This window comes from Puntigrus tetrazona, chromosome 15 (assembly GCF_018831695.1).
Source record: "Puntigrus tetrazona isolate hp1 chromosome 15, ASM1883169v1, whole genome shotgun sequence".
Classification (NCBI taxonomy): Eukaryota; Metazoa; Chordata; class Actinopteri; order Cypriniformes; family Cyprinidae; genus Puntigrus; species Puntigrus tetrazona.
Genome location: NC_056713.1, coordinates 7,491,612 through 7,561,348, shown reverse-complemented (window position 1 = coordinate 7,561,348; position 69,737 = coordinate 7,491,612). Strand labels below are relative to the sequence as shown.

Here is a 69,737-nt window from a genome sequence, read left to right as displayed (position 1 = left end):
ATGCTCTTTTCACGTACTTCCTATGCTTTTTGTGCATCACTCTGAGTCTCAATCTAATCTCAATGCTTTATGCAAAAAAACCTTTTTAAGTCAAAACCTTGGCTTCTCTCGCCTGAATCTCTCTCACACGCGAGTAGCATTCATGAAGCAAAAGAAGAAACCGTGCAGGCAAACCTTCATGCTTCAACGCAGTACATTTGAACGCAGGTAGTGAACAACTAGGGACGTACTCCTCTTCCAGCTGCAGAAGAGCGGAGCTCATGAGTGGACGCGGTTAACCAAACCCTGCTTGAGGGACACACGCAGCCACATCATGTAGGACTGCACTCGTCCTGCTCGCCACCTGCTCGTCCCGTCTCATCCAGTCACACACCGGTCTCACAGACAGCCAGCAGTTCATCAAGATCCTACCAGCCAGCCTAGACAGTTCCAGCCAACCCCGATTGAAATCATTCCCATCTAAATGTGTTTGTTCACGCCTAATATGTGCACGTGTCATTAGCAGGGTTTCCATCAAAAGTTGCACATTTAGCTTGTGTGCAAGCTAATTTGTATATTGCATAAAACAACCGCCGCACCATTTCCAAGTCAAACAGAACAAAATCGTCACTTCCTGGTAAACTGGCTCTAAATATGTCACGCCCTTGGACTGTTTTGTGTTTTTTCCCCCCCATGTCCTCCGTGTGATTATGTTGGTGCGTGTGCTCAATTCACCTCATTAGTCACCCTTATGAGTCTGAATCTGTTCCGTGTTTCTTCGTCCGGTCTCGTTTATGTAATGTTTATTTGTAAGCGTGGATTTGCTCCCCCTCCGTACAAGATTATATCTCTGTGGTGAAGAGTCTGAGGATCCTCAAATACAGCCTGTGTGTGTTTTCCTTCAAAAGAGCAACCATACACTTGCATAGTGTTTTACTTTCTTTCTTTTATATTCATTTATTCAGTTTTTAATCATTTATTATTTATTCTTTTTTATTATTCCAATTAAATCAATCATTTATCATTATAGCCATTTATACTCACTGATTTATTAATTGATTATTTATGCATATTATATTAGTAATTTACATTATATTGTTTTTTATATTATATTTCATAGTTTTTTAGTCTTATGGCCGTTTGGTTGTTTGGCTGTTTGTCTTCATGAATGAGATACATGGGAATGTTTTGGAAACCCAAGGTTTATGGGACGTTGTTTTGAAACGGTTTTAGTAAAATAATACTAGTTGAACTTGTGATATCGACACACGGTGTGTGTGTGCGTGTTGCAAATATATCTCTGTGGTTTTGGGGATTTTGTAGATAACGAAAAGTGAACATTATTTAGCTATTTTGCTGAGTCGGGTTTTTGCCCTGCCATATATTAATACATATGATACTAGAACCAGCGGCAAGTTTGGGCAAGTGCAAAAACAGATCCATTCAGGAACAAAACACCTTCTCTGAGACCTTCTCACTTACCTTGTTTTAACTGAAACCGCTACAGAGTGTTTTCATAACACATCATTAATCCAGAAGTCAGCCATATTGGTGGCACTAATCGTAACCAGTTCCTTGCACTGAATAATGAACAGACATCTCAAATTGCTAAAATGCTACTGCTGCTAAAAATGGTCATGTTTTGAGCTGTACTACTTGGCCCAAGCGGGACACCGGCAGCAGGAACTCTTAGTTCAGAGTTACTAGAACTAAATACGCTCCTAGTTTCTGCTGCGCGAATACACCAAAAAAGTAAAGGGCACAAAAAGTTCCTCCAGTTTCAAAGTGCCTATAGACTGTCAGAAGTTACAAAAAAAAAAGAATAAAGAAAAAAGTGTTCCTGCAAGCTATTAGAGAGCAGACCGTTCTGTACGTGTACGGATGGCTCTGGTGGACGTCAATCTGCGTTGTTTCATTTCTAATCGAACGCACCGGCTGGCTCACTGACCTTAGGATGAAAACAAGAGGTCAACAAAAGGTCTGACCTTAAGATTAACCCCTTAGTTATCAAAATTTAGTACCAAATGACAAGACGTTTTTTGATTCTCAATAGTACCAAGGCAATTCGGTCGGTACCCAAAAAGTACCCAGTGGTTCTCAACCACGTCCTAACGCTGCACATTTTGCATCTCTCCTTTGTCTGACACACCCATTTCAAGTCTCTATTAACTCTATTAACGAGTTAATGATCTGAATCAGGTGCGTTTGATTAAGGAGAACAGAAAACGTGCAGTGTTGAGTTGGGAACCCCTGCCCTAACCCACAAACTTGCATACTAATAAGAGTTTTACCAGGGTGCTCCTCTACCTTTGGTGGAACGTAGAACTCAAGCTGGAACTTCTCTCCTACGTCTAGATGCGCGGCGGTCTTCCTCAACAGCAACCTGCACTTCTGCCACTGCGCCGCTCCCATACAGTTAGTGTCATCGGCCACCATGTACCGCAGTGCGCCCTCCCTCTGGATCTCCAACAGCTCCGCCTTATGGCCCTGAGTGCCCCGCGGCAGACGGAGCTTCTGGCTCCAGTGTTCGGACCCCACGGATTCGGCTCCATTGGTCCTCCTGGCGCCCCCCGAGGGGTCCGGTTCTGGAGAAGCCCTGCGGTGCCAGATCTCCTTCACCCCATCCACCACGCTCAGACTCATGTTGCGGAGGGAGAAGCCCTTCTTGAAGCGAGCCTTGCGTCGGCCCAAAGACACATCCTCCGAACTCCTGGATTGGCTGACGGTCGCCAGCTTACGGGTGGGAGTCTGCTGTTCCTGTCCGCTGGCTCCGCCCCCTCCGCTGTCCATGCTATCCAGCGATTCGCTCGAGGCCCCCACGTCTTTGCGCCGATGGTAGAGGTCGTGGCTGAAGGGCAGCGTGCAGCTCTGTATGCCAACAAAGGGCACGATGCTGTACTTGGGAGCGGAGGAGTCGCCCGGAGAGCCAGGAACTTGGTCGAGGGCGGCAGAGAAGCAGGTTAAGAAGTGCTGAGCAAAGTGTTGCGAGAAGCTGGCGTCAGCCCCGGGCGCGTCGTAGCATGGGTTCTCGCTGATGAATTGCCGGAACTTGTAGGCAAAATCGGTGGCAGAAGCTCGAGCGTGAAGCTCACAGAACTCCTTCCAGTCGGGCAGCGTGCAGGAGGAGTGCTCCGGGCTGCTGGGAGCCCCGTCGCCATTCATTACTAGGCCATGCCAATGCCTTGGCAAACCACTGACACACACAGAGAGAGAAAGAGAGAGAGAGAGAGAGAGAGAGAGACAGGTCAGGATGCAAATCAGAAAGTGTGAAACAAAAGGCAACATTTACATTACACCGTTCAACCGACCTATTTCTTCCTCCAGTGTGGCACAGATCTGATACGACACACAAACACGTCAGCAGAAAATAAGCAGATGAATTCCGATATTCTCAGATCGGTTTCAGGCTTCATTCAATTATTGTCATATTTGGAAATGGCGCTCGCAGGGGTTTTCAGTGTCTGCCGTCTTACTAAACGAGGACATAAACACACGGAAAACTGCTCTGAGAGTCACTTCATTTAAATCACATACACAGAACTGTAAAGATGTTCAAAACAACCTGTCAAAATAAAAGTCCCGTTTAATTGGAAGTCATTGTGCCTATTGCCATTTTTTCAGTAAAATATACATAGCCCACCGCTATTACTGCTAGCCTACTAAAATGAAACAAACATTATTTTGAGGAATAATCACACATTTCTTCCACGTTTTAATTTTAATAGTAGTTTGCCTAATTTTCAATAATTAAAAGATTAATTTAAATCAAAGTTTTATGAAAACAAGAGAAAAAAAATTAAATACACAGCACAGAATTTCTGAGCAAAAGAAAATCACAAGACTGCTTTTATTTTATAAATTAAGCTGTTTTATGCATTTAAATTCAGGAAGTTAGCTTCACACGGTGCCTAAAAACAGACAGACCCTCTCGCTGGTAAAATTAATATTCCTCATTTGCCTCATACTGCTTTATTGACTACACGTTTTTAAAACTTACTAAGGAAGCTTTGTGAAATTTCCATACGAAGAGATCTTGAATGATTTTCATGAAATCCCATCTTTTTAGTGAGCAGTATTTTCACTCGGCTGAACAAATTTCACAAAAGCTATTGATTTGTAAATGTTCTAAAGAAATGTCAACAATTTGGAGTTGTCTGAGCAGTCTGGGAACATCTCCACTATAATAAACACTACAACAGATCTCGGATTATGTTTGTCTTTTAAAAAAAACACATTTTTAATCTTTATTGTTCAATCAAATAAAGGCGTGATAGTTAATGAAACGAAACCCTATAACCACACACAAGCATCTCCATTATATGCATGAAGGGGATTTCCATGAAACCTTTACAGTAGCATTATAAATGATCATCATTCACCACATTAAAGTCACATTTCATTACACTGAATGAAGCCTACGCATAATAATGTGAACACAAGATCGGTCACAGAGCTGCGCCGATCTAAAACACACGTTTTATGATGCCGCCATTTAGTCAACATTTCCTAATATGATAAACAACTCACACGAAGCACCCATCATCACGTGATGCACACGCAGCCCTTACTCAATATATGCATTTTGTAAATGTTGTGGGATAAAGAAACAGCAGAAGCAGAACACGAAATGTCTACAGACTGAAGCTCCTGCAAGACTAACCGTGTTAACCAAAGCAGACCACAAACCAAGACAGAAAGAAGTACCCTCACACTGAAGAAATCATCAAAATGGCTAATTATTAAATACCGTCCTACGATATATATTTAACATAACAGGTGTTCATTTATTTATTTAATATGCGTTTTTTTCCATTTATTTTTTCTAAAAATGACCTCGTTCAAAAGTTTACATACCCTTGAATCTCACTACTGCGTTAGTTCCTGAACGATCCACGACTGTCTTTCTGTTTTGTGATAGTTAATCACGAGCTCCTTGTTGGTCCTGAACAGTTTGACTTCCTGCTGTTCTCAGAAAGGTTATGATCTTGTCTTGTGGAGCATATATAAACATAGTGAAACGGCTTATTCAGGAGACTACTAAATAAAGAGACACAACTGTAACAATTAATGGCTTTTGTGACAGGCACGCAGTGGTCTCTTCTCTCTTCTTTTTCAATCACAATGCAGAGAATGACACAGACCAGCATCTGTCTGAAAATAAGAGCCATTCACTGAAGACGAGAACATCACACACGATCAGTGTGCTAGACGGGCACAGCACAACTCAATGGCCTCCACAAATAGATCAAATATTGAATGTAAAAAATAACTAAGAAAGAAAAATGTTGCCTTGAATATTCAGTGCAACCTCCCTTTGTATAGTTTGCTTTTTGAGTCTTCTTCTATAGCGTAATGAAGCTGATAAACATATGGCAAGGTATCACAGGACTACGCTCGAGGACTTCTTTGGTTGATTCTGAGGTGTGTTTTGGACCACAACCCTGCTGAAGCTTCCTGAGACAGGTTTGTCCTTTAAGGACATCAAAGGAATTTATGGCAAACAATCTGCGAATATTTAGGTGGCTGCTTGTTATTTTGGACTCAACCAGGATCTACGCTGCTCCAAACGAGATCTTTAAAGAGACTAAAAGCATCCTCCTCTCGGTCTTCTTCCAGGTCCACTTCCAGCATTCACGCTAGATTTATGCATGGTAGAGTTTCCTCATTACAATTCGTAGGGCTTCCACACGTCACACATCTATTGTAGAATTGTTTTAATAATGCCACATTTCTTTTTTTTTATAAACTTTACTTCCACGTAATGATTTCGTTGCTCTAAATAAACATTTACAGAGATACGGGGGAATTTACACAAGTCACAATTTCATTATCCTATGAACACTTCTTCACCTGTAATCTTTCCTTTAGAGACATGCATGCGGCTTCGATCTTCTCAAAGCATTTAAGAAACTATGACATTTATTTGTGATTATTTATCGTTACCCCAATTTTTTTAAGTGAATTGCAAAAGTTCAAAATGCATTTAGCCTAAATGCAGTTACATTTACAGCTTGCCGTTTACTTGATGCTGGAAAAAGCATCCTTGTTTTCCAGCGGTTTTATGGATTTTTGTGTTTACACCGGTAGGGTCCATTCTCATGTCCTCCTCTAGGGCCCCTTAAACCCTGTAGGTGTGTGTGTGTGTGTGTGTGTGTGTGTGTGTGTGTGTGTGTGTGTGTGTGTGTACAGTGTGTTTATGCATCTGTGCACACATGCATGTATAATTTGGTTATTTAAGGTTCTTTGTTATTGGGTGGATGATACATGATGCTGTGAATCCCTGTGAATGAAGCCGGTGCACGAGGCCTGAATCAATAACACACACACACACACACACACACACACACGTCTGCATCGATACAAAACACCGTGCAGATGACGAACACTGAAGCAGCATCCCCAGAAGCTGAGACCGTGACACACACTAGCCTTCGATCCCCCCGTCGAGCGAGCGAGCGCGTGCGTGTGAGTGAAGCGGCGCAGAATGAATGAGAGCGAAGGGCCGTTCATTGAGGACGCGCTCCGACGCGCGCTCCGGGACGCGTCTCGAACTGACGCGCGGCCCCCGGAACACACGCGTTCGTTCTCACCTCCGATAAACGCGTCGCTGCCTCTGACGCCAGAGCTGTTACTCCACATCCATCGACGGAGGTTCGTGGGGAGGTCCGGCGCATCGCATCGCTGTATGATCCATAAGTGAGAGGTACAGAGACGGAGACATGACGCGCGCGCATCTATTCTCCAGGCAATGCAGCTGCTCTTAAAGGGGACGCGGCGCCGTTTCCGATTGGCCCTTAAATGGGCCACGTCATGAAGTCATTGGTCACCACTGAGTGAAGGTGATTCAGAGCATCATCCTCCTCCATCAGGATCACATCACATGAGTGTGTATCTCACTGCTGCTGTCTGTACTGTGTACTGCATACTGTATGCTCTGTTCATGTACACACACACACACACACACTTATATATAGTAACACTTTCATTGGTGTTGCAGAATAGCTAGGCTAATTAAAGTTAGCCTACTGAGGAAAAAAGTGTAAATAAATTAGTTACTTATGAAAATGAATGATTACAAAGGAGGTTTTACATCTGAATGCTTCATTACACATACACCCATGAAGGGCAGCGACTGCTATAAAACACAGCTGTTTCAGGAGGATTGTTTTATTTCATATGGGTTTACGCTTTATTTTCATGATTATGATTTGATGTTATTTTTTTTAACATATCCCCCAAAGCACTGTTAGATGCCAGTGTCCCCTACAGCTATGCAAAAATGTTGTTTCCCAAACAGCATCAGCTATGAAACTATATTGTCATGATTTTAGATCTGTATTTTACCTCCAGCGATCTAAATCTGTTTTTGTGGCAGCTTAAAAGGGAACGATTATCTTAATTCAAATGATGGAGCATTAAAAGGTTTTAGGCAGGTTTTAAAAAATAAATGTAAGATTGTTTTCGCATATACTGAACCATTCAGATGAACCTCCTTAAAAAGAGACCCTCAAAACAAACCGAGCATGGTGCATTTGTGGGTCTTTTTAAGGATGAAGATCAGCTGGTGTTTATTTATTTTGCTCAAATGACCTATAGTTGTGAAAAAAAAAAACCTAAATATCACGCAGGCTTCTGTCCAAACCGATTAGATGTACTAGCATGTTATATCAGTCTATCCTGGAGCTCCACGCCAGCTGCATTTCACACACAGTAACAGGATCCAAACACTGAGCCGCAAAGCATTGTGGGAGCAGAGCGGATCAACACGATCCTGGAGAGCTGGACTCTAGACGCATGTGCTTTTCTCATCAAACAACGCAGGTTTCATGGGAGCGTGCTCGGTGTCTCAAACACACATCTGCTACTTACTTTAAAAATCAAGCAGCTGCAGGCCCGTGTGTGTCGACCGATGATCAAGTCGTGTGATATATCAGCGTCTGTCCGTCGTTCAGCCGTTTACTGCACTCATTCTTCAATCATTTATTATCAGACAGCACGGTCAAACTACAGAAGGAACCCACGTGTCACTAAATGAATTGAAATCAATTAAAGTTACTGTTTTTCACACACTGACTCGTCTTTCATAAGCTCTAAACTGTTCTAAAATATGAGACGGTAATGTTTCAGGAGTTTAGGACACATAATAGGACCTAATTTTGGTTTTTAGCCTTAAATAAAGATGCTTAGAAGGTTCCACGAAGAACCATACAGTCAACCACCTCTTTCTTACACTTTTATAATCTGAAGAAGAAACAGAAAGGTGTTAAAGGTTCTTTAACGGCACATGGAAGCATCTTTATTTTTAAGCTTTTAACCTCAGAACGATCTCAAAGTTAGCCTGATTTCGTGGTGGCTGTGCTTTAAAATAATTCATAATCTTAATTCAACCGAGGAAGGATCAAAGTTATGATCGTGGAGTTTTGAGCTCAGCATCAGTACTACATATGCACTGTTTGTGTTCGTCTTAATGCAGTGTTTGTGGGTAAATAACACAGAGATCTTTATAGATGTCACACCAAACGCCCTGCAGGTCCAGGGAATCATACAAAACAGAAAAAAGCTGGGATTATATTCACAAGCAGCTTCAGTGAGACATAATCTGCAGCTGCGGTGAAGATCGGTCTCACGTCGCCACATCAGACGCTCTCTGATTGGCCGGGTGCGGTCACATGGGCCCGAGACCGCCGGCAGACGCTGTCACAGGAAATCAGGCGGGCCGATGTGATGAAGCAGCGTGCTGGCGCACAGGAGCAGAGGTCACGAGGGTCAAACTAAACCAGGATCTCACCGAAAGACATGACTGCCACGTCTCTCAGACGAACACAATCTGTGTGTGTGTTAGAAACATCTCGTGTTCAGATCCAGCTGCTCCTGGCTGAACCGCTGAGGGTCTGGACTCATTAGGAGCCGTTAGATGAATTATTCAAGCGCACAACACCCCGCTGGAGATCTGCAGACTGACGGAGGACACGGTTTTCAGGCTCACTAATTATTCATTACAAAACGAGCCTTTAACGTCCGCCTCCACGATGAAAAAGATGAACTCTTGAAGCCCACTGCTCGGGACCGACCAGCGCCAGCAGACCTCGGGAAGCCCTTCGTTTATTAATAATTAGATTCAGCGGATGCTGCTTTCAGTGCCATGTCACTTCACACATCTATATATTTAAAGACATGCTTCTGTGAATCCTCTGGCTTGTTTAGTTACAGACACTTCATTTCTAGAGATTACCATCGATTTAATTCCAGAGACCGTCTGCATTTAATAACAAACTGTTCAATCTCTTCTTTATACATCCCTGTCATTGTACTCTTCTACTTTATACTGTACAGTGCTTTGATACAGTCTGGGTTGTTAAAAAAGATTGATTGATTATCTGCAAATACCTCCAATTATTGGTTCATACCGTTCAGGTTTGGAGACGATATGTTTTTTGAAAAACAAAAAACAATACATTTATTCATTAAGGATGCATTTAATTGATCAAAAGAGACAGTAAAGACATTCACAATGTTACAGTAGATTTTTATTTCAAATCAATGCTGTTCTTTTGATGCAACCCATGTTGTTAAAAGCGCTATATATATATAAAAATGATTGATTGATTGATTTTGAACTTTATATTCATCTGCGAATCCAGTTTTCACACAAAAAGCGTCTCAGAATGATATCTGAAGAATCAGGCGACACTGAAGACTGAAGATGAGTTTAACAAACAAGAAGTTATTTCAAATTGTTATATTTTACAATATTGCTGTTTTTACTATATATAAATATATTTTTTAAATGCAGCCTTGATGAGCACAGACTCCTTTCAAAAACATAAAAAACCGCCAAACTTCATTTTATTTTATTACTTTTATTAATAGAGTTAGCTCAAAATAAAGAAAACATCCATTCCCTGAAAGCCTAAATTTATACTTTAAGAGACTACACCTCCGAACGAAAGGATATAAATATTGTGCAGATGCTTGTGACAGTATCTGGCACAAAGTTAAATAAACCATTACCGCCGATATAATCATGTATGCAAGAACAACAGATCCCTCTGGGCAGGTGTGAGAGACGACTGATTTCAAGTCAAATAGACGCTAACAGATCTCCTCATCAAACCTGTGAGTTTCGTATTTAACCCAGTATATTCCCCAGCTAACCTGGTCCTAGTACCAGGAGTGAAAGCACAAGCTATGATTAAGAAGAGCTCTCTCTAGGGGGCAGACGCCGCTACTGCCACATGTCTCCATCCTCGTGGAAACGGTGCAGGTGGTCTGAGTATCTGAGGGAAGAAAGAGGAAGAGAGTGAGCGAGTGAACCAGGAAGTCATTCCATCAAACATCATTCAGGAAACTCACTTCTTTGCACAAAACGCAGCACAGTCCCGACCGATGCTCTCGCTCCAGGCAGCTTTATACAGCACCTACACACACACACACACACACACACACACACACACACACACAGAGACAGAGACAGAGACAGAGACAAACCGCTTAAAACAGCAGGGCAACATTCACCCTGACGGGTCTTGTAGGCCAGGGATCATGTGATTTACCAGAAAGACGAGGCAGTGCAGGATCAGCGTGTAGAAGAAGGCCACGGTTCTGGCCGTCTTACTGGAGAGGATCACACGACCCTGAGAAGACAAGACTGTCATTGTGTTCTTCTACCTTATACTGTACAGTGCTTTGATGCAACCTGTGTTGTTAAAAGAGCTATAGAAATAAAAATGACTGATTGATTGACAAGAGATGAAAAAGATACAGCACTCAAACATTTTTCTGTTGAGCATTAATTCATAATAATAAGTCTATCTCCTGTTGTATCTCAGATCAAAAGCCATGGTTTACGTCTAAAGCTTTTGGCTTCTCAAGACATTCTTTTCTGGACTGAAGTGGTGTGGATTACTTCTGGATTATTATGTGTGTGGGGCTTTTTTGATATAATGCTAAATTTCTCTAAATCTCTTCTGATGAAGAAACTAGCACATCTACACCCTGGGAGGCCTGAAGGAGAGTGCACTTTTTTTTAGTAAATTTTAATTTTTGGGTGAACTATTCTTTTAAATTATACAACCAAAAAAAAAAAAAAAAGAAAGAAAGGGGGGGGAAGCCAATCAAACAATTATGCTACTCCTTTAATTAATATTACTGTAGTATAAAACAGTAAATAGTATAAATAATAATAATAATAATAATAACAGTCTATGTTTAATAGAATACTTATAATACTAATATTAATGGCTATTTTTTTTTCCATTTTCAGAATTACTTGTGACATTAGTTGTATTTATTATGCATATATTAATGCATATTAATAATGCATACGACACACGTAAACAAAAACTCTTTCTGGATGTGATTAAAGCACAAACACAGATCCCACACCAGACTGAGCGTGGCCTTGTCCCACGGGCTGAGGCTCTGATATCTCCTCTGACGCTCCTGAAGAGAGAGACACGTTATGAAGACGTCACAGCTAAAACCTGAATGCACGAAAGCAACAATATTTCCGCATTCTCACCCTCTTGCTGAACGGAGCGAAGGGGTCGAGTCTTTCCTCGTACTGAGACGAGTAACGCATCACCGTATCGTCGCTGTCTCCTGCCTAACACACAAACACACGCCAGGGTTTAGTGTTAGCCATCTACTGACCTACAATCTCATTCAGGCCCTCAACACAAGAGATCTCATTATACTAAAGCCCAATTATTACACAAGTATGGCACTAGTAAGGGTGTGCGATGCATGTCATCTCCGACAAAATCGTTTTTGCTGTCATTGAGTGCATCACTTATTTAGCAAAAAATGAACAAACACGTCTTGAGAGCTTAGTAGAACGAGCCCGAATGTGAAGATACTGGGGCTGAAATGCTCCTGTATAATTTCTGCCTTCTGTTGGTATAGTAAAATCTCCCCAAAAACATTTTTTCCCGAATATCAGCACCCTTGACAATCAGATAACGATTTTAAATAAATAGTTCAATAAACACTAAGGCATTAAAGCCTTGTTTCATACACAGGATTAGGCCATAGTTCAGGTAAGATATTTAAGTAATTTTTATAAACATGCATTGACCTGTTTTAAGTTTAAACAGCTCAGGTTTACATTTTAGTCTAGGGTTTGGCTTAGACCTTAGTGCTGAAATGTCCAGGTTTATTCATCATCCAGACAGGAGAGACTCGCTGTGACTCACTCTGCTTGGGTAGCTCTGCAGAAACTTGATCTTCTCGTAAAGCTTGATGTTGTCGGCCCGCAGGCTGTCCAGCTCACTCTGAAGAGCCTGTAAGGTCTGCTGAAGGGAGCTGTTTGCCTGACGGACACCGAGAACAACAACAAGGCACACTCAGCCTCTCTTCCTCTGAACATCAGCAATCATTACAGGGACGTGAACTCACGGCCTCCAGCTCCTGGTTACGCAAGCGATATCTCTCCCTCTGACTGGAGATGATGGACAGCAGAGAGTCCATCTGACCCTGAGGAAGCTCTGTCTGAGGAGAGCCGCCCACACCTCAATACACACACACAGAGAAAAACAGCTGCATGAACATCTCATGGCATTATGTCCATCAGCATCAAATGGAGATGTGAACATGTGCTTTAGTTTACTTGAGAAGAGAGCGGTGGCCTCTTTAATGGGCTCCGGGACGATCACCACGCTGCTGTCTGCTCCCTAGACGACAAAAAACAATCAGTCGCTATCACAAATGACCGTGACTCGTGTCTGGCTGTGCTTTGGGTTTAGCTGTCCGTTCACGTATCCCCTGAAAAATCCTGTCATTTGGAACAGGTTCACATACGATGTTTTACTCCTACAAAGTGTGCATCAGTATTCTTCACAGTCAGGTCAAGTTACTAACTGGCTTTTCAGTGTTCTGGACATTGTCCAGAAGAGAAAATCTAAACTAAAACTGGTTGCTGGTGAAGTCTTCAATGGGAACTCGGGGATCAGACACTTATATTACATAAAACAACTAGTTTGAAGTCACTACTATCTTTATTTTTTGGCTATTGTGCTGATTTTATTTGCTTAAAATACAGTAAAAAGTAACAATATTTCACAATATTGCTTGTTTCTTGGGATGAGCAGCTGAATTTTCACACGATCCTTCAGAAATCATTCTAATATACTGATTTTCTGCTTGAGAAACATTTCTGATTATTATCAATGTTGAAAACAGTTGTGCTGCTAATTATTTTTATTGGAATTTTTAAAACAACACATTTTTTTTTTATAGAAAGCTTTTGAAACATTTCAAATGATTATTACTGATTGATCTTTGCTAAATAGAAATCTGCAAGTAAATCAAAGGGAAAGCTAAGTTATTATAGAGATGATGAGAGGCGTCTGCGTCTGACCTCAGCGTCCGGTCGTGATATAGTCTGGATGGTGCTGAGATCCTGCTCTAGTTTGAGGATGAGCTCTTTCTGCTCAGAGCTGGTCTTCACTGCTGCGGAGAACTCCAGCTGTAGAGACGCGTAACGGCCTAAACACACACACACACACCAGCTGAGTATTGTATTAATTATGGCATACTGTTAATCAATAAAGACTTATTTGCGTGTGCTTTCTTTTGAGAGGTTATTAAGATGTGAAGCTGTCGAGCAGTTTTTGAGATGCTGGTATTTCCTCACCGCTGAGCTCGGTGTTGGCGATGCGCAGAGACGCGCTCTCAGACTGCAGACTGCGGTTCTTCTCCAGCAGCAACACTTCTAAAGGTTTAGAGGAGTCCTGCGACGGAACGTCACGTTAGATCAACACCACAAATCACACACAGAAATAAAACAAACAAACCCTTGCTTACCTGTGCCGCGGAGCTGTCACACGGCCCAAACTCCATCGACTTCAGGATGCTGTTGACATAAATGTGCCAGCTTTACTTCAGCTATGTTCAAATAATACAACATACCCAAGACTCAGACGTTTTAGGTTTTAAGCAGAGACGGGGGTTTGCACGAGTCTATGGTTTCCCGCGCAGACCGACTGCTTCAACTACTGCTTTAAAGGCCGTGAGACGAGTGAGTCATCAGCAGGAGTGCAGCAGGAACTTCTCTGACCTGAGCTCTTTCTTCATCTCCTCATAGTCGGCCTGCGTCTGCAGCTTCTCCTCCAGATGCTGGATAAATAAAAAGACTACGATGAGGGCAGACGTACAGTAACACGTGGATGCACTTTGCCAAAAAAATGCAAATACTTTTTAAAAAAATCAAACATTAAAAATTTGAGCCGGACGTCAGCTTTAGGACACCGGTTCGGTCTTGTAAACTGAAAGCGGAGAGTAACGTGCGAGTGGTTTGAGCAGGCTGTCTACCTTGAGTGTGGCGGTCTGGCTCTGGAGCTGCTGCTGAAGCTGGCTGATCTGTGCAGCGGAGCTCTCTCGGAGCGAGGACAGGCCGGCCTGCAGTCTCTGGACGTCCTCCACCAGCTGGAGCATCTCACGCTCCTTCGCACTGAGCTCCGCCTCCAGACTCGAGCGCACCACCAGCTCGGCCTCATCCTGATTAACACACACACACTGAGCGCCACAGAAACACACACAGACACAGCCGGATGTGTCCGATCTCACACAGAGCTTTACTGTGCATTACTCATGTTCTGCGGATGAAAGAGGTGAATGTGGACCAACAGGAACACAGAGGAGCACAAAAAATGACATGATCAAAGCTAAAGCTAAGCTAAAGTAGAAGAATAAAGGCAATGACGGAGATCAGGGCTGGGTCTCCTGCATCTAGTGTGAAGCATCACTGTAACACATACCTGTTTCAAACACTACATTATTACTCTTGTTAATCATTTTGTAAGGTTTTGTTGCTCGAAACTGAATTAACGGGGAATGAGAACTATTGTTGTTCACTTTTTTGCTTTATTTTCAATGTTTCATAACTTACATTATCTGCATTATTTCGAACTGTCTCTAATAAACTTTTGTCAACATTAATTTTAAATTAATTGCTTAATTTTTCTTGCTGTTTGTTGTTCAGTGTTGTCTGTCTTTGTTGACTCAAAACTGTGATTTTATGTTAACGCAATGTTTATATAGCATACATGATTATATACTTCATGAGGTCATAGCAGTGGTTTAGTTTATTTGGCAAAACCACACTGGGGAGTTTAAGACCCAGCAGTCTCATAGTCTCTCTACGGGCCTCAGCAGCGGTGAGCAGGTACCGTGTAAGGGGTCGAGTCCATCCGTGTTGGCAGCGGGGATGGTTTGTGAGCTGAAGTGAGCTGCTCTCTCAGAGCTTCAACCTCCCTCTCAGCAGCTTCTGCTCTCTGCAGAAACACATCAGAGTATGAACGCCACCATCTTAGCTCTTAAAGGGACAGTTCACCCCAAAAATGGAAATTCTGCTCTCATTTACTCAACCTCTTGTTGTTCCGAACCCATCAAACTATGGCTCATTTTTTAAAAACACAAATTTATATGAAACCTGAGAAGTTTCTCTCCTTCCACTGAAAGTCAACACAACCACAATTATCAATATGATACTTTATAAATGTATTTCTACACAAGCCAACATTTTACAGGTTTGGACCAATATGATAGACACGTGATGAACTAACTAATTTTGCATTTGAACAATTAATGTAGTGTTGTCACAGTACCACAATTTCTGTATTCGGTAAATATACTAAATCCACGATAGCAATTTAGGTAAAAAAAGCGAAACACAAAAACGTGCTAATTAAAAAACATTATTTTTATTACTAAAAATAAAATGTACTAAAACCAATGCCATTACTTATTAAAAATAGAGTTTCAAGTAATGAAAGCATGAAAAAGTTGCACCCACATTTATTTTATCTTTTAATTAATGAAATTTTAAACACATTACATTTTTGGTAAGTAAATGGGATTCATTATTTAAATGACAAAGAAATATTGTGTGATTATTTCATAAAAATATATATATATATATATATTTTTAACAGTAGCGGTAATGAAATGAGTCTGTACCTGATTGGCTCGCTCCAGATCAGTCATCACCATGTCAATCTCATCAGCCCTGAAAACCAAATCCTTTAACCGTAATCTCTCTTGTCATACACGTGCACAAACGCATGAGCATGAGTGAACTGCATTAACGCAGCATATTAATGTTTTTGTGAAACTGTATGCATTTTTCTTTACTGAACAGAAAGAACAGCATTTATCTGAAGCTGATTTTTTTTGTATAAATGACTTCTAATGTGTTCTTGCTAAATACAAGTATTAGGCGCCGAGTACTTTTTAGCGACCCCATACTTTTCAGCTGAATAGTGCGTTGTGAGAGATCAAATTTTATAGTCAGGAGCTAGTTGAACATGAAAGCGTTTATCATAGGTGAGATTAAATACTGGTTAATAAATGAATATGAATGATGATCCACACGTGAAGTTACACACACTTACTTTGCAGTCGATTCTTCATCGTATTTGGTCTTCAGGTCAAAAAGCTCAGTCTGAGTTCGTTCAAGTGCTGCAAAGTAAAACAAGAACCTAACGATCTATAATCATATAGTATATAATTTCTACCACACACACACACACACACACGGACACACACACACGGACAACCATAGACACACACACACACACACACACACACACACACACACACACACACACACACACACACTCCTCAGCAGAGCTTTTGTTTGTTAGTATATGCTGGAAGAGCTTTTGAATGAATATTTCACTCATAAATCAAATGCAAATGGGATTATTTTAGAGGAAGAGCTGCACTGACATACTGAAACACCAGGGGGCTCTCTAAGCAGACAGAAGATCAACTGAGAGAGGTTTCTCTGGTACCTGTCTGCAGGGTCTGGGCTTTGAGTTCAGCTTCCTGTAGTCTACCAACCAAAGACTCATGTGACTCCTGGAACTTCCTGTTAGAACACAACAAGAGAAACCTTACTCACCAACAATGATGAGACACAGTAGCTGTGTTTCACCCTGTTTTTTTATTATTCATTTATATTTAGTTATTTATTATATATGACAATTATTACTTAGTGGCTTCTCCTACTTTTCTTAGTGATATTTAGAGTGAGTTTATTAGAAAGTGAAAACTTTGACCTTGATTTGCAGGACGGAAATGGTGCTTTTTTGGAAATGTTTTATGCGATATTTAAATTTTGCACATTAATGTAAATATAAACCCAGTTAGAAAGACAGATGATGGGTCATTTGTGAAAACAAACCGCAATTGCATAATCCTACTCTTGCTTAAAGGCCTGGAACAGAACTGATAGAAATGTAAATGTTATTCGGTGGCTGGTCTATTGCTTTGATAAAGCGACCGCTCACGGTTTAGATATTTGAAGCTGTGGTTATATAAAGACGAGATGGAGCGCGATGGGTACTGACCTCTCCTTCTCCTCATAGTTTTTATGAATCTGTTGCTGTTTCTCCAGAGCCAGATTCTCTGCCTGGTTCCTCACGCTCTGCTCATACTCTCTGATCTTCTCCTTCAGTGTTTTAATGGTCACCTCTACAAACAGATTGCAAAATTCAGCGAAGCTGTGACTAAAACAAACAACTCAGTCAGTCCCAGCCAGGCCAAGAAAACTTGAGAAATTAAAAATGGTGCAGAGACCAGTTCAAACAGAACACAACGTGCATCATCTAGGTCCTGCCGCTTCCAGCACTGGAGGTGTTTCTCACATACTGACAGCTCCAGAGATTGACTTACAGTTTAAAGTCACCTACATTGACTACAATCGATGTTTCCAGTGTTGTGTGTGAGCACATCTCACCCTGGTTCTTGACCTCAGCAAACTCTTTGTTGTATTCCTCGAGCGTCTCACGCAGCTTCTGGTTCTCCGTGTCTATGTCATGCATCCTCTGGACCTTCAGATGCAGCTGCTGTGATAACTCCAACGCAGGCACCGGATCTACACACACACACACACACACACACACCAGTTAACATCAGTTAACACTGCCTTCAGCACAAAACAGGTCCTTATAACATACATGAGCTCTTTTCATTTACTGACCTATCTGGGCATATCAAGCGATCAAGCTGCAAATCAGGGTATCAAGATAAAGTTAAAAATACTTTATTTAATTGGGAATATTGGTACATACACCAATTTGATTGCATTAAATAGCCAAACATCTCTTTTTGTGTTTGGCCGAATCAAATAGCAAGCAGCGTGATGCACGAAAGTGTTTCTCATCAGTTGCTCTGTAACGTTTCTGTGAATTTTTTGAACGAAAAACATCTTCCCAATATTTAATATAGTCTATGCGATTTTAAAAAAAGTCATTTCAAAATATGCCAAAATCAATATTCACCCGGTGTTTCATTTTGTTCTGCTTCGGCCAAGAATTTAGATTTGAGTGCATTCCTGATTATAATGTTTAATCACGCACCTCATATGATTATGACGCTCGGACTTACCCGGAACATCAATCAGTCGTTTATAGACATTCAGAAAGGCCGTCTCTGACTCTTTGCTCCTCTTACTCAATGCATCAATCTAGAAGAGAAACAGATGAGAAAGTATCATAGACACGTATCAAACAAGCTATGGTCCCTCAAACATGTATATCTACTCTCAATGACTGTCTTGTATCATCTTGTGCTGACAAAGTAAATGACACCGCTGAATAAAGTCATTCATCTGGTTCAGGAGAAAAGTCACCTCAGCCTGGAAGCTCTTCAGCAGCGGAGCCACAAGCTTCCTCAGATCCTACACCAGAAACACAGAGAGAACACAGAGACTGTTAGTTAGGCAGGAAGCAAGCATGCAGAACAAAACACGAGCTGGCACTCAGAAAGCTGCAGTATCAAATATCATGGATGCTTCAATGCATTTCAATTGTACTTCATGCGCAAACAAAACACTAGACTTCCCACGGCATCAACATATTTCTCATCTAGTACCGACTCGGCTCTGCAAAAACCCCAACATGTTGATAATCCCCTTGTTTGTGCACTGGGCCTGTCACAATAATATGACCAAATATTATTTTGTTGAACTTATATCGCCCATAATGCTTATGAAGACTGACGTTACACGTTACCATCATTTTAACAGAAAAATCTAAGCACTACGATAAGAACCTGTTAAATGGCTAACTGTGAATTCCTGTAAAATTTACAGGGAAAAAACTAATTAGTGTTCCCAGAATTCCATGCATTGCAATCTGATATTTTTCCTCCTAGTTTTTCTATCAGCTATCTAATGCTGTTAAATGAATGTTTATTGCATGTTTGAGTTTGAGTCTCCCCATGAAGGTGTTTAGTGTTTGTGTGAAGGACACTGAGCACATTCAATATGTGTTTCTGTTTAAAAGCTGCTCGTGATGGGCTTTGGTTCATCACGTGACTTTCTCATCACCACCTGCATTTGGTGCTTATCAGTGCATTTCAGAGGCACAAAACAGATACTTCAGTACTTTAATAGGTTGGTATATTAACATTTTATCAGGTAAAGAAATTACGGTATTTAAAAGTAAATTTAAGACATTGTTACCCTATTTTTTTAATGATACAGAGTAGCAACAATGGAAAGACAAGTGAGCATAACATGTTACTCGAAGCTAATGTGTTTTTTATTCGATGCTTTTCTGACAACTGCATAACTACAAAAATGGATATGATAAAACAACAACATAAACATATGAAAAAAATGATTAATAATACAGTTAAAAACTGATGGCAGGCAATGACCTCCGACACCGTCATTTCAGCTGCTTCATCTGAAGAGAGATAGGGAATAAACACCAGTGGACTAAAACACTTTTCAAACGCCTTAACATGAATGCATCCCAAATTAGATTTATCAAATACATACACAAAATTGCATCTGCACGGAAAGCAACATCTAGGGATCTAGGGATGTGCTGCTCTATCTGTAACACACACTGACACAGACTCATCTAAAGCTATCGGTTTACAGAAGAGCACTGTAATGGTGTTATAAAGGGCACATTCTGCACTTATCTTGTCCTCGTGCCCATCCCTAATTTTATGTATTTGAGATATTGTGAGGAGTGATCCCCCCTAACCGTAACCAAGACCCTCACTATTTTCTGGGATTTGATCGATAACAGTAATTGTTACAATGAGACTTCTCACTGAGTGTGTTGTGTTGCAGGATTGCAGTGGAAAGCGGAGTTTTTGATCATCTGCGCGGTCAGCAAATTCATCTTTTTCAACAAGTCTAAAGTGATTTATACTTTTTATGGGCATATGTGCTTTTATAAAGCCTTTTTTTTATGTGTAATTAAAAATGCCAGTAGGTGGCGTCATTGCGATTGAACGAATCGTGTAAACGGGTTGATTCATTCAGCGTTGCTCAGAGACGCAAAACAGTGCTGTGGCTATGAGTCCTTTTTATTTGGCAAAATAGTGTAGGGTTAAGATGTTTATTGAACTGTTGTATAAAAGCAATATCATGTTTGTGATTTTTGCAGAAAAAAAACCCAGACACTCTTCGTGTGATATATTGATATAAGAACATATTTTCCACCCCTATCTTGGATTGAGAGAATTTTGGATTATACTATACTGAATCGCGAGTTTTAGTCAGCGATGCATTCCTAAGCTCAAGAGAATTGTGTGAGACATAAAATACCCATACGACAGGAGTCCAGCCCGGGCATGAACACCGACTGTGAGGAGCGTGTGCCCCTGAACGGAGGCGCTCACCTCTGGAGTGTTCTTCTTAAACTCCCGGCTCTGGTCGATGAGCTTCCTCCTGGACTGCTCGCTGTCGTCCTGCCGGCTGGCCAGCTGCGTGGCCGTACTGTCCAGCTCTCTCTGAAACAAGGCACAGTTACAGCAGGGCAATGAATAAACCTCGCTCACGTTATCAAGAAAACAGCAACCAAAAGTACTCCGTTTTATATGTTTACATTAACAGTGCAATTAATACATTAATAATACAATTGAGTCACAGTCTATCTAGCCTCTTCCTAAAAACAACAACAAAACACTGGTGTCAGAATCAGAGAAGACAACACTGCTCTCACATGTCTGTCTTTATCTACACCACGTATCCATATGACTCCATTATATATTAGAATTACTGATTTAGAATTTGACATATACACTGCAAACAATACATAGTCTAAAATACATATTTGTTTTCATATATTGCGGCACATAAATCATCTATACTCTCGAGAAGTGGGAGAAAATTGAAAAAATAAACACAATTTTAAACGAAATGTGTTTTTTTTTGGGGCTGTATTAAAAACAAACAACATGTCACTGTATATACAGCTCTTATTCAAGAGCCACATTTGAGCATGTTGTTATATCACTGAAACTAAATCTTAAGGTTTGCCATTTCTTTCCTTTAGAGAGACAGCTGCCCCTGATATTACCTGATTTTATTACATTTTAATGAATGTCTGACAAACACAACTTATGAAACATGCATGCATCACTAAAAACAACCTTGCTTTGATATGAGATATTATTAAGCCTTGCTTTTCATAAAACAGGGTCTTTTTCATTATTAAAAAAAAAGTTTTATTAATTTGAAAGCATATGAATGACTGAACCCTTCCCTGTTTTAGATGTAGTGAACATTGATTTGGTATATTAATCAGAAAATTAAACTGAAGGTGATAATTGCGTTAAATACATCCTATTATTAACCCCTGATAGCATTTAAAATTATAAAATATTTAATTAATTAAAAATTATTTTTTACTACACTTGTGGACGCGTTTTAAATGAACAGAAGTGGTCTTTTTAATGCTAAAGCACCAACAACCACGTACACAATTAAAAAATAAAGTTGTGACAAGTTAATCTGATCAATTATTGTGTGTTTTAGTCGCTGAAACAGTGATGACTGACATTTTGGCATCTCGTGACTAACAAGAAGTCATCACAGCTCCCTATACACTACTGAGGGCTCTCAAACAGTTTAGAAACCACAGTAAGACTGACTAGTTCTAACTATTGATTAATCCAGCCTGATAAAATACTCCGATATGACCCCAGCGAAGTCAGTGTCATAAAGCCAAATGATTCAAACTGTTAAGGAAGTCGTGTCTAGCATTAAGTGAGACTTCGTGTCTGTTCTGCGTCTACTGAGGACAATGTTTACATCCCAGCAGCTGACTGATAAACAAAGATAACCGGTGAGTAAGTCGACGCAGGAGCCCGGCGTCTGTACAGCGGCCAAACACACAGAGACACGTGAAGGAGAATATGTAACAGAGATGCACAGACCTGCAGCTGCTGCAGATTAAAGCGCTTCCAGTACTGAGACACCGACGCGGCGCTGCTAGCCGCCATCTTCGGTCCTCGCGCGACACGACGGCAACCAGGGTTGCCAGGTTTCCGCAACAAAAATCCTACAAGTTGCTTTCCATAACTAGTCCAACAGTGTTTCGAGGGGGGTCATCTGTTAACAGTCACTTTCGGTAGAATAAAATACACGTCGGCGGGTTTCGCCTGGTAAAACTCGCGTTTCTGGTGCTAAATATTACGTTACTGGGGTCGCGGAAACAGCCAACGGTGTTAAAGTAGCCCGATTCCGCGGGAAAACCGGGGACATGGCAACCCTGCAAACGACGCTGTTTCCTTTTCTACCACTCATCAAATTGTGAATAAAAATGTGCGCTTAAATGTATCAAAGGATCGGTATCCGGCGTGCAAATAAAATATCCCTTAGCAATCTCAATTAAACGAGTGGAAGAATTACCCAAACGTTAATTAGACAGACAACTGCGACCTAAGAATTTAATAGACATTGAATTGAAAACACAATAAAATTATAAATTACAGGTCGACCTGTATTATGCAAATTTGCCACTTGTCTACGTATTTTATTTCCATGGTCAGCTGAACGAACGCTACTATGGCAAAGGGTAGCTCATTAATATTAATTAGTTCTCGCACCTCAACCCTGCAAGCAGATTGGCCGATAAGGGCAACGAGTGCTCATTAATATTCATGACGTAAGCCGTCACCGTAGTAGAATGCGAAATTTCGCAGGTCCTGAAGTTAGTACACGTGTCGTTCACTTCCGCTGTCTTCTGCTGCCTTCCCATGCCTGATCAAACATGGACGAGAAGATTCATATAGATCTGGAGGATTTCTCCGAGGACCAGTTCATGGAGCGTTTTATTAAAGAGATTCAGAGTGAAGAAGCCGTTTTCATCCTCGGGATATTCGTGGCTTTAGCGCTCGTGGTCCTCACCGTCGGTAAGAAAAACAGCTTTACTGTCAGCTGGCCTTTAAGGCAAACAGTCATACGATGCATTTAGTCAAAATAACTTATTATTTTTGTTGTTTGACTGCACATTAGATATTAGTGAAATGTTTGTATGGACAAAAATATAATCTTTTAACGAATGATTTGACTTTGGGTTGACATGAACATACAGAAGCATATCAGAATTCAGACCAAGTTCAGATTCATATAATTATTTTCAAATACATATAGTTATTTTCCGTTGCAATGCTTTCATGAGATTTTGGAACATTTAATTACTTAAAAAAGAAAACCCTAATGCTTCTGAGATGAATTTCTAATGTTAAAGCTGTCATATTTTATTATAATTTTTTAAATCAGGGAGCATATTTTCTGTAAGACTTTAAAGCACCACATATGTCTGTTGAAAGTTTAGTGAATATGAGCTTTATTGTGCAGTGCAGACATACTCGGTTACTTCTGATAACCCGCTTTTTTTAATTTCAGTGTTCTTTGGTAATTTTTGGGGCTCCAGTAAAGCGAGGAACGCTGTGCTGCTCCTGGGACTCTGTGACTCCGGGAAAACCCTTCTGTTCACTCGAGTGAGTAACCCGGTTTTCCTCAAACCATTATTCAACACGAGCTTCATATTCATTAGAAAGGAAACGATTTGCTTTGTTTTTCCAGTTGTTACTAGGAAGGTTTGTAAGAACTCAGACATCCATCACCGAGAGCAGTGCCACGTACAAGAGCAAGCACGACAGAGTAAGTCGTTTAGCGTCATTACAGCATTAACATCATGCGTTTGATGTTGTGAGCAGATTTTAAACATGCGATGTAATTGGCAAAATGGCACACTGGAAGATGGTTTTTGATATTGCAGGGCGGCAGCTGGACTCTTATTGATGTTCCCGGTCATGAAAGTTTAAGAGTTCAGATTGTGGAGAAGTACAAGGCCGTGGCTCGGTGAGTTGAGAAGAATGCTCTTCTGTTTGACTTCTGTTCTAACCTCCATGCACGCCGGTCTGTGTTAATGCACGCTTCTCCGTCGTGTTGCAGAGCCGTTGTGTTTGTGGTGGACAGCAGCATCTTCCAGAAGGACGTCAGAGACGTGGCTGAGTTTCTGTACTCTATCCTCACGGACAGCACTGTGGCCAAAAATGCCCCGACACTCGTGGTAGCCTGCAACAAACAAGGTTATTGGGGAATTTGACTTTCTCAATCAAATATGACGCGTGGTGCTCCAATATATACAGCAATTAGCCTATGAAATAAATAACCATGCACCAAGGAGAACATTTTGTTGATTTTGTATATTTATTGTTGGGTCTAAATGCTGCACACCAGTAATGAATGTTTCATAAAAAGTGTTTTCTTTAATAACTACATGCAAAATGAATTATTTAGTGAATACAAGTGTGTGAATAGAGGGATTTCGATCATGTTTGTTTGTTTTCTTTGTTCTATTGTAGATATCACTATGGCAAAATCGGCTAAAATAATTCAGCAGCAGTTGGAGAAGGAGATGTGAGTATTCGCTCATTTCTTTCTCAGTGACATAAATGTTTAAGTGCACATATTATGCTCTAATAATATGGCTGTCTGCTAGAATACCTTTACATGAGTCTCTTTAAAGCCTGTATGCTTTGATTGGTCGCTCACTTTCAGCTATAAACAGTATTGCACCCATGATAACTATGATCATTTTTTTTGGCCCTTGACGTAGTGTAATCGCTTACCCCACTGTTCTTTGATGGAGTGCACTGAGTTACTGTCATGACATAATGGCAGGACTACAAACGAGATGTTTCATGTGTTTTCTGTTGGAGAGATGAACCCCCATTGGTGTGGGTTTGTACATTTACAAGCAAGATACTTCTCTGTGACGCATCGAGTAGCATTGATGTCGTCAGTGTTGGGGGTAACATTAAAAAATTGTAAGGCAACCTGAATCTCATTTGTTTTCATGGCACTTTTCCAAAGCACTCTGCATAAAAACTAGATAACATAATTAGTTACTTTTTTGGGGAGTGATATTGTAATGCATTACTTTTAACAGTAGGCCTGACGTTCCCCGACGCTGTGAGTCATCTGTTTTGTTGTTACTTGTCTTTTCTCCACAGGAACACTCTGAGACTGACGCGTTCTGCAGCTCTCTCCTCTCAGGACGGGGCTGTTGGGGGCTCGGTGTATCTCGGTAAGAAAGGCAAAGATTTCGAGTTTTCTCAGCTGTCCAGTCGAGTGGAGTTCGTCGAGTGCAGCGCACGCGGAAACAAAGGAGAAGATGGAGATGCTGATATCGATGCTCTGGAGAAGTGCCTGGCCAAGCTCTGAAGAGCTTACATCTCAACATCCAGAAATAAACTAATTCATAAATGTATGTTTTCCCCCTTTCTTCAGCATCCAAGAGAACACAGCATGTCCTCACAGATACAGCCCATTGTGTATTCAACCAGATCAGTGTATGTTGTATGAATGAATCTTCTGTTGCCTTGGTGTTTTCACTTCAATGCTCTTTCCGAGTTGAGCGAGGTCAACATTTTACTTTTGTTGTATTTTGTTTTGCTAGAGGCAAGCGTGAGTGTAAATTATATTAAAGATGGCTTATGGCTGCTTGTTTTCACGATGCTTTCACGAAGTTTTGTGTCTAAAAATGTTAAATGTTTTAAGCTGTACCTTGAAGAGTCAGTTACTGGAGAACTCCAGGTTCAACACAAGTTCGGTGTGGCCTGAGGTTGATTTGATAAGTGCATACACTATAATGGAGGTGCACGACAAGGCAATAATGTCAGCACTGACAGATGTTGAAATGACACTTTAGACAAGTCCAGGTTCCTCTCTAAGTAAGGTTAAGCAACTTCCTAGGAGACAAGTTTACTCAGAGTAGATGGATAACCACAATTATTGTTTCCAATAATGGACACTTTCAGGTTAAGTAGCCGTCACCAATTATTCTCTATACCAGGGTCAGTTTATTTCAGAGGTATTTTATGCAAAGAGTACAGATCACACAATAATATCTAGTTTTATAGGGCCCTGATTGTAAAATGTATGCATTGGATTTTATGCCCTTTTAAGATCAAATCTGCATATGCACAATTTACAAACGAGGCCCACATTTCTTAATTCTGTCATGACAGCTTTCAGAGACGGGTGTAGAGTCGAGAACATACCGGTGATACTAAAGCATCAAGATAACGGCGGTGCGGTCGTTCCTGGTTAAACATTTAGAAATTTGATTAGATGGTGCTGTACTTAACTAACTTAAGCTACTTCCTCAAGGCAAGGCGCCAGACGCAACCACGGCCTGCCAGCCCCGCAAGACGCTAAGACTGGAGAGGTGGAGGGGTCACCCATGTCTATTTGAAGATAAACCGAACAAGCACTATATCTTAAACAATTTAAGTTTTTCTTTGACACAGTACCTTAAACCAGTCATGGAAGAGCATCTCCTCCAAATGAAGCCTCTTCTCCGGGTCGCTCATCAGACATCCTCGGATAAAAAGGCAGCATTCTGTGCACAAAAATAGAGAGATGTCAACTTTAACCTTACACTTTCTAAACTGTAAAATAAGAAATATTCCTACATTGTCAATAAGAAGTCCTTTTCTAAAGATATTGTTAAAGATGAAGATCTCACCATCGGAGAAGCCTGGCTGGGACCAGATATCAGCTGATGTCACTGCTCTCGGGGAAAAGGCTGGTGATCATGCTGAAAAGGAGCACTCCCAGTGACCACACCGTTGTCTGTTTCCCGTGATATTCACCCCTCTCAAAATATTCGAGGGCAGTACCTCGCTGTCCCTGGAGAAATAAGTTCGTAACATGCCTAAATGTGTTCTTTACCCCTGTTGTTGCTACATTCAAGTCCCAAACCATCTACAAGCAACAGAAAGAATCCTGAGCTAAATTTCAAGTGTCCCACATACAGTAAGGGTATGAATACTTATGCAATTGAATCATTTTAGTTTTTTATTTTTAATAAATTTGCCAATTTGTTAAAAATCTGTTTTTGCCGTACAGTTATGGTGTATAGAGTGTAGATTGATGTGGAAAAAAAGTATTTTAACATAAGGCAGCAACATAAAACGCAAAAGGGGTCTGAATACTTTCACAAGGCACTGTATTTCAGAGACAGGTCTATATGTTTTATTTCAAAAGATTCATGTTGTACCATCTGAATTTTTTATGCTTAAAAATCATCTTTATCATCTGGTGACCGCTCTAACTCAACTCAGGAACCCTGACTGATAAAATTGAAGATTAGATTTTTGTTTTCTGTTGATCAATACATTAATAGATCAAACAGCCAGTGTGAGAGATATGAAGGTAAGCAGGTTTTTTTTTCTAAAAGTTTGAATCATCTCGAGTCAATTCTAACATTGAATAAGTCAACTATAATAATAATAATAAAGGTTTTTACTATCACCAAAATCTATCTTTGCAGAGGATGCATATGAAGTGGAATATACCAAGTACCATGCAATGTTGAATACTGATATTTGAAATGATTTAAAAAATAAAGAGAACCGCCAGTAGGTGGAAGAATAATGACGTAATTAGGTCAGACTGAGTTAGACCTAATAGGACCGCAGCGCCATCTACAAAGGCCAATGTATTAAGCATTATAACACAATTTTACCACACAAATCATAAAACCAAGTTGTTTATGAAAATGTACCACTGTTCTACAGTACCATACTTCTAGACATAATGCATCTTCTATTTTAACATTGTAAAGAGACCTACAACAATTGTGCTTTTCCATCATTTACAAGTTTTCTGGCCTCATGGGAGAGTACAGTATTTTTACAAACACTGGGATTTCAGACCTACTGCTCATTTCTTTGGGTTGACATGCCTGCTCATCTTTACAAACTCTTCAGTTCACCTCAAGCTAAATTCGGTCAAACCAGCAGGGACAGAACTCAAAACTGCTAGAGGTGGACAGAAACAAATGACTTTTATTTGAGTACTGTACTTAAGTACACTTTTTGTGTTTCTGTACATTTCTTCTGGATAATTATGATTTTAACTCTACTAAATCGGAAAGATAAATACCGTAGAAATATCAAATATACAAAGTCAACACCCCATAGAAGCTTTAAAAGCCAGTGATTTTTTTCCAGACAGCCTAACATTAATCAGTCTTGTAATGATTTCCAAGCATTTTTCGAACCACGAACAGCTGCCAGTGTGAGATTTATGTACTACAATTTAATATTGTGAGTGATATTAGACATTATTGTCTGATTTTGCACATTTGTGTAATTAAAAATATCAAAATATAAAAATCTGTCTTCACAATGAGATAATATCTGGCCAGCAGTATCTTTACTTTCACTCAAGTCATGGAGTTCTGTACCGTGTCCAGTCAGACCGAAAGATAAGCAATAAATGACAGAGTAAGGCATAATCTAAGCTGTAGGTCTCGCATCGAGTTGGCATAATTTTAATACGATTTTTAAAGGCAGATTGCATTCCCAAACATTATAGTTCATCCAGCGAATACACCGATGGACTGGAGCTTTGGTCTGTTACCAGCAGACTTGGCTTTCCCTTTAACACGGCTGGACAAACCCAGTTCACCTTCTCCCCGTGGTTGAAGGACAGTTTTGGCTTGGTTGTCCCTGAACTAGAGGAAGCACTACCAGCTTCTGCTTCCTCACCACTCATCTGTTGTTTCTGGGTTTGGTCACTTCCTTGAACTTGAGAGACCGCCTTCGCTTTGGCTTTAGGTTTCTTTTTGCGGCTCTTGCGCTTCCTCTCATTGGCCACCAGAGCATCTTCGCCGAGGTCCCAGAGAGCCACGAGCCCATCGTTTCCTCCAGTGGCCAGCCAGTACGGATGAGAGAGGAAGCTGATGAAGTGAGCCTGCGATGCTCCCTGGCTGTGAGCCTTGAACGTCCCTCGTTCCCTGAGCCTGGAGTCTTCAGACACCCGCAGGAGGTGGATGAAGCCGTCTTCAGCAGCACAGGCGAACACGTTCCCGCAGGACGCCACATCAACGCAGTGTGCGAGAGGAGGGTTGAACATCTGACCGGCTCTCTGCGGATGAGCGTCTTCTGCCTGTGTGTCCTGCAGACCGTAGGTCCAGAGCGGACGCACCTTCGGCAGGTTCCACAGCATCACCTGCAAGATGGAGAACACAAACCAAACTGATTAATTCATGCAACATTACACTCTTGATTTTTTTTAAAGGCAATTCCCGATACTAATTTCCGTTTGTAGTACATTCTACTAACCATGAAGTAGAATAAGCAAAGTTGCAAAGTGAAAACATATTATGCACTGTTACACTCAGGAAACGGTTCAAGTCAAAACTCGACACCTCAGAAAGCCACAAACTGCTGACAAGACATCACTCTCCTCTCTACTGTCCTCCAACGGTTTCAGTGAATGCTGACGACTCGTCTATTTCACTGATAATCAGCATCAGCAGTCAGGGGCCTCATTTCCAAAACAGACTAATGATGTTAGAGTATCATTTACTACACGGAGCCGTAGTTCACTGGCTCACTGTTCTTGAGCTAATCTGAAGGCCATTATTTGGATGGGTGAGCAAATACTTTTGCCAATATAGTGTATCTGACCCTCCATAGACAGAAACGTAGTAAATGCAACATTTTAGAAAGTATATCACATAATCAGCCTTGTTTTTGCTCAGGGGGAGACCATGTGCATGAACCTAATCTGTGGTTGTTCACACCTAGAGGATACTGTGATGCACTGTGATAGTCTCTAAAATGGCGGAAGATGTAACTCTGGGGGTAGGAATGGTAAATTTTAAATTTTGGTATTTTTTGAAAACAAACTCTTAAGTGAAGCAAAACTGAAGTTGAGCCACTGATCCTGTCTCACCATGTATCTACTATGTTTCTGGGCCTGAATCATTTTTAGTTGTGTTGTTGTCTATGGAGGGTCAGATGGCTCTCAGATTTCATCAGAAATATCTTAATTTGTTTCCTGAAGATGAACAGAGGTCTTAGAGGTTTGGAGTGACATGAGGCGAGTAATTAATTTTAGGGTAAACTAATCCTTTAACGCTGTGTTCTGAGCCCGCAGGAGATCAGCGAGCTGTCTATAGCAGCAGCTATCAATTGTAAATATTCATCATTAAAATGGAGAAACCGGAACGAAATGCAAATATAAGAAACGAAATCAAAGCAGCACCTACATACCATTTAGAAAGTGGCTGCTGTGCATTACTCGATCACCGTCGTCTTATCTTACCTGCATGTCGAGTCCTGCAGACACTACGCTCTGAGGCCGGTGAGGTCTGAAGGTCACAGACGAGCAGATGTTGTCGTGTTTCCGCAGAGTCCGGATGACTTTCTCCAGCTGCAGGTCGACGACTCTCACGGCTCCGGAATCGTCCGCCGCAGCGAGCAGAGCGCCGCTCTCGTTCACGCACAGCCAGTTTATCTCCTCCTCCCCCACGTCCGCCAGCTCCGTCACAGGCTCCTTCAGGTTCCTGGTGTCTAGGACACTAACCGTCCGGCCGTGAGAGGCGTAGAGCACGCCGGGGGTCGACGGCGAGAACGCGACGCACGTGACATCATCATCAGCGCTCAGGTGCAGTTTAGAGACCGGCGATCCGTCGTGACTCCACAGGGTCAGCTCGCCTGCCTCTGCTCCGGTCGCCACCACGTGATCCGATTCAGAAGAAACTCCAGCACAAAGCACGGGTGTGGCGTGACCTCCAGTCCACACGCGTGACATCCTGGTCTCACACAAAAGCACAGTGTTGGGGTTAAACAAGTTACAGAATCAGATTACTTTTTCCAAGTAGCTAGTATTGCATTACTTTTAATTTAGTATCTGAGTTGCATTTTCAAATACATTACTCTGTTTCTCATGTACTGACTGACAGCTCTGAGGTTGCCATGTTGAGCGAAATCGTGCAGAGTGTTACTGTAGTTCTTACTGTAGTTCCAGAACAAATATTAACATGTATTTACTCAGCTCACCTGCACAAAAACAGACCAGTATTCCTCAAAATGAGTAAAAACACTGAAATGCAAACACTATAATGCTTGAGTGCTTTAAAATATGTTAAATAAGACAAATATCATATATGTATTCAATCCCAATTTTTTTACCAGTATCTTTGCTACTTACTTTCAATGATCCAATTCATCCATAATAAGCTAAAATGGCATTTGTGTTTGATTTTTAATTTTTTTTGGAAAACAAGCTTTAGTCTGGCTGCTCTAATCAGATTTCACAGATATGTCATGGTTTTATGCCATGTAAAACTTAAATATTCTGGATTGTTTGCCTTAAACTTAAAAATAAAAATGATGTCATTCCAATCCAAAACTGTATGTATTTGATAAAAAAAACACCTGTCAAAACAAAACAAGTGTACAAATAAAACTGTTTGGTTTCGAAAATATGAAAACCTGAGAGTTTCATATTGGGGTGAACTATCCATTTAACAGATCACGGAAAGACTAGAGAGTAACTTTTGGTGGGACACTGTTTAAATTCATGAAAAATTCATTTAGTGATGGAAAAATATGAAGTAGCACCAAAGGAAAGCAAAGGAAAAATATTTGGTAACACTTTACATGTTAATGTATTAACATAAACAATACATTTATTACAGTATTTGTTAATCTTAGTTAACGTTAGGAAATAAAAATACAATTTGTTAATGTTAGTTCACAGTGCATTAACTAATGTTAACAAACACAACTCGTGATTTTAATCATGCATTAGTGAATGCAAAAATTTGCATGAACTAAGAGGTCTTCATGTTAACTGATGTTGTTACTTAATTAACCTTGCCGTAAAGTGACACCAGAATGATGTATTGACCAAAATGATTATAAATATCTGTATATGAGCAGCTCCACACGTTCTCCTAAAACAATGTTTCGAGGAGTTAAGCGAGGAAGTAGAACTAAAAGGCTTCACAAGTAACGTTATACTGAACGAAGCCGTAAAGCGACGGAGAAAATGTAAACACATTAAGCCTGGACGACAGTCGTTACACCATAACCCGGATAACAAATTAAACGTGCTCTGCTTTTATACTCTTGTTGGCGATAATTACTATATTTGACATTTGCTCCACACAAACAACGATTATTAAATTCCACAAACCTGCTATGAGCCAAAGCCACGCGCGTGCGAGGTGATGACGTACGTTTCACGTGCGCGTTACGTCACGTGTCGTCTGCTGATGACGTCGCACGCGTTACGTCTATAATAATTTTCTCTCTTTTTGATATTTTAAGTACTGTGGTTACTTGTAAACAGCACGATTATGAATAAAGCATTGAAATAACGAAGCCATTATAGGCGTTTGTGACTTTAATAAAGGTCAGACAAATAATTCCAAATATAGCACAATACTATTTGTGGCTACATGAGACACCAATGTAATCAGTGTTCTACTCTAATGTTAACTCTACCTGTATTAAATATTTTAAAATGATTAACAGTTGAAACTTGAATGTAGAAATGTAATCAAAAAGCAATCAATGTAATGAGTTACATTACTTTAAAAAATTGTAACACTATTTATTACATAGATATAGTTAAAATTCTGTCATACGATCAGCTGACAAAGCAGCACTCCCACAATCCTTTCCTCTTTTCCCCGTTTCTTTGGGGAAGGTGTTCGATTAGCTCATACAGAGTGAAGATGCAGAAGGAAATCTCATCGTATGCAGTCTTTGTGCCGCTCTCAAAAAGGCAGGCAAACACAGGGACCGCTGGGGCATCAGGAGGCATCAGCTCAACATAGGCCAAATCTGAATAAGCACTAGGGCCTTTATATATGATCCAAGGCCTTGACCAGCTGTCTGGATCTCGAGGCAGAACACTGAGATAAACACCCAGGTCCCGGCGGGTCTTTGAGCAGGTGGGGTGAGCATATACCACCCATGTTGGTGGAAGGAAGTTCAGTGGAGACATGCTGACTGCAAGCGGCGAGTAGATGGACTTCAGCGGTTTCAGAAAGTGTTGGGTTTGCCCGAACTGGTAGATTGGGGCTGGAAATCCAATCACACTGCCATGACACCCATTCTTTGGCTCCACTAGTTTATGCACCAGCTGTCCATCGTGAAAATCAGCCCCGTTATCAAAGCTAAGAGCCTGCACCCGGCAGCCTGATACGCTCCGGGCGTTGCAATACAAAACGTTGACTCCGTTTTCCTCATCTACTGACACCATCTGACACTCCACGCTCTCGGGAACAGACAACGCCTCTCCAAAATGCCACACGTTGCCATGCGTGTCACTATAAAAACAGAACGAGTGTGACGAAGTCTTACACTTCCTGCCAAAACAATTTCTGCAGTCTATATGGTAGGCATACGCAGGGATGATGAGCCTTCCAGATTTTAACTGGGTTCCATGGCCTGGGCCCACAGCAAAAGTGGCCCACTCTGCAATAAAAAAAAAAACATACGCACTACGGTTTAGAAATTATTTTAAAATTTCTGACATCCTATTAAATGCTTTCAATGCCGTCCAAAAAAATTAAGCCTATGTTTTACAGAAAACAAAAATATATGGCAGCAAAATATTATACAGTATAATATATTACATAATACATTTCCATATAGTGCAAACTAGTGCTTATATTTTCAATATACAACAATATACGATTTATTTTATGTGTTTTTTCTCAATATTAATGCAGGGGAAGATGTGTCCGTTTTTAATGTTGAACTCTTTTGAAATGCAAAAGGATAAGTGTGTCACCATTGTGCAGAAGAATAGAGACTGTGGTCAGGAAGACGACTGGCCAAGCACTAAGATTATGTGCTGAAACATAACTAAATAATAATAATGGCTGTATGCTTTTCATTGTTAGTATGAGCAGGTGTGCATATGCTCATTCGTATGTTCTTTGTGTAAGGGAATTTTTCATCCAAAAATTAGCAAGCTATATGACAGAAGCCACTATTTAAAGTGAGTTTGTTGAATTTACCCAACAAGACATTCATTAAATAACTTACATTTGTGTTCCACAGAAGAAAAGAAGTCATACGGCTTTAGTACAACGTCAGTATGAGCAAATGATGACAGAATGTTCAGTTTGGGTGAGCTATACCCTTCGGTCTGGGATATGATGAGAGACGCTATTTTAACATCGATTTTAAAATACGTCACCTTTAATGGTGTCCCCTATGAGTGTCTTGGTAAGGTCTGTAACAGAGCTCCAGGTGGCCCCCTGGTCGCTGCTGGACACGTAGCAAAGACGCGTCACGTTCTTTCCTGTGATTAACTGGTAAGACTCAGAGGTGTGGCCCAGAACAGCAATGAAAAACAAGAAGACTGTGCCGGTAAACTCATCATAAACGGGACAGGGGTTCATTGAGCGGTAGCCCTCCAGTCGAGCTGTGCTCAGCACCTCCATGTCTTTCCACTGAGGAAACAAACATCGAACATACCTGACACACTTTACATTTTGCAATCAGGAAAAAGTCTACACGTTTATTAGATTATGGTAGGGTATAATCAACATGTCTAAAAATCGGTCTTACTTCCACATAGTTTTTATAAAAAGTGCCTTTGCGCATGACCAGCAGATGTGCTTGAGCATCTGCCGGAGTCAGTCTCTCCTCACAGAAGGCTAAGAAACAGCTGGAACGGGGTATATAGAGCAAAGCGGGCACACGGTATGTCACTCCGCTTGGCTCCTTTTGGAAAAGCACAGATCGTGCAGGGAAGTATTGAGACCCCATAGCCCTTCATAACTAAAAAGAAAAAAAAAAGCCATTACTTCTTGCAGTTATCATTTCAAGATCAGTGGCCACAGGTACACAAATGCAACATTTTCGAAAGAACAGTATATCCAGAAATATTAAGTTTGATGTCAGTGATGTCAAACCGCATTGATTTTTAACGTCTCATGAAGAATCAGAGCCACACACAGCGTTGAGTATGAGCGCAGGATCCCATTACATCCGAGTACGGTTTTAAGGACGTATAAAGGGTTAAAGACTTAAAATTAACGAGATAATTGAGTGAGCAATTAAATGATGATTAGTGAAGAACACCTGCTGTTATTGAGATTACAGAGAATCAGATTTTGATCTTTTATTGGTTAAAATGATGTCATCATCATGGAGATCAGCGTTTGCTTTAGTTGTGCTCTTGACCCTTGACCTCTAAAGTTAGACCTCTCTCTGTAACACTACATATGCTGTTGAGATCAATACAGTCTTCAGCAGATGTACAGATGTATGTTCGGGTTTTGTTTAAACAGAAACTTAGTTTTTTTTTTTAAATCTATGTAATGTGTGTAAAAATTAGACACACACAGAAATTAATAAGCAGCATATGAATCTCAACAATGGTGACAATCAACAGAATGCTTCATGCTGCAGTGAATACTGGGTAAAACCATACTAGAAACACCTATCATGCACTGTAGTATGAAACATTATTGTCACCACTGTTGAGGATCATATAATATAAGTGTCCATATCTAAATGTCTGATCCAATTGAGCTCTTTAATTGTTTTATTTCTCTTCCTCTTCAGCCAATAACCCAAACAGAGATGACTGTATGATGTTCATTCATCAAGAGCCATAAGCAGAAAGAATAAGCTCATTTGCTGCATTACAGTTTTGTTCAGCAACACACAAATGATTGCTCTGAAATAACACCGTAATTGTTTAAAAGCATATTAACTTGAATTAGTAAAATAATTAAACTAAAGCAAACAAACATCTCCATGATGGTAGCAACATTTTAACCCACAAAACATCACCATCTGATCCTATGCAATCATCATTTAATTAGTCACTTAATTAACCCTGTGAAAGTCCTTGACACAGTACTCTGATGTAATTGGATGCTGTACTCATAACCAACACTGATCACACTCTTTTTCACATAGCATTATCATATCATTTAATTAGACCTTAAATACAGCATGCAACTCTTGTAAATAATTACTTTTATAATAGTTTTGAGCTGCTTTATGGGTTCTTGAGTTCTTGGGTGCAGTGTTTAAAAAAGAAATTGCAGACATAAAAAAGTACACACTGAAAGTGTAACATTTGCTTAGAGTCAGTGTGAACCATTGTGTTAAAAGAAAGACAGTTGCACAGTGCAACAGAAAGCCTAGTTCACGTCAGCATTTTTACAAAGAGGCTTTTGGCGTTTAACTCAACTGACTGCTGAAAAGCAAGCAACCACTAGTATTAAATACTGTACATAAACAATATTGCACAGAAAAAAGCCTATTGGGATGTTCTTTTGATGTGATCATTTTGGATATTGCTGTGATAATTAAAATATTCACCTTGTTTTTGCCATCTTATGATGACAAAAACACTCAAAATCCACATTTTAGTGTGAAAAGTGTAAGCCATTTCATAGCCTTTGCTTTTGGTAATATTTTTAAAAATATTTTGATGTTCTTTACATTTAAAAGAATGTAACAACAAACCATTACGCTAAAATAATTCAATAATCACCAACAGGGTACTCACAGCAAACAGACAGGACACAGTAGAGCAGCGTAATGAGTAGAGTGTTAGAGACGCGGATGTGGGAGAGCAAGAGAATGCAAGTTTGTGAAAGCGCATGTGTTAGTCTGTGACAAGTTCACAATATACCATAGACTTGTATTTTATTAAATTAAAAAAAAAGTCCTACTTAATACAGTTATGTTAAAGCATTTAAATGTTAATTATCTATGAATCAAAAATGTCGGTAATATTTATGTTTTCTTTATTTATTATTTTGGTTTCCCTGTACTATTAGTATATTTAAAAAATATTAAAATGTTTATTAACTCTAAAAAGTTTCTGTTGCTGGGCTAATACAGTAAAGAAGCACGAACATCACGACCAAAAAAAGATGGTAGGGCCCAGCGAGCCATCTTGACACGTCGCATACCGTACAATGCTTGGGCTGGACACGACCCGATTGAAGCATTCGACAGGGCAAAGTAGCGTGCCAGGTATCTTTTGGTTACATTTGTTTTTTGCACACGCGCCCAATTCCAGCGCGATGTTCAACAGCGTTCGCTGAAGGAAGGGGCTGGGCACACCTGTCTGCAAAAGGGGGCGTGGCCTTTGAATTTATCAGAACAAGAGGTGGCAGGCAAGGAGAGAAAAACCAAACGAGTCGGCGAGGCAGACCGGGTGACAGCTGCAGGCAGGTAAGGACATGTACGAACTGCAATGGTGAAATATCTCAATATCTTTCAAGCGAAGGAGATGGGGAATGATTTTACAAGCAAGTGCTCTCAAGCTGAAACCGGCGTATATTCGCAACGCGAGGGCCGATACGGTAGAGGAGCAAGAACATGACGACCAAAAAAAGATGGAGCGCTTCACGGATTGCGTGTCATCCTTTCGCAGGGGCCATGCTAATCTTCTCTGTATCGATCCAATTTTAGTATATGTGCTGCCGTGGCAAATGTTCCTGTTTCTTGAATATCTGATTGCAAATGTGATATTGAGTATACAGTCAATAAACAAAGCAGTTCAATAAACAATAATAATCATATTTTTAACACAACACTGTAGAAATAGAACAAAAACAGACAATATTAAAAAAAGGAAATAGTTTTAAAAAATCCATAGTTGTGCATCTCTGAGCAACACAAAGCAATGTTTTGTTACTGAATGAATCTGTGTTTTTAAATCCCTACAATATACACAGCAAAATCCCTTGCAAGTGTCTATGTGTCCACACTACAGGTTGTTAAAATGTGTTATAGTTGATGAGGTCATTAAGAGATTGATTGAGTGAGGATGTCTATTATTATTGAAGACACCTGATGTTAATAAGCAGAATCACCAAAGAAGAAAATCTCATTTTTTTTAGTTACCATTACAGTGCTCAGTGTTTATTTTAGTGAGTGCTTTTAGTTTAGTATAGTTTAAGTTTGTGTAACTGTCATAATATAATATTGTTAAATACCCAGTAAAACCCAGCATAGCATTTTTTGTTGCAAATTTAAGTGCAGTATGTACAGTCTGTATATTTTTATGTTAAATACATGCATAATGATTTCGATTGATTTGGTACAGCCCCGAAGTGTTGCATTTTGAAATGTTATCACTTTGACAAAATATGATGCACATACCTAAAAAGTATACTATAAAGTGCAACGTTCACAAATTTTTATATGGATACAAATATATTGCAGTAATAATTTTTTTTCAAAAGAACTTTATTATTGAGATAGGGACACAATGTCTTTCTGAAAATCTACTTTAATGTATTTTTTTCTTGAATTTTCTTAACGACGCGTGGCACATGACAACATCAACATAGCGGATGTAGTTTGTCCGAATTCCATTCACACTATATAGAACGTTCTGTTTTAACGGAGAGACGGTACGTTCAGTGTAGTAAGTTGTATGCGACACGGCAGTAATTTAGAACAGTGCTTTTCCTTTTTTATTCTTGGGGATCCACAACTCTCTCCCTAATTTACACACCTGAGTCAGCTCATTAGGAAAGAGCTCCATGCACTCAAACGAGGAAGACATGTGCAGAGCAGTGGGTCCCAGGCATCTGCGAACTACAAACCACCTGCCTAACTGCTTCCGGTTTATCTGTAGTGATCTCGCTAATGGCTTGTTGTCCGTCAACGTGATAAACTTTCTGACAGCCAGAAAATAATAAACGGCCATATACTCCAGCCAGTTCTTTTTCTTAGAGAGAACACTGCAGGTATAGTCTTTACATTTTGGACTATAAATCATTCCCATTTCCACTTACTGGTGAGGATTTAATCTAACTTCAATTGAAAATCCCAACACAGGAGCAGGTGTAAGTTTCTGAATGACAGCATCCTATTACCCAGCTAGGGATTGGTAAGATGATTCTGGGCAATTTCAAGAAAGAAATGTTTATAAAGCAAGAAGGTCTCCTTTTAAACCATCAGTTTTGCGTTCAGGTTTAGTTACAACCGGTGAGCTTAAATTGTAATGCATCTGGGCCAGTGTTTTATATGCACCAAAATGATCGGCCTTATCATTTAAGGAGTGACATGCATCTGTAATAGCGTTGGTGCACATCTTTGTTCTGCATCACATCAAACAAGACAAAAAACATATATTTTAATTCCATTCAAATATTTATAAATATGAGGTTTTTTTAACAAGATTTTTGGTATGATGTATGAAAACTGACAGCAACTGTACTTGAGGAAAGAATTCCACAACTGGTGAAAAAAAAAAAAAAAAAAAAATTATTTCCAGAGAAAGAGAGACAAAACATGATTCACATAAGTATTAAAAAGACCATGGATACAGAAAGGTAAACAATTCGACTATCAATTTGGGCAGAAATGATCCATTGTCCCATTTTTCTCTTTGTATTCCCCCTAGTCACATTCATACCTTTCAAGCTCCAAACATTAAAATTTTCATTCAGTTTATTACAATTCTCCCATTATTTCAGAATGAGAGAATGAGCAAATTCTCACAGGCAGCTTTTGTCTGGGTGGGTGACAACGTAAGCATGTACCGAAATGTCAGTTTTAGCAAGTCAAGTGTAGAGATTGCTTTCACAAAATAACTGTTCAAGCCTGGCACATTGTGACAATATTACTACGAACGGTACTATAAAACTAAATGTGGAAAATGAAGGTCATTTAAAACAGTAAATACCCCAACCTCACCTACATGAAGCGCTGAAACAGTTAGTGGATCTTAAAGGACGAGACCTTCACGGTTCCCCCCAAAATGCATTGTTGTATCTGTTCCAGATGTTCAGAGACCCGGTGTGACGCAGACAGTCACTATATACATTAAATGGCAGTTCAGATGACCCTCTGGCGCACAACCTTCTCATCTTCATGATTTCTCGAAGCGCCATCCAGCAGCAGTGGAGAAATCTCTAGAGGAAGACATTGGTTTACATCAAGAGGATTAGAGATCTTGAGATCATTTTGTCACACTACTCTACCTTAAACCTTCCAAAACGGCAAAGATAGAAATATAATAACATGAAAACGAAAGAATAGCTTAGCGAAAACGGGAGAACTGACAGAACTGACATGTTATTTGAGCAGGCCGTTATGCATAAGATTTTGCCAGAACAGTCATTTTTAATCCTGGTTATCAAGCTGCTTGTATGTTTTAGCATTTAGCTAAGAATCGCTATGGTGTTCTTCAATGATCGTGAGAAAATGAAAAGCTTTTTTGTTAAATGTTTTCACTGAAATATATTAAAGCTAAATTAAGGATTTGACTAGACGTGTGATATGGACCAAACAAACACAAACTATTTATATCCAACATCTGTTCTGAAAGAAGCATGGCATTCAGGTTGTTACATGTCAACATTTCGCATAACAACAAAAAAATGGGCGTTAGCATGAGATGCCCCTATTCAGAGTCTCCATCTGTTTATATGTAAATCAATGAATTACTGTAATCAGCCAAAAATAAATAAATCCCACAATATCACTGTGATAATATGACTAAAGCCTGAGGCACAGTACAGCAGAAGTTGTGTAATGTGTTTCGGGCTTAAGACATATACTTTTATGGATGTAACACCAGGCTGAGAGTTTAAGGTAAACTCATTTATTAATTGCAATGCTTCATGTGTGGTTGGAGAGTTGATTTTTATAAAGACTATAAGAGAAAATTGAAAAATGCCATACAAATCAGCAGTCCTCAAAAACCCATGATTAAAAAAACATGGTAATCCTAGTAAATTGAAAATAGTTGGTATATGTTTCAAGATAAATAACCAATAAAAGGTTTAAGATCGTTCTGTTTTAAAGAGTTTCAGATTTAAACAGTATATCAGATTTTTACTTTTTTTTTTTTACTACAATGACTGTTTTTTAGATCTATGTTGTATTTTACTATATTATATAGAGTTGGTTTTAATATAAAGCCATGCGAGAATAAAGCCTTTTATTTTTCACATGATGACTTAAAAACACTCTGATCTCAAAGAGCAATATGGATTCATGGATTTATAGACCCAGTAGCATTCTGCATATTTGTGATGTATAAAATACAACACCTTTCATTTCGGTGTCACCATTGTTGGCGCTGGGGTTTTTCTGGTTCTTTTCGGGCAGTTTGCCGTCCAGCACATCTGTTTTAACCTGTCCAAGCGTCCGCAACAGCTCCATGGTGTCAAAAGAGCCATCTCCTCCCTCTTTTATCAACTCCAAGACCTGCATACATAAACACAACCTCTTTAAAGTCAGCCATTTCCAGAATTATGTAGTCAATACGAATTTAAATAAATGCCTGGATGTAGCGGTTTATGATGTCATGATAATTGTAAGATTAAAGCTAAACTAAATAAAGGAAGGAAAAAAGGAATAGGGCATTTATATGGCTCTTTACTACTACCTCACTTCTGAAATGGATCAGATCTTTGCTGCTACATTTCTAAAATTCAAACTCCATTTGAAGCTTGATACTACCCATCATTCAGAGCTGATAGTCCAATGATTTGCTTCATAACTATAAACTTGATACAATGCAAATACGTGCGATTACCTTTTAATTGATAGATTCATTAAACAGTTGATCAATGTGGCGTGAAAAAAGTGGAACACACACACATTACAGACATCACATAATAAGTTGAGTGTCTTTCCCGGCGTCTACACAACAACAGAGATCAACAAACCTTAAGGCACTTATAACTCTTCAGCTCACTGAGGTTCTCCTCCAGAAACAGCAGATACAGCGCTTGATCGTCCCAGGTCACCTCCCCAAACTGCAATACCCCTACTGTGGGTAACATCTCGTAAGGATTCAAGAACCCCACGGTCCTTCTGAACGGAACCAACATGGCGTACATGCACAGTGGCAACAGCAGCAAGTACACGCAGAGGTTGATGTAGCTCAGGAGCTGAAAGATGCCCACGGCTACTAGCTTGCACTGCATGGCCGGAGGTACAGAGGAGTCGTTGATGAGCGCTCCGGTGCGGATGTCGCATTGAAACTCATCTGTGATGGACAGACGGATGTAATAGCAAAGGTAGACGCATGCTAGCATGAGGGCCAAGAAAGTGACGAAGCGGCAGACGAGGTATCGGATCAGTAATCCTCGAGAGTAGCGCTTGGTCTTCAGGTACTGTTCCACCAGAGGATATTTAAAGCAGCTCTCGGTAATCTCTATCACAGAGCTAAAGAAAAGAAAAACATGCAAGAAAAATAGAGTAAGAGTTAAATGTTACAGGTATGTAATAGGAACTGGTATGATTGGTGAGAGATGAAGGTGTGAGGAAGAAGGTTTCCGTAGAAACGTCCCACTGGGAGGCTCGCTTGTGTCCGTGTGTAGGCAGTGTTTCTCATACGTGGATTTATTGCGGTGCGCACCACAATCTCAAAACTGATTTAAATAACATGAATAAGCATGAGCATTACATCCCTGTATTTCTGAAGGAAACCAACTGTCTTCTGAAAATTGTGGATGTAATTTGCATGCCATCGTGCATGTAATGCCTGATAAAGGAGCGTTTGTGAGGGGAGTGTTACCGGGGGAAACCTAATCTCTCCCATGGCAGCGCCTCCCGCTGGCAGAGAATGAATTTGCATATACACCGCCACTAAGGTGCAAACCTGTGGGAAACGCTGGTATTTATTTGAATAACCAGCGCAGAGTGAAAGCATGAGCCAGCTCTGTAAACCCTGCAAGGATGTGTGTGTGTGTGTGTGTGTGTGTGTGTGTCTAGTTTACCTGTGTGAGCCCATGCGAGCCGACTCTGTGTCCCGTTTTCCTGCCGTGTAAAGGCATTTAGACAGTTTGATGGCTCTGTTATAGGAACGGTCCAGTTCCTCCATTATAAAGGTCAGGTCAGAGGAAAGCACAGGAGCTCCTGTGAAGCGCCAGTACAGCGTAGGCATGTACACACACACGGCCACCAGCAACAGCATGTAAGGGAAAAACTGCAGAGAGAGGCATTTTTGGGGTTTTGTTCTACAAAAGAATACTGCACATATTACATAGCAATATTTTCAAAATAGACGACATTTTAATATAGTTTTTTTACACAATAGACGTCATGCTTATAGAAAGGATTTTCAGACTACTTTCGAATGGAATTGCAAATTGTATTTTCGATTGCATTTTCAATGTGCCGTACGTGGTGTTAAAAATATATAGAGAATTATGTATTAAGAAGGTTGCTCACATGAGCACGAACTGATTAGCAGCTGACTTTATCGATTACCTCATGGTGGCATATGAGTGAGGCCCCAGTACTGTCCCGCCCCTCACTTTGATTGCGTTGATGTAGACGTTGGAAATTCAAATGCAAAACGAATTGCAATTGTATACGAGTTTTGGCCGGTTGCACACATGATGTAAAACGCCAATTAATATTGCTATTTAAATATATCAGATCATATCTTGTAAAGTATGGGAAATACAGCTGCAAATGGACCTTGGTTTTTCACCTGAAATGTGGCAGTCACTGCACGCTCACAAGAGCGAAAATGCAAATGTTATTGAAAGATTTGCAATTGCATTTGGATTATGTCACAATTTGTGTGTCTATACATTGAAAATGCAAAATGAAAATACGATTTGCATTTCCATTTGAAAAAAGTCCAGAAAATCATTCCACAATTTTTTTGTTGGTGTCTGGTACTTTAAACACAAAACACGTTTGATACGGTCTCAGCTTCTCCGTATCCTCTCACAAACTGTAGAGATTACTCTGAGTGTTATAGCAATCACATGTCCAATATGGAGTGCCACAAGGCTCTATTTTAGGACCTTTCTTTAAGTTATTTTTAAGTGTTACACAGCCTTATATTTCCTCAAGGCCTCAATTGAAATCTAATTTTAAAAATCTCTAAAGTAATGGATTGTCTACACAGGGCCGTCCACTGCGGTACCCGAGGTCCAGACTTCTGTATTTATCCAATAAAAGAAGTAAAATAATTACATTATATTATTTCTGCTTAAAAAAGGACCTATATATTGGACATCTGTAGTTATAAAACCTGCCTGCTTCTCTGTGTATACATAACATTTAAAACTAGGATACTAGTCATTTTGTACTGCTTCATTTTTAAAAATTAAAACAAAATGATAACAAAAGACCAAAAACTTCCAAATGTAAGATTCAGAGCACAACCTTGCTGAAAAAGTTAAGCCACACATTAATAATCTATAATAATATAACACACTTCCTTAAATGTCCTACTTCAATGTCTCTTAATGGTTGTGTAATGCTGCTGCTTATGTTTGAGACATAATACGGTTTCGTCCTACTCATTTATGAAGCATGTGACTTGCTTTCTTCCTAAAAAGAACGAGTGCTTCTGACTAATTAATCAGTTTTTTTTTTTGTCCCAGTTGCATGTGCATTAGGTGTATGTAGGTCATAAGATTTAATAACCGTACCAGGCAATATCTAATAACTTTGTAATTTGAGTTTTTTTTATTAAAACAGAGTACTCAAATGAATTAGAATAAGTGTGACAGCTCTGGACTACAACATTAAGGATAAGCCAGTGAACAGCGCTCAGATGTATTATGGGTTGACCTTATGCAGCCACAGCGGCAGGCCTCCGGTGTCCTGTGTCTGCACTGCCGCCCAGCAGTACGAATCCACATAAGCAGCCTGACGCCATGAAAACTTTGTAGGGGAGAAACAACTTATCTGTGTACCTAGAGAAAAGAGAAAAGAGAGATCTTGCATTTGTTTTTTAAAGCTTGAAGTTGGGTCACTATTCACATGAGCACAACAAGACAAGTTTTACGTTTCCCCTTTTGTGGTCTGGAAAAGAAAGATGATGCAGCATTAAAACATCACCAGGGCAAAGAAAACAAAGGCCTTTTATTTGGGGTGGACAACCGCTTTAAGCTGTAAAACTAAATAAATAAAAAAAAAAAAAGACTGTAAACATGCTTCAGCTAAATATTAAGTTAAGGGTCTGAATACTTATGCACTGCACTTATTTCAGTTTTTTTTTTTATACATTTACAAAGATGTTAAAAAACTATTTTTTGCTGCACAGTTATGGTAAGGCAGCATTATAACAAAATGTAAAAAAAAATAAAAATACTTTTGCAAGCCACTGTATGTTAATTTGTACAAAAGTCATCAGTTTGAATAAATGGTGATGGACTTTTCTTATTTGGATCCTATCCCTCCAGCGAATTCAAGGCAAATCTACCAGTTCATGTATCATCACTGTGGATGTCTCTATCCTCAGCAGGCGTCTCTGATCTGCTGCACAAACTCAAACATGTGTGCTTGTTTTCACTTTCTGTCGCCTCGCTATACGAGAACAATATCACGTTTATATTATGCATTATATAAGTCAAATGATGCATTATTTTTCAAGTTGTTCTTGTTTTCCTTCAAAGTTTTACATTTTTGTTAGACGCTAAATAAAACTGATAAATCAACCTAAAAATAAAAAGTCTACTGTGAGATATATCATTTATGTCACATTTCTTTCATGGAGAACATTCAAAAGAGAACATTTTGTGATAGTATACAATACACTTAACATGCTTCAATGCAATGCACATAACATAATAACATGCAGCATAATCTGCTGTGAGACCTACTGAAGACAAACACCTCTGAAGATGAGAGAAATCTACCTGCAGCAACAAAACACGCCTCTCCAGAGCAGCTCACGTTCAAAGAAAGAGCTGCTATAACAACCTCTCCTTAAAAACAAAACTTCGAAAACGAAAGTTAAATAATCTCGTTTATAATTACAGTACTTGGAAGCAACGACAGGTCTGTATAAACACGTATAAAATATGAAAACACAGCACGCGCGCAATCCAGAGCACGCATGCGCGCCTTCACTCGTCTGCATGCCTCTGCTACTCGCTCGACAACGAACAGAAAATAGTTCTGTGCGCAATGGGACTGAGTTTTCACGCCCGCTTCGTCGCAGGAGGACGACATACCGACAGACACCTCCTGAGCGAAGGCGAGAGAGATGAGCAGCAGAGGCAGACCCACCGCCACGCAGGTCACCATCTTATCCAGCGCCAGATCTAACCGGATGCCTTTATACCGGTTTTCTGAGGCGGGCTCCTTGAGCACGAAGTCGGTGAAGACGAACTCCGTGGCGGCGTGCGCGATGGCCATGACTCTCCTGATTTATTACCCGCGAACTCTGATCCGTGCAACTTTTACTGACCGAAAAACATCGCGGATGCTCGCTCAAAAACCAACGCTAGTCATCCTCTCAGTCTGCGAGCGGTTACGCGTTTTATGTATGAACTGGTACAGTTATTAGCTTTACATGTAAACACGCAAACAACGACACCATTTCCGCAAACATTTCGTTCTTCTAATTGTGCGTCTACTTCTTCTTCTTCTTCTTCTTTTTATAAACACCGCTCGGCATCCATCTTTTCGGTTCATTACCGCCACCATCTGTTCCGGAGCGCGCGTCTCCATAATAGAAGAAGAAGAAGAAGAAGAAGAAGAAGAAGAAGAAGACTATGCGATGACAAGGGGAGAAAAAACAAACATGATTAGTCCCTTTATGCATCACACCCTACAATACAGCCCAACATCCCTTAAATAATAACAGTTCTCTAACCTCTCTACCATTTTTAAGGATTTATTTAGAGAAGCCTCAACCTAGTTATTACAATTTCCCCTTAGCTGTTCCTAATTCCTTCCCAATTATTTACTTCAATATTCTTTTGATTTTGAGATAGATGTCTCCTTTTCCCCCTCTTTATCCCAAAACTTGGTTTATTTCTTCTCAGATCAGCCTATGTATTTCAGCCTATTTTTTTCCACTGTGTTTCATTCCTCTTCACCCTTACAATAAAATCAATACATTTTTTAAATTCTTGTTCTTTTCCTTCATTTTCATGCAGCAGATGTGATTTTGCGAGACAATGTAATATCAATCAATCAATCAATCATTTTTATTTATAAAGCACTTTTATCAACACAGGTTGCATCAAAGCACTGAACAGAATAAAGTAGAAGAACACAATGACAGGGATGTATAATGAAGAGAGTGAACAATTTGTTATCAAATGCAGAGACGGTCTCTGGAATCAATTCTATGATAATCTCTAGAAGTTAAGTGTCCCCAACAAAGCAAGACAGAGGAACCAAACCCCATGCATACAGAATGGAGAAAAAAAAACCTGGGGAGAAACCAGACTCAGTTGAGACCAGTTCTCCTCTGACCGGACGCCCAGCACTTAACTTCCAGTTCAATTTTAAACTCAGCTGTCTGTGTCAGGTAGTGTAGCATGCTTTATTAGCGACAAGCTTTGCTAATTGTGACTGGCCCTTAGGTTTCAGCGTCTGGTTGCATGAACCTAATCATCGTATTACAGGAACAGCTCTATGACCCACTCACTTCCATTGTATTTTTTTCCTGCTATAGAAGATAATGGTGACCAAAACAGCCCGGTTACAAACTTTCTTCAAAATATCTTCTTTTGAGATTGTGAAATTCACACAGGTTTGTAACTATACTTGAGGGTGAATAAATTATGACAGAATTTTCATTTTTGTACGAACTGTATCTTTTTAAGAGCTGGCAGTTAATCAGGTAATCGGTATTTTCTGATTCACATTAGACCAACCATTTTTTATGCCTATGTTTTGAAAAAGTTACATCTAGTGTTAAAAAAAAGTAAACGCATTTTTGCGTAATAGGCACCAGCTCATAAAAAGTAAAAAATAAATATTATAACAAACAGCATTTTATACTAACCTTTCTTTAAGTAGCCTATCAAGAGAGATGAGCTATCTGATCAGTGCTGAATTGTGCTCCTTTCATACTTGATGATCTTTGCAGTCATTATTAAACTGAATCGAATGAATACTAAACTGACCTGAGCTGAACAATGAACAATGACGCTTTGTTTTCCTGCAGAGATACTGATCTCCGCTTGCTTTTTTATATACGTTTAAAACAAGCTGCAGTGTATAGAGCACTATATAAACAAAGTTTATTCAGTTAGTCATTGTGTTATACCTCTTGTTTATTTGAGTAAGACATTTCATTTTTTTCGTTCTTTCTTCGTTTGCTTTTTTCCCTTTAGGGTTTAAATCACACTCCGCTTACACGTACAACACGCTTTCATGCATGAAGGTAAATCATGCTCAAACATACACACATGAAAAAGATCAATGAAACATGCACGCTGTGCTGCCGAACTCTGTGCATACATACAAGCATGAAACACTTAAGATAGGATTCTTTACAATAACATCCGGCTACTACTATATTTATTCATTTTGTCCTTTACTTCCCACTTTTAATTTGCAATTCAGTAACAGAACATGAGAAAAACATTAGAAAAACAATTAATATTACAAATGGTTCAAATCACAAATAGAAAATATCACACGGCAATCTTAAATCACACACACTAACCTGAGCAATTAAAAACCAGTTGATTGGTGCAACAATATATACAAAACAAAAAGAAATGAACTTATTCATTCACAGACTCATCACTCGTATACAGTTAGTAAGCTAGAAGATGCAGATGTGGCCACCATTAGTGCATTTGTGGGAACTGAAAGCATCTGGTAAGTACGGCTGATACACGGTGTTTTTGGAGGCCGTTGTAATTCCAGTTGCAAAAAACGTAGTCTTTCGTTGTTCCCTTTAGTGCATTTCAATCGACGCGCTTGGCAGTGTACGTTCTTCTTTAAAGTTTAGATTTTATTAACTGAAACAATTATGTGGATAATTATACGGATCATTGCGTGTTAAATCTAAAATCTTAACAGCTGATATTTCCCCTAACAGCTCTACGGTCAGAACGCTACGTGAGGTAACTAAGTAGTGAGTATCACTTTCACAGAAATAAATATTGGGCTCATGGTGACTTTGATCTTGATTCAGTGTGCTACAAAGCGTGACAGGACCAATCCAAGGAGACACATCAGAGTACACCGGCTTCCCAAATGACTGAAGGCTGAAAATAACCAGAAAACAGGGATGTCCTTTTCACAGCGGTTTTCTCAATGCGTATGAGCATGATTTGGTATGAATATAAGCAAAGCAGGGAATATTTACCACTGTCTGGATTTCCCCCATCACTCGTTGAACCTGATGATTCTAAATACAAAGAGAGAAGGTATATACATTCATATGAATGCATATACATCCAGTTTAGTCATTCAAGAGCGTATAATAGTGAGAGAGAAATTATTCTTAATAGAAGAGAGAGCGTTTGTTTTTTGTTGCTTATTAAACTTAATTTATCAAAATTGTCATTTTAAACTTTTGCATTTTACATTTAAGGATAAAAAAATAAATATACAATGTATATTGTTTTGCGCTATTTTCATTTTACAGTGTTTTATTTACTTAAAATAGATAAACTATTTGGCATCCCCATACGCTAAGAACACAATGCAGTGACTATAAATGTTTATTTACCACTGCCTGTATTTCCTCCTCCTCTGGTTAATGGCCCTGAAGAGTAAAACACAAATAAAAACAGAATGCATAGAAATTCATAGAAATACATAGAAACTCACACTCACTATACAGTTTAGTCATTCATCCTCTCTAAAGATTTGCTCACGTAAAAAAGTACAATTATCCTTAACAGACGTCAAAAAGAAAGTACATGCACAAGTACAAGATTTATTCAGTGTTATCTGCAATCTACTGCGACTGACATCCTTTCACTTAGCCCTTGCGTGATGTGATAGTTTGTCCCAAAGCTTGACTATTCACTCAAAAGTGTGTGCTGTTTTCTTCATGCACATGCTGTAAGGGCACATCAAACACACTTGAACCAACTAGACAAGGTCTTACTAGGCACACTAGAAACTTCCAGGCAAGTGTTCAAAATCGTACCCTATATATTGTATTACAATATGTAATATTGGCAGCTTATATTCTATTTGGGCTTAACAATATATATATAACATCGATGTAAGTGATTACCTGGATTTACGCTAAACCTTTTGTATTTACAAACTGCATTGACAGCTAAATCTGCTGTGAAGTCTCTGAGACAGCAATGAGCGGCGACACAAAACCTATTTAAAACCCATTTGGAAACCCTGATTTCAATGATCATTTGTATGTCAAAACTGTGTGAACATCAACTCTCACTACAGTATGGGAATAAAATGCAGAAGAACATTCACAAGTATTCTTGAGACAATGTGCTAACGCAATCAGCTCTGTATTTGTTGCATAAATACATCGTTGCATACATACAAATGCTCCTTGTGTATTAGTGGATTATACGGTATGCTTTAAAATCCATGTAAGCTTCTTATTACACTTTTGATTCTTGCTTTGTGAATTGGCCTCTGCCTTCCTGGATTCACATGTGCATTTGTTGCAGTATTTGTGAACAAAAAAATAACTACAAACGTCTAGCTTCACTCCGAAAAGCATGCTTTAGTTATCTTGTTTATTATTTTGTTACATTGGATTTAAACTGTGGATTTTTTTTTTTTGACTGCAGATGACAACTTATGACTTGTAAGAAGCATGCAAATTCATCAAAAGCAGTTTACTTCCATAATTTAAGATGAATCAAGTTCATATTAACAATAAGTATTGCGGTTGGTTCAGTATAAACCATCTCTTCAAGAAGATGCAGGGGAGTCCAATCCTGCTCCTGGAAGATCACTGTCCTGCAGAGTTTAAACAATAATGAAGGACTTCTAGATCACTAGAAACCTCCTTGCAGAAGTTGGAGCAGACACTGACCCTCAAGAAGCAGGATTAAAGACTAAAGCACTAATGAAAGGATTTGACATCAGGGCAAACAGACCCACGTTCGCTTTATTAACACGTTAGTAATGCGAAAGCATTGAATGCTCTTACTACTAACCTTGATGAACGGTGAAAAGCGTCTCCATGCCCGCATGGATGTGGTCGGTCACATGGCAGTGAAGCAGCCATTGTCCAGGGCTTCCTGCGGTCATTTCTATGGTCTGAAACGTTCCTGGGAAGAGGTCGTACACATCAGCACGATGAGGATGATCCATCTGAGGGAGAGGAAATGAGAGCGTTTGAAACACTGCCTCTGTATTTATGCATTAGTGTGTTTCTGCTGGGGTGCTATTTGATATTACAACAAATATGTAAATATAAGCAGTGTTTCATATTCTGCTTTTCGAAGCAGTGCTTCCGTGTGATGAGATAAAACGACTATGCACTTGCAAAGACCTCTCTGCCCTTTCTGCATATTATTGATCTTTATTTATTATGATTAAAAATACATTTATTTGAGGATCGTCTGTGAAAATGCAGCTGATTCACATATAAATGGACATTGTTGAATGTTAGGCCATAAACATGTATTGACGCTTGCCCTCACTCTCCTCATGCCGCCATTAACATTTTTTCTGGATCGTTTATGTACGCACTTTGTAAATGAAGCTCTGAGCGTGGAAATGAACGGTGTGCATGTCCACTTCATTCCCCAGTCCTATCAAATACCACTCCGTCTTGTCATTCTCCGTCATATCCAGCCCGTGGAGATTAGCGTACATCTTTCCATTAATTCCTGTGGAAGAGGCAAAGTTGTTCAAAGTCAGACTGAAGACGCCATGTATTTCTCCAGAACACTTGACAGTGACAAACACACACAATTACCATGCATTTTGTTGCTCTCCATAAATTCCTCATCATATTTATTTTCATACTTTTCTGGGTCTACTTTGAGGTAAGTATTTATGTTGTCATCCAGGTAGTGGGACTCATTTTCATCAAACACCATGAAAAGGAGGGCAAACTCTTTATTAATGTCTTTTCTACGTCTTTCGGGGTTCAAGGTGTCTTTGCGGCACACGATCAGTGGACCCACCAACCCGCTCATCAAGTCCTGAACAACATTCACACAGAAGATCAGTAATCATACTCTAAAAACTCACAATATCACAGTTACATTTGGTTTAAAGGGGTCATATGACGCAATTTCAAGATATCCTTCCTCTTTGGAGTGTTACAAGCTTTTAGATAAATAAGATCCCTAAAGTTGCAAATACTAAAGTCTCATAACTAAAGAGATATTCTTTATAAAAGCCTTGACCACTGTTGGAACTACTTTTCTTGTTTCGTACTTTTATTGACATTATTGTCTACTATATAAATAGAGTTTGTCCTCGCCCACAAAGAACAGGAAGCTGTTTGCTTCCACCTTGCTGAGCTCGCGCCCAGATTCCTGTCAGATGTCAGATCTAACTGACATTTAATCAGGATCAAACACACACAGAAATGAATGTTCCCTATTGCAATCTTTCTATGAGTGTTTCTCTTTCTGTATGTATAAATAAAGAGGGGCTGCATTTCTCGTGTCTATTATTGAGTCTTGAATTACTGAGTTGTCTTCGAGGTGGTAAAGAACCTTAAAGGGGCATCCAGACCCAACAACCACAGCTTCCTAAAACAGCTCGTATGGGTTTATTTTCAAACAAATGTTCACGCAGAGAAAGAAGGCGGAGCTATTGTTCTCGCTCTAGTGTTTTTGCAGGTGCTATCTTCTGGAAGAGCTTTCAAAAGAGAGCGTAACTAAAAACAGTGGTTGAGTTGTATTTACAACAGTAGCCCAGCTGCGAACATAAAGTGAGGCAATTCCAGCTTTGCAAGGACAGTCTGGTACTTCTCACTCACAGCCTGTAGGCAGCTATGTTTTCATATTTAAAAGATTTGCCACTGACTATTCAAATGCGAGTTTTAAGCAGCGTAGGGTAGTGCTTGCTGCTTGTCATTTCTCAGATCACAAATGCAGCTGGGTGTTATGCTTATAATGACTTGGTACTGTCTTTTTAGGCATTGCGTTGCATCAGACAGACTATAATCTGTATTATAATCATTAATTATATCCTCAACAGACGCCTCGTTTGTAATATGTTTATTGTTTTTGTGTCATCGGGCCAGGAACGGCATCACAATACAGTGACATTTCTGTCACACGCTGAAGGTATTCGGCCAATCACAACACACTAGATAGTTGACCAATCAGAGACCACCTTGTTTCTTAAAACGATGAGCTTTGTAAAAATCCATGTGTTCGGAAGGCGGGGCTTAGAGGACAAGCAATAATGTACAGTATATGTGCAATAATGTGTTTTAACATAAACACATTGTATTACACCAAACACACAAAAAGATTTTTATCAATGTCATATGACCCCTTTAATAAAATACAGTCTGTTCATGGAAGATCCAACTTGCATAAAAACTAATTACGTTGTTTTTACATACCTCAAGAAGGCTGACAGAGGAGTAGTACGCATACGTAACACAGTTTGGATCGCTGGGACCCGGACCTGATCGTTCGGGAACGCTCCAGCTGTATGTCCTCGTGTGACCTATAATACACGTAACACATGGACACAGAGGGGTTTACATACACTACTGAATCACTCCTGTCCAAATAAAAGACAAATCTGTGCAATAACACACCTGGTTGAACCCCGTTCTGATGGTCTTTACTGGTCTTCACTCCATGGGCATGAACAGAATACGGCCTGTTGGCTTTGTTTTTAAACACAACCTCTATCCTCTCACCGACCTCAGCTCTAATGATGGGTCCTGCAGAGAAAATCTGAGTCAGTATAGAACCACAAACGCAAAGGTAATTAGCTAAAACAAAGAGACATGCTTTGACAATATTGTTACGAAGTACACTGAAATACAACCCTCTCTCTCACTCTCTCTCTGTATAAATAAATAATTTAAAAAACACAATAAAAATATTTGAATGCAGTTAACACACTGTCCGTTCCCCCAGACCTATACGTCATCTATTAAAAACCTTTATAATTTACATTATAAATAAATATATGTAATATATATTCATAACCTGTTTTTCAGAAATATATACATGTATGTGTATGTGTATTTATATACATATATATGGGACAATTTTTTTAATGACATTCTAAAATGTCATTCAGAATAACAATCTTGTCAGACATTTTTACAATGAAAATCAATTTATGACTAATTGCTGCCATCCCAATACTTAAGTGTGATTTTACATTTTTTCGATATGTCACTATGCTAGGTTTTATCCATTTTTTTATATTTTTTTTATTAATTTAACTTAACTAATTGTGCATCTCTGAGCAGCACAGTGTTTATTAATTTCTAAATTAATTCTGAATGTTTAGAACAAATCATGTGAACCAATGAATCAATAGCTTATTCATAAAGTAAACCGTTTGCTTCATTCTTAAATTAATCAGCAACATTTTTGGAGAAGCAGGTTTCAACGGCCTTACGAGAGCTACAGTAATATGTATAAAGATGTATGTATAAAAGATGTATAAAAATGTTTTTATTGAAAATGTACTTTGCAATTTAGACTTCTATTGTAAGATGTGACATACCCATTATCTCCAAGTGCTCCTCTTCTGGACGCCTGAGTGTCTTTTTGGTAAACTTTTCATCGTCATATTCACGAAACACCACCTTCTTATATTTTGCACCAATCCTGTTTTTTGATTGCTCAAGATAAATTCTTCCAGGGCTAAGTAAAGCGGGAAAGAAAAAAAACAGAGATAATATGGGCACGGATGTGTCTAAATTTGTATTTATTCTAGTCATTTTAAAATAAATTAAGGAAATATATGTAAACTGGTGAAACTAGCTTTGTGTGATACAGAGACTTGACTCTTCTCAGTCCATCATCAGTCCCTACTCTGTTGAATATCTGTGTTCTTCAAGAATAGGCTAAACACACATCTCGTTGTCTTTATTTGACCCCCTAACACCAGCACTCTCTATCGTAATAATAATAGTAATGAAAATAAAAATACACTTGCTCTATATAACTGAAAATGTAAACTACTAAATGCACTACTAATTGGGATTGCTCTTTTGTTGATTTCGATTGCTTCCATTGTCCTCATTGGTAAGTTGCTTTGGATAAGAGTACCTGCTAACTGTAAAGGTAGGTTTGTGTGTATACCTGTCCTCCAGTGTAGCTTTGTGTTTCTCCAGTTCCCATGTGCGGTCTGGGGCGTAGTTCCACTCCACCTCCTCCGCTGCTATGTAGTACTTCACGGTGGATCTGACATGTTCTGGTGCAGGAGTCACTGCTGAACAGGAACTGACTTCATAATGCTGACGCATGCCAGCTTGGTAGTGATCCCCCGTACGGCAGCTCAGCTCGAACTGGCCTGAGAAGAGAATACTATCTTTTTAATCATTTAACAAAACAACAAGCTTTTCATAGATGACACATTCTATACCTAGCAACTGTATATAAACGCAAAAAGCTTGTATAATCTTGCCTAACTCTGTTAAACCGTGCCTGAAGCCTGATGGGTAGCTTGCTTCTATAATCTTATGGATCATAATCTAACTGATCAAATTGTAATTAATCACGACTGAACTGAAATTGTTCCTGTCTGTGTTGCTGCTGAGCAATTTGTGTTTCTAAAAACAATTTTTGTTTCCTAATATAATCTATTATATAGTTGTAATGTTGGTGGGCACAGGTAATGTAAATAACTCTTATTCATTAAAAGGCACCAGACTACAGAAAATGGCATATACCATTTATTTTGCTTCCAACACTCATACACGGACAACTTAACACTACCACGTCACTAAATACACTAAGAAATCATTATGTACTGCTTCCAAAGGCGATTCGCACTGCACTGACAGACTCCGACAAATAGTTTCAGATCAGTGTGTTATCTGTCGATGTCTGCTGGCCACAGTCGCTGACTCTTTACTGGTCAAGCAGCCAGCATTCAACAGGCTTTGGCAAAAAACGGGCATTCACACACTTCAAATCATTCAGCTGGGTTTCAGGGGCTCAGCATCCTCTGGAGTTCCCATTAGACATAGACTGCTTTGTTGGGAACAGCATTCCTAATACAGGCACTTGGCATGAAGAGCAGAAACCTCACTCTGTGAAGAGACCACAGCGGGTACAAGCACCTACAGACTACTGCATTTTAAAGACCAGTTAGTCTCTCTTTGTGTGTCCTGATATCACGTTGTATATCAAATATTTGATATACAGTGCATGCATAAATATTAGGCAAGTGGAAATTCTGATCACATTTTCCAAGGATCTCTCCATTTCTAAACCACATTCATCTGAAAAATCACTGAGCATGATCATTTTCAGGTGATGTGTAATTGTTAACGAGGCTTTTAATAAATTGTAGCTGAAGAGGCACTTTAAGATGTGCACAAGAAGTGCAACGCTTTAAGATATAGTTGTGAATAGTAGTGAACCAAGATAACAAAAATTACACACTGAAGCATCTAGATGAGGCCAAGAAACACAGAAAGGCTGATTTTCATGTTTTATAGGCAGATTAAATGAGAGTAACTCTTAATGCACCAGACGGTGTGGTTGGCTCAAGTCATGGTGTGTAATGGTGTGGGTTGCTCTTATTAATGATGAGCTAGCTGGACCTTTTTGGATGCAGACAGAAAATGAATTCCCAAAACCTTGGCCAATTTGTGGAAGACACTTTCTTCGAACTGTGGTACAAGAAGGAGTCAGCAGCTTTCAGAAAGCCAAGTATTCCACGGACTGGCTAGCTAGGAAAGATTTCAAATATGACAAAACAATGTCCTGTCCTCTTTCCTCACCTGATTGAAACCAAATTAATAACTTGTGGGCCATTCTCAAGTGTGATATTTACACTGAGAGAAAACACACAAATTTAAACAGCATCTGGGAGGCTTTGGTGGCTGCATCAACTACAAATGATGGAGAACAAATCAAAGTACTGACTAAATCTACGGATGAATAAATTATTAGGTAAATTTGCGAAGGTTGTTGTAATTCCCCTGAGAGACACAAACCATTGGGACTCTTTTGGGACTTTTGGGATTCAAAAGTAAAAGTAATAATTAAAAACATAATAATTATGTAGACAATGCATTCCAGCTTCAAAACAAGTATTAGAAGGCACAATTGTTGAACCACTCATCTTGTTAAGTTCCGCTTTGGCTGGTTCTGATGCAAATCTGCTACATCCAGCTGGACCTTTTCTGTCATGAAGACTTGCTCAACATTTCGAATGCAAAATATCCAACAAAACAGTTTAACAATGTTTTGATGTGTTGAGCACTGTAAAACCGTGCTACCGCTGCCATTTTGTAACTAACCTGAAGTTCAGCACCCTACTTAATAATGATAATCAAAGGGTAAGCAATTTCGTATATCCCTGATGTAAAAGTGCTGTGACTTACCATTATTGTCGGGTGTCATGCTCACAGTCACTGTGGTATGAGGGAAGACACTGAGAGTGTCACGATTCGTCCCGTCTCGTCGAAACGTGTTACCCTCGAAATAGACCCCATGGATATCCACCTCAGTGCCCAAGCCAAGTATGTGCCACGTAACACTTTCCCCGTTACACAGGCTCAGACCAGGCAGGTTTCCATACATGTAGCCATTCACGGCTGAGAAGGAACACAAACATTCTTAACACCATCAAATCATAAACTTGTATATGTATATTCACATGGATGTAAAACGCATATATGCATACCGTGCATCTTATTGCTTTCTTGAAACTCTTCGTCAGCTGAATCTGAATCTTTGCCACCAAACTTATCAATATTATTTTCCAGATACCAGCTTTCATTCTCATCCATCACAGAGAACAGCAGAAAAAACTCATGCTGAATTTTGTTGGCATACTAGAGAAACACACGAGTAAAAAGGAAAAAAAAACATCACACACAAACACATAGGTCGTTATACTTATTTGTATTACATTCTGTATTTTACAGACTAGTGTTCACTACCTTCTTCAAACTATCAATCCTGAAACTTTAAGTTTATGTAAATATACATTTATTAATAACTACAAACTACCATTTAGTCTCAGATGCTACCCCCAACTGATTTGACTTCCTTTTTTTGGTCCAGATTTGCAAACCCGTTACGGCTCATATAAAACCAATTTTCATCCTTTTGAGAGTCTGAGAGTCAAGCAACCTTTTTTCACAGAACAATCGATCATTTTTAAACTCCATTTTGTACCATATTTTCTGTTAAAGTCTGTGCAAGTCTGTTACCTGTTGGGCACTTGCATCAAGAACACCTTTCTTGCACACTTGAATGGGCCCAAATAATCCAGAGTTAGTGTCCCGGACAGGATCAACAGCTGAATAGTACAAGTATGCAAGACAAGAAGGATCACTGCTGGAGGGACCTTCAAGTACTTTCCAACGATAGGTGAACTTTTCACCAGGACCCACAGAGGCTCCAAACTTCTCAGTACCTGTGAAATAATAGATGGATTAATGACTTATATCTTTACTTATGCATTGTGTTTTCAATATTTTCCCCAAATGTGCGCATGAAGTTATTTCCAAGTGAAACTGAGAGACCTTTTTAAGAGTGCATTCCCCTCATTGCTTCGCCCATTTAGAAGGTTTAGATTGAAGATCTATGAGGGTGTGTACCTCCAGCTGTATATGACTCACCATCCTGATACTTTGCTCCTTCATAGATCTTCTCATAATGCAGACCATGTGGCTGAATGCTGTAGTCATGTGAAGCTTTGTTAAAGAATGTCACAATGATAACATCACCGGTCTCTGCTCTGATGACGGGACCTGGGGCGGGGAAGGGGTGCAGACAAAAATCATCAATCACACTACATGAATAAGACTGAAAGGCACTCATCCCAACATGGCATCACCACTTCTTATGCAGAAACTTTGAACTTAGAAGCAAGTTAAAATGCTGATCCATACTTTTCTCAATTGGTCTTATTGGCAACCATTCATATATGCACTGTGTGTTTGTTTTGTACCCCAAACCTTTCAAGGGTTACTCCACCCCAAAATGAAAATGTTGTCATTAATGACGTACGCCCATGTCACTCCAAACCTGTGAAAGCTTCATTCGTCTTCAGAAAACAAGGTTTGTGACGATCCCATTGACTGCCACACAATGAAGCATGAAAACATTGGTTTTCATCCAAAAGACAAATGAAGCTTTTACTGGTTTGGAACGACATGAGGCTATGACAAAATCTTCATTCAACTTGATATGACTGAATATTTGCAGAAATTTTGTTTTATGCCAACTTTAAAATATTATCAGACATTTACCCATAAGTCCAAGATGCTGAGCCGAGCCATCAACAGTTGTTTTGGCCGAAAAGGAGCTGTCGGTGTATAAAATATATCTGGCTTTCAGGTATTTTCCACCCAGCTTACCACCATCTTGAGTGAAATACGATTCAGAGTCACTGCAGGAAAAGAAAGACATCGAATACAATTACAAAATCAACATGCATATTACAAATAAATAATAACAGTGCAATTCAATAATAAATAGATACGATAAAGGCACAGAGAAACGATATCGCTGGAATCATTTTCAGAATTATTTTTTCAGACGATGAACGATAAAAACACAGACAGCTAATCAGAGTCTGCCCTGCTCTCACAAGCTCTAGAATTTAAAGCAGCTTGAGCTTAAAAAAACAGACGATAGCATCACTAATATTACATTACTGTGCTCCTCAGAGCCTTTAGAGTAGCTCAGCAATTTCAGACTTCAGATCGAGCAGGCTTTGAGCTAAAGCTCCTCCAGATCAGTGTTTTTACCTCTCTGCTTCAGTAAGCGGTTTGTTCATCATGTTGTTCATCCCTGAGGGAGCGTAATCCCAAACCACCTCCTCAGCAGCGATGTAGAAATGCCTCTCTTTTCCAGAGGCTTCTGCTGAAGAGGCCGAGTTCCCACAGGCCGAGACCTCATAGAAACTCTGCATACCTGCTGCTCACAGGAACAGAGAGCGATTCAGATGTCATACATGTACCGGCTTCCCTCAAGTAAACTCAAGAAAAGTAAACGAAAAATATAAGCAGTGCTGAGTTAATCAGCCCTCTTTACTGATGAAGCTGAAGCTCTGAAAATGAAGCTAAAGTAGTCATATTTATGGATTTAAATTGCTAGTATCACATTATGATGGATTTTATTTTTCAGTGTACGAATTAAAAGGAGCTTACGACATGAACCCTATAAGAAACCAAAACTGAAAGTGATCACACACCGATTAGAGACAAAAAAACAAGGCATCAAAGAAGACCGAAAGACAGATCAGTTACTACCTTTCACGTGATCGTTGACTTGGCAGCTTAACAACCATTTTCCTTCCGTTCTGGGGATCATGGTGGCGGTGACAAAGGTGGCGGGAAACAGACTAAGCACGTCTGTACGGTGCATGCGATCAATGAGTGTGTGCCCGTGGAAATAAGCCGAATGAATGTCCACCTCATTCCCGATCCCGAAGAGATGCCAAGACACCGTATGTCCCACACACACCTTCAGGTCAGGCAAGTTCCCAAAAACATAGCCGTTGATAGCTAATGGGAAAAAGAGAGAAACAAACTGAACGAGGGACACTGAGAGATAAATGATCAAACGATATGAGCATTTTAACTAAACATATACAAATTAAACACAATAATTCAGTCTATTCTTCATTTAGGTAACAAAGCATCAGGCTTAGAAAGTGAAACCACAAACTGCTGTGTTTGTACTTGCAGAGATAAATCAAAAGCATAACTAAACTTTTCTGAATGGCTTTGTTTCAAAGTGGAACAGATAATAGAAGGTACTTTCCATCAGTGTATGCAAAACATCAGATAAAAATAACAGCATGGGAATGTATGGCTTTGCTTTCGTAAAACCGATTACCGTTGCTTACAGATATTGACCTGTGATGGTAGAGCGTGCCAAAGCCCAGGTGCTCAGCAATCAGCCCCAAACACAAAGTTAATAACTGCAATACTAAAGATACGCTTTAAGAAGTAAGAAGTGCTACAGAGCGATATTGGTATAAAACATATTCATATAAATGGTTAGAAGAAGATTTAAATAAAAAAACGTTAGTTTAAACAAATAGAACATTCCTAATTAAAACACAAGGAGCAGCAACCAGCTTTTATGTCTGGATGAAGTTAAAGACTGATAAATCCTGAGACGTACAGTGCATGAGGTTGGACTCTCTGAACTCCTCGTCCACGGTTTCCATAAGTTTTTTGGTTTCATCTGGATCGTTGCAGAACTTTTCAATATTCTCCTCCAAGTACCAGCTCAAGTTCTCGTCCACCACGCTGAACATCAAAATGAAATCTTCAACCCCGTCGGAGCGCTTCTGACTCGCGTCCAGAGTGCCTTGAGAAGTATAAGATATTAGGAAATAAATATAACCAGACTTGGAGCTGTGAGATACTGCGCTGTCTTCTGTTTGCACGTAACCTAAATAGCTTCAGATGATTAGGGTTTACCTTTTTTGCAGGTGAGCAGAGCTCCTATCAGCCCTGATGCAATGTCTCTTGGTGCATCTCCATGTGAATGGTAAATCCAGGTGAGACAGCTGGCGTCGTCTTCAGTAGGAGCGTACTCTGGTTTGACCAGCCAGGTGTAGGTGTAGCTCTCACCTGGAGCCACAGCATCATCTCTCTTATCAGCACCGGTGGTGCCGTCTGGATACAGAGCTCCTAAAACAGAGCAGAGGAGCTTGTTCGATCTCATCTGTTCAAGGACTCGTCTCACAATTTGACAAATTGCAACAAATCTAGGACTTTAAAGGAGACACACTACATGACCGCTGGGTTTTTCTTACTCTTTTAGTATAAAATTCAATAAACATCTGACTTTTTAGAACTTTTGGGAAATATTTGCAGTAAAAAAATTAAATGCTATCAATTTTTCGAATAGGATTACATAGTTTTAGCACAAGTTAGTGAACATATGTGACTCGTACGCAGCACCTGGTCAGGCGTGAACGAAACAGGAAAGATTTATGTAATCGTTCACAGTGTTTACGTCGGAGATAATGACGTGGCGGTTGAGAAGTTATGATGAACACCTGCTGTGAGCAGGATCACTGGAGGAAAGAAACACAAAGGGAAAAAGAAAACAAAACACACAACTGTGGCCCGTTGAACGAGGATAGGCTTTCCTGCTTTGATTCACCTTACAGACCCACCTTCGTAATGTTCTAAAGTTCACCATAAACTGCTTTATTTTGAAGCGCGGGGCTTTTCTTTGTATGTTCTTTGTATCTGGCAATGCTGTTGGATTCTACTGATAATGCCAAAATAACGCATGTCCCATTTAATCAGAGATTAGACTCTATTTTGTCATCAGTGAAGTAGACGATTACGATTATGTAATTTTTTTCATTTTAACCTCTAAACCTGTAATTCTCAGCTTCTGTAGACGTCTTCCAGAAGTAAAGACGATCTGGGTTGCTTTCCAGAAAACATTCATACAATAGTTGCTTCTGGGAAACACCCTGGTGCTGTTTGTGGAGATGTTTAGTCATCTTCTACTGAGATCTAAAGAGATCTAAAGATTTTCAGTTGATTTCTTTTTCAGACTGCGGTTGTGAGACAGCTGTGTTTTGTGGTTCTCTCGTTTCTGTTCTTGTTTTTTTTCCATCAGCGATTTCCTCACTTCTTCAATAGTACGTGCCGAAACACGGCACTGAGAAGCGTTTACTTAACAACGGGGACTTTGATATGAACAATTACACAGTGTCTAACCTGTTTCATTTTCTGAATACGAGTCACATTTCAAGTTGAAACTATGTTTTGTATCCAACCATAATGTACATTTATGAAAGACAGACATGCAAACATACAGTATGTTTAAAACAATCTTAGTTATGTGTGTGTATATATATATATATATATGCACATTCTATAGTTCATTAAGTAATTGTTGCATTGCCCTTTGATCCGCTCTGAAACCAGCTGCTTTAAGACACTGCTCTGTTATTGATTTGTGGGATGTGTGTCAGCTGCAACCCGAAGACAAACAGTCAGCAAAATGAACAGAAGGAAAGAGCTGAAAGATAAGGCATGCCCGACCTTCCGAGTCCTTCTGATAGAAGACCCCGTGAGGATGAAGAGAGTAAGACCTGCTCGCGAAGTTCTTCAGGTGCACCTCTACGACGTCTCCGACCTCCGCGCGCAGCACGGGCCCGAGGAAGCCGAGCCAGGCGGGTTTAGGGACCTCTGAGGAGTAGGACTCATCTGTGTACTGTCTGTATAAAGCCTTTTTGTACACACTCCCTATCCGGGTCGAGCCGCTCGACAGAAAACCCGACGCGTGTCTGTTAAAGCAAGGCGTTTAGAGAGAGAGAAAAGAGTTTTACATCACATCACCATGCAACTACAAGAAGCTTTATCCACAGAAAAATAAAAAGAAGATGCGTTTTTTTAATCATTTACCCAGCCTGTTACAACAGGCTAAATGCAGTCATATTAGTTACTTTTATTGTGCGTATTTTCTCGTGACTGTAACTGAACTTACTCGTCTTGCTCAACGCTTCGGTTATTGATCAGGTTTCTGCCGCTCGGTGCGTAATCCCAGTCTTCTTCTCTAATGGCCATGTAGTAGGTCCTCTTGAGACAGTCGGCCTGCTGAAGGGCGATGACGGCCGTCAAGAAAACGCGCAGCACACACTTCATCGCTTAAATGTCAAAAACAGCCCGCATGCGTCGCCAAAATCCGAGCCGAGTTCACAGGAAGCGCTCGCGATCGGACTCGTAACGGGACAGCGCGCGGGAGCTCGTGCCATACGAACCCGTGGCTTCAGGGCGGCTGTACAGATGATAACGAAACTGAAAGTGGAGCTCGGGCGTTCCCGGCCGACCGGTTTCTCCGGAGCGAAGTGAAACTCCGCGCTCTCGCGCCGCTCCCGACTCTCCGGACGTGCCCGCGCGGCGTGACGTCTCTGCGCTCGCTCATGCGCGTCGCTTTTGAGCGCTGGGACATCGCGTTATCCGGCTTGATCTCAAACAACAACGAACTACGTTAAAAAGATTATTAAAGAAACGTGTCGGTTGATTTAAGGCGTTGTTTCACATCCCGGCTGCGCCTTATCCCGGAGAAGATCATCTCCAGATAATAAAGAAAGCTCACGAGCAACTCGGCGCTGATTAACACCGCTTTTATTACAGAATAGGAAGTTTGTAGTGTGCTATACAATCAAATCCTTATTACTGTTTAATGTCCAGCAGTGCAATAAAAAGTTGAATTTCTAAATGAATGTTTAAAATGTCATTTATTGTGATTTCAGAGGTATACCTTTTAACATCAATCACACTCTCCTTCAGAAACGAGTCTGATGTGCTGCTTAAAAAAAACAGTTATTATTAAGATGATGCTGAACAGAACTTTTTCAGGATTCTTTGATGAATAGAAAGTTGAGAAGAACTGCATTTATATGAAATGCAAATGTTTGTAAAATGACAAATGTCTTTATCATCACTTTGATAAATTTAAGGCATTTTTGCTACAAAAACTATTTATACATTTTCTGTCTATCTATCTATCCACACACACACACACACACACACACACACACACACACACACACACACACACACACACACACACACACACACACACACACACACACACACAGACACACACACACACACACACACACACACACACACACACACACACACACACACACACACACACACACACACACACACACACACACACACACACACACACACACACACACACACACACACACACACACACACACACACACACACTCACACACACACACACAACACACACACACACACACACACACACACACACACACACACACACACACACACACACACACACACGGGTGGGGTCTTTGGAGCTGATACTCTCGGGTGTCTGATAAGACTCTATACTGCTGCTAATGTATTCTTTCTTTCTCTCTTTTAATCACCATACAGCAAAACGACAGGAAACAGAAACATGACAGCTTTGTTCAAACAAAGAAAAAACAGCAAACCAATGAACAAAACCAAACTTTTAATTTACTTTTTTAGGTGCGTTTTTATGAATTGCTGCATTAATTCTAAACTTTTCAAAAACACCGCCAACAGAGTGGTGACGTAGATATAGCCTTCATGAAGAAAACACTGCTCATTAGTGATTGTGTCGTCTGGTTTGAGTGATAGAGACAAAGCAGACGTGACCAGACAGAGCCGTTTCCTTTAGAACAGCACTGAGACGTTTAAGACCTTAGAGATAAGAAGATCTAACCTGTGTCCATGATCCAAAGGTGCTCGCAAGAGATAAGCCCTTTAGTGTTATGTGTATCAGTTACAAGACATTAGAAAATAATAATTAGAAATAAAACACAATGCCAAGATGCTCTTGAGATAAGAAGTCTCCAGGGAAAGAGAGATCCGGTCATAAGAGTGTTGTATGAAGGAGCTCCTTCGTTTGAAATGATTCGTTCCTAACTGAATGTTAAAAACAGCTAAGTTCAGAGTATCTGTTTCCTCTTCTCAGCGATGTTAATATCTGACAGGGAGCAGATGACACTGTCTTTGTCTGCAGGACGATAAAAAGGCCTAAAGGCACATTGTGTTCCTGTTTGCTCTGGAAACCTTTGTGAACGTTACAGCTGTTATCTCCAGGACTCCCAGGTTTAGAGTCTTTTTTAACAGACGGTTGAGAGCTCGCTGCTTACACAGCACAAAACTAACACCGCTGGGTGTGTGTGTGTGATAAAATGAACACTGACGAGGTAATTAAGACATTCATCGAGTGTCCATTATTGAAGACAACTGATGTTAACAAGCAGAATCACCAAAGAAGAAGATAAGTTACCATTACAGTGCTCAGTGTTTACTTTAGTTGGGCTCTTGACCCTTGACTTCATAGCATTACATGATATTTGGCTGCTATAACTGAATTATAACCACCAGAGCAGAAGCTATCACGTGGAGATGATTACATTTTCATATGACCATCATGTAGTGATCTGAATGAAATGGCTAGGACTTGATCATTGGTTACATCAACAACATCAGACATACACATGTCCAAAACTTCTGTCAAAAGAACTTTGTTCAGAAACTTTAATTGTCTTTAAACGGCACACGGACATCAAGAATGAGCTTGAGAATCACAACAACGGTGACCATCAAAAAAAGCATGTCGCAGCCAATCAAAACTCACCAAAGGCTCCCATCATGCATCGCTGCATGAATAAATGAATTTGTTTGTCTGAATCTGCTGTTTGTCACCGTTGTTGAGATACATACGTTCTTGATGTCTGTAGGTGTCAGCTTTCATACTCAGCATGACATCTCAAAGCATCATTAAAACACAATTTTTTTTTTTACACCATATTAATAATTAACTTAAAGCCTCTTTAGAGAATGCTTTGAGAACAAGGTGAATATATGTGCTCAATATGACTCACTCAACAATAACTCTTTACATCTCTCTGATCTCTCTGTGGTCACATTTGTGGAGCAACATCCTCACCTAGTGGTTCACTCTGGATTGGCATTTTATCAGGAATTCTTTGTCATTTTTAAACTGGCCCCCTGATAGAGAATCAGTGACCTAGTGCGTGCTAATCCCTGGAATACTGATATAACCCTTATTCCCTGATGGAGGGAGCAGAGACGTTATGTCCAATGACACTGAGGGTCTCAGTTCAGAGCTCCAGTCACATGTGAGCAGAACAAAAACTGGACTTTGCACACTGAGGTAGTCCTCTGGACGTATGGCTGTGACCAAAGAAAAGGCCGGTTCACGGTCTGCCGGATCAGTTAGCATCCGCTCTCATTGGTGAGAGTTTGTTTTAATCCAGTTCAACATCTTAATTCACCTTTCTTGTGTCATAGATTGAGCAGTATGATGATTTTCCAGGAAACAACTAATTCTGATGTAATTTGAGCTGGCCATTAACCTCTTTTGTTTTCATTGGACACACAGACTCTTTAGGTAGGAGATGAGGACAATTCCTTCAGATTGCAGCAGGAAAGGTCTGAGCGGACCTTGCTGTAGAGAACTGTGAGACAGAGGAGGCAGTGAAATGGCTGCCTTCCACCGTTTTGTGGCTAAGCGCCCATCTTCGAGAAACCAGTCCAGCTACAAACATTCTGGACGGGCAAGAGGCTTCCACTCGAGCTTGATGTGTGCTGCCGCCTCGGAAAGCACGGCTGCGTCTGACTCTGATGTTAAAACCACCCCAAAAGAGGAAAGCTCAACGAGAAGATTCATCTGGAGCCCTGAAAAAGACAGTAGGGCTCCCATGAGACAGCTCCACCATCTCTCTGTATGCTAGGCGATGCTAGCAGAGCGGGAAGCTGATGAGGATAGCTCCTCACTGTCACGCTAAACCAAAGGCACAGAAGGAACTCCACAAGAAGTGAGAAGTTCATATTCTTGCAATGAAGACTTATTTTGTATTTCTTGAATATAAAAACATTCATGTGGCCACAAGCAAACCTCATGACAAAAATGAGTACATGCTCTAGGTGACATATGAGGCTACTTTTAGATTACTTGCACATTACTGCTGACCTGTGTCGTAGATTGCGTACATTACTTTGATACATGAACTTTTTTGGTTCAAAACTGTCTGACTTTAGTATTTTTCTCTTTAGTTGCTTTTTAGCTACAGTTGACTATTAAAGAAAATAAAATGAGCAAATATCGTCATAATGTGTCAATACTGAGAGGAAAAAATCCAGTGCATGATGGGAGTTTCTACTATGGTGTTACCCAGCATGCATTGCAGTGTGAAGCATTTTGTCACCATTGATGAGAGTCATATGCTGCTTCCTGATGTCTGCGTGTGTCTAAATAATTGTGGAGTTCTGATATTTATATATGTTATAGATATTTTAAAGTCAGTCACAGAAACACTTTTCTTGCATGCTTTAGTGTCACAGGATTAATTAATGTAAAATATAAACAAAATGATAAGAAGTTGTTTAGGATGTAACCAGGCCAGCTCTTGATTATCTCAATGTCCAGCACTGATCTCTCGGCTTCTCATACATCACAGGGGTCAAAGGTCAAGACCCTAACTAAAGCAAACACTGACCTCAGCGTAATTCAAACAAAACTAAAACATCAAACCAGTCAGACTGGTTGGTAACGTGTGAAGCTGTTCGTGAAAATATCACTTTATGAGGTTTTTAACATTAATATGAGTTCTCGTAGCCTGCCTGTGGTCCCCAGTGACTAGAAATGGTGATAGGTGTAAAACACTCTCTATATTCTGCTTCATCTTTGAGAAAATCAAAGCTCAGACGATAAATCTGGAGTCTTTATGTCGTCACACGGGGAAAGGTTACCTCCTCTTTCTCTGCTTTGCTCACCGAGAGAATTTAACAGATAAAACCAGATCATCTGAACTGGTCATTTCAACAGGAAACTATTTTTACAGCAATGTTATTATTCCAGCTAGTCACAACAATGAATATACAATAACACATGATTATACATAAATCAGCAGTTTGTTGTTTAACACACATGCACACAGACATCATTTCATAAATGGCAATAAAACTTTAGACGCGCACATAACAACAAAAGACAATCCTTTATGTTCTTTTAATTAGTGTTTTACCACAGCTGTCCTTGTGTCTTTCTCAGGTGTATTTCTAATCTCAGGCTGTATTACGTGGATTCTGGCACCCAACATCACAAGAAGGTGATATTTTAAGATCCTTATGTAGCCCAATCTGTGTTTTTTTTTTAAAAGAGCCGCCTCAATTTTTCTTTGTTTTGCTTCTAGATAGAGCTGTGACATAATAGTGACATCGTTACATTTGATTGGCCCTGTCGTGCGTCACTCAGACAAAAACAGGCCAATCAGAAGAGAAGCTCATGAATAGTAATTAGACCGGCCGAAATCGACCTGTTTTTGACGGAGCTCCTGAGAAAGCAAGCCGTAAAAACATATTGAGATTGTTTCTGTTACTTACACCACAAATATATCTTCTTAAGGACATCAAAGACCTAAAAGGTGTACGTCACGGGACCTTCAACACTGCTTCTGTGTTATTATATGATTTACTCTGTGCATGTTATGTTATGTTAATTATAAAAACACTTATTTTAAAATCTCAGGTACTTTAAGTAATTATATGTAAGGCCTGTATTCTCAGAGGGCTCCTAATTTAGCTTAAAACATTCTAAGAGTCTTAAAAGCGAATCAGAGACCAACTCTTGAGTGAGGAAAAGACAAAAAGGTTGATGTTAGCTGCTAGCTATGACACATTTACGCTGTCAGCCACCATGTGTTATTAACTCATTGTGTGCAACACATTTCCTTCACGTCTCACACATTTTCTCCACTGCTAAAGAAACTTAAACCTTTAAAAAGTCACACTCCTAACGATTTCGGACCTTAAGACCTCTTTTAAGGGTTTAGATTTTCTTTACTAGGATCTTTTCTTCCACGCAGCTGTTCTTTACTATAAAAACCGCGACTACATAGTTGTACAACAATCATTTATTTTGAAAAAACAACAAAACCCCAATTCCCGCCAAATACGACATTCATTCCCGTTGATGAGGAGGTGGTCTGCTCAGTCACTCCTAAAAACACTATCAGGCAGTATAAAGTCAAATAAACGATCAAAGATTGAAGATTTTGAAGGATATTTCCCACAGGAAGCAGCAGGTGGCGCCGTGGCTCCTCTTAGAGATCCGCTCAGGACACCGGACTTCCCATGAGCCTCTCCTGACGCAGACAGAGCAGTCTGTTCAACCACAGCCTCTCCGCCTCCTCCTTATCCATGAAGAGCTGCAGGAGAGACGCTTCACTTCAATTCATTTAGACTACTGAGTTACAATCAACTTCCTAAGAACTTGACTTCTGTGTCCGTCACTACAGAACAGCTAAAAGTCTGCACCATCGACGACTTTCTGTCAGAGGAATGAAAATATCAT

The 69,737-nt window shown here is 39.8% G+C and overlaps 8 protein-coding genes and 1 non-coding gene across 14 annotated transcripts in view; 1 reads left to right on the top strand and 8 right to left on the bottom strand.

Moving 5' to 3' along the window:
- Positions 1 to 6,741, bottom strand: part of LOC122358353 (SH2B adapter protein 2) — a 17,169-nt gene extending 10,428 nt beyond the window's left edge. The window contains exons 1-2 of one of the 2 annotated variants that reach the window (XM_043258142.1): positions 6,570 to 6,741; positions 2,287 to 3,172 (exon numbers count right to left, since the gene is read on the bottom strand). In XM_043258142.1, coding sequence (XP_043114077.1) covers positions 2,287 to 3,141 — 855 coding nt within the window. In that variant the 5' untranslated portion in view covers positions 3,142 to 3,172; positions 6,570 to 6,741. The remainder of the gene's footprint in view (positions 1 to 2,286; positions 3,173 to 6,569) is intronic. The other variant, XM_043258141.1, reaches the window with a different exon arrangement.
- A 3,082-nt stretch (positions 6,742 to 9,823) lies between these two features.
- Positions 9,824 to 22,486, bottom strand: cux1b (cut-like homeobox 1b). Its single transcript, XM_043259438.1, has 23 exons — positions 22,165 to 22,486; positions 20,626 to 20,736; positions 18,614 to 18,661; positions 18,370 to 18,448; positions 17,720 to 17,857; positions 17,331 to 17,454; positions 16,773 to 16,849; positions 16,371 to 16,437; positions 15,937 to 15,985; positions 15,147 to 15,251; positions 14,290 to 14,475; positions 14,036 to 14,094; positions 13,783 to 13,831; positions 13,613 to 13,709; positions 13,337 to 13,464; positions 12,587 to 12,650; positions 12,376 to 12,488; positions 12,174 to 12,290; positions 11,501 to 11,584; positions 11,365 to 11,421; positions 10,533 to 10,613; positions 10,333 to 10,397; positions 9,824 to 10,256 (listed from the first exon to the last, which is right to left on the bottom strand). The coding sequence occupies exons 1-23, from the start codon at positions 22,228 to 22,230 to the stop codon at positions 10,205 to 10,207; spliced, it is 2,016 nt and encodes a 671-aa protein (XP_043115373.1). The 5' UTR covers positions 22,231 to 22,486; the 3' UTR covers positions 9,824 to 10,204.
- A 463-nt stretch (positions 22,487 to 22,949) lies between these two features.
- srprb (SRP receptor subunit beta) lies at positions 22,950 to 25,754 on the top strand. Its single transcript, XM_043259445.1, has 7 exons — positions 22,950 to 23,142; positions 23,639 to 23,733; positions 23,819 to 23,896; positions 24,015 to 24,097; positions 24,191 to 24,327; positions 24,604 to 24,658; positions 25,255 to 25,754. The coding sequence occupies exons 1-7, from the start codon at positions 23,001 to 23,003 to the stop codon at positions 25,463 to 25,465; spliced, it is 801 nt and encodes a 266-aa protein (XP_043115380.1). The 5' UTR covers positions 22,950 to 23,000; the 3' UTR covers positions 25,466 to 25,754.
- Positions 25,755 to 27,090: 1,336 nt separating this feature from the next.
- On the bottom strand, positions 27,091 to 32,315 carry wdr53 (WD repeat domain 53). Of its 2 annotated transcripts, none has more exons than XM_043259443.1 (3): positions 32,243 to 32,315; positions 30,365 to 30,854; positions 27,091 to 29,263 (listed from the first exon to the last, which is right to left on the bottom strand). In XM_043259443.1, the coding sequence occupies exons 2-3, from the start codon at positions 30,851 to 30,853 to the stop codon at positions 28,622 to 28,624; spliced, it is 1,131 nt and encodes a 376-aa protein (XP_043115378.1). In that variant the 5' UTR covers position 30,854; positions 32,243 to 32,315; the 3' UTR covers positions 27,091 to 28,621. The 2 variants fall into 2 exon arrangements, with proteins under 2 accessions (XP_043115378.1, XP_043115379.1); XM_043259444.1 differs by lacking the exon at positions 32,243 to 32,315 and adding an exon at positions 30,979 to 32,224.
- Positions 32,316 to 32,422: 107 nt separating this feature from the next.
- Positions 32,423 to 36,625, bottom strand: neu4 (sialidase 4). Of its 2 annotated transcripts, none has more exons than XM_043259439.1 (4): positions 36,596 to 36,625; positions 34,636 to 34,848; positions 34,262 to 34,517; positions 32,423 to 33,531 (listed from the first exon to the last, which is right to left on the bottom strand). In XM_043259439.1, exons 2-4 carry the CDS (start codon positions 34,834 to 34,836, stop codon positions 32,699 to 32,701), a joined length of 1,290 nt encoding a protein of 429 aa, XP_043115374.1. In that variant the 5' UTR covers positions 34,837 to 34,848; positions 36,596 to 36,625; the 3' UTR covers positions 32,423 to 32,698. The 2 variants fall into 2 exon arrangements, with proteins under 2 accessions (XP_043115374.1, XP_043115375.1); XM_043259440.1 differs by lacking the exon at positions 36,596 to 36,625 and having other exon boundaries at positions 32,423 to 33,383; positions 33,462 to 33,531; positions 34,636 to 35,025.
- Positions 36,626 to 37,427: 802 nt separating this feature from the next.
- On the bottom strand, positions 37,428 to 37,529 carry LOC122359599. Its single transcript, XR_006252724.1, has one exon. It is a non-coding gene; the product is annotated as a U6 spliceosomal RNA (small nuclear RNA).
- A 1,597-nt stretch (positions 37,530 to 39,126) lies between these two features.
- panx1a (pannexin 1a) lies at positions 39,127 to 46,449 on the bottom strand. Of its 3 annotated transcripts, none has more exons than XR_006252689.1 (7): positions 45,990 to 46,449; positions 44,602 to 44,726; positions 42,786 to 42,994; positions 41,730 to 42,231; positions 41,109 to 41,265; positions 39,748 to 39,965; positions 39,127 to 39,288 (listed from the first exon to the last, which is right to left on the bottom strand). XR_006252689.1 is itself a non-coding variant. In XM_043259442.1 (6 exons), exons 1-6 carry the CDS (start codon positions 46,171 to 46,173, stop codon positions 39,889 to 39,891), a joined length of 1,254 nt encoding a protein of 417 aa, XP_043115377.1. In that variant the 5' UTR covers positions 46,174 to 46,449; the 3' UTR covers positions 39,127 to 39,888. The 3 variants fall into 3 exon arrangements, 1 of the variants encoding a protein (XP_043115377.1); XR_006252690.1 differs by having other exon boundaries at positions 39,127 to 39,262; XM_043259442.1 differs by having other exon boundaries at positions 39,127 to 39,965.
- Positions 46,450 to 47,992: 1,543 nt separating this feature from the next.
- hephl1a (hephaestin-like 1a) lies at positions 47,993 to 63,769 on the bottom strand. The gene is made up of 21 exons (XM_043258906.1): positions 63,324 to 63,769; positions 62,879 to 63,123; positions 61,289 to 61,501; positions 60,987 to 61,175; positions 60,107 to 60,361; positions 59,603 to 59,771; positions 59,102 to 59,241; positions 58,469 to 58,600; positions 58,058 to 58,263; positions 57,526 to 57,676; positions 57,224 to 57,436; positions 54,969 to 55,179; positions 54,388 to 54,527; positions 53,459 to 53,587; positions 53,258 to 53,364; positions 51,647 to 51,875; positions 51,418 to 51,557; positions 50,880 to 51,036; positions 49,460 to 49,495; positions 49,094 to 49,135; positions 47,993 to 48,992 (listed from the first exon to the last, which is right to left on the bottom strand). The coding sequence occupies exons 1-21, from the start codon at positions 63,479 to 63,481 to the stop codon at positions 48,916 to 48,918; spliced, it is 3,339 nt and encodes a 1,112-aa protein (XP_043114841.1). The 5' UTR covers positions 63,482 to 63,769; the 3' UTR covers positions 47,993 to 48,915.
- A 5,510-nt stretch (positions 63,770 to 69,279) lies between these two features.
- rsrc1 (arginine/serine-rich coiled-coil 1) overlaps positions 69,280 to 69,737 on the bottom strand; it is a 110,043-nt gene continuing 109,585 nt past the window's right edge. The window contains exon 10 of the mRNA XM_043258477.1: positions 69,280 to 69,591. Coding sequence (XP_043114412.1) covers positions 69,499 to 69,591 — 93 coding nt within the window. The 3' untranslated portion in view covers positions 69,280 to 69,498. The remainder of the gene's footprint in view (positions 69,592 to 69,737) is intronic.

Coding starts and splice junctions, on each gene's coding strand:
- srprb (XM_043259445.1), top strand. CDS start 23,001: ATGGACGAGAAGATTCATATAGATCTGGAGGATTTCTCCGAGGACCAG. Junction 23,734..23,818: donor AAACCCTTCTGTTCACTCGA/GTGAGTAACCCG, acceptor TTGTTTTTCCAG/TTGTTACTAGGAAGGTTTGT. Junction 24,659..25,254: donor CAGCAGTTGGAGAAGGAGAT/GTGAGTATTCGC, acceptor TTTTCTCCACAG/GAACACTCTGAGACTGACGC.
- wdr53 (XM_043259443.1), bottom strand. CDS start 30,853: ATGTCACGCGTGTGGACTGGAGGTCACGCCACACCCGTGCTTTGTGCT. Junction 29,264..30,364: donor CTGCAGGACTCGACATGCAG/GTAAGATAAGAC, acceptor TCCATCTTGCAG/GTGATGCTGTGGAACCTGCC.
- hephl1a (XM_043258906.1), bottom strand. CDS start 63,481: ATGAAGTGTGTGCTGCGCGTTTTCTTGACGGCCGTCATCGCCCTTCAG. Junction 63,124..63,323: donor CGAAGCGTTGAGCAAGACGA/GTAAGTTCAGTT, acceptor TTGCTTTAACAG/ACACGCGTCGGGTTTTCTGT. Junction 48,993..49,093: donor TGGGGGAAATCCAGACAGTG/GTAAATATTCCC, acceptor GGTTATTTTCAG/CCTTCAGTCATTTGGGAAGC.
- cux1b (XM_043259438.1), bottom strand. CDS start 22,230: ATGGCGGCTAGCAGCGCCGCGTCGGTGTCTCAGTACTGGAAGCGCTTT. Junction 14,476..15,146: donor TGGACTCGACCCCTTACACG/GTACCTGCTCAC, acceptor TGTGTTAATCAG/GATGAGGCCGAGCTGGTGGT. Junction 12,291..12,375: donor GTAACCAGGAGCTGGAGGCC/GTGAGTTCACGT, acceptor GGTGTCCGTCAG/GCAAACAGCTCCCTTCAGCA.
- panx1a (XM_043259442.1), bottom strand. CDS start 46,173: ATGGCCATCGCGCACGCCGCCACGGAGTTCGTCTTCACCGACTTCGTG. Junction 44,727..45,989: donor CGCTCAGGAGGTGTCTGTCG/GTATGTCGTCCT, acceptor TCTTTTCTCTAG/GTACACAGATAAGTTGTTTC. Junction 41,266..41,729: donor AGAGTTATAAGTGCCTTAAG/GTTTGTTGATCT, acceptor TTATGTATGCAG/GTCTTGGAGTTGATAAAAGA.
- neu4 (XM_043259439.1), bottom strand. CDS start 34,836: ATGGGGTCTCAATACTTCCCTGCACGATCTGTGCTTTTCCAAAAGGAG. Junction 34,518..34,635: donor TTTATAAAAACTATGTGGAA/GTAAGACCGATT, acceptor TTGTTTCCTCAG/TGGAAAGACATGGAGGTGCT. Junction 33,532..34,261: donor CATAGGGGACACCATTAAAG/GTGACGTATTTT, acceptor TTTTTATTGCAG/AGTGGGCCACTTTTGCTGTG.